Source organism: Alosa pseudoharengus, unplaced genomic scaffold (assembly GCF_046254945.1).
Source record: "Alosa pseudoharengus isolate Yale_2024_CS ecotype anadromous, Long Island Sound unplaced genomic scaffold, YU_APseudo_1.1 YU_APseudo_1.1_scf_8, whole genome shotgun sequence".
In the NCBI taxonomy this organism is placed as follows: domain Eukaryota; kingdom Metazoa; phylum Chordata; class Actinopteri; order Clupeiformes; family Clupeidae; genus Alosa; species Alosa pseudoharengus.
The window spans coordinates 35,564,200-35,636,288 of NW_027468870.1; the positions used below are offsets into that span (position 1 = coordinate 35,564,200).

Sequence of the window (72,089 nt, forward strand, 5' to 3'; positions counted from 1 at the left end):
GATGCCAAAAGGCCATCCCTTCCTGAGATGAAGCCCCCACCTCCCCCAGGCCCTGGACAAGGTGAGTGCGTCCAGCTGCTCTGGACAAAAGGCAAAACCAATCACCACGAAAAACAATACTAAGAAACCTGTTAGGAGTAGCCTATTGTGTCTACGATTATCCTAATAACTTTTTGCCTATGGCTAGTCCACAAACTCTAACATAGTTTGTGCCACGTTTAGCACAATATTAACAGTAAGCATGACATTAAGCTGGTATAAACAGCCTTTGGAAATAGAAGCATATAATGGCATGATGCTACTTAGAAATTTCCTGTTTGCAATTAAAAGTGATATGTGAGCCTGGTAGCCACCTAGCTATCTGAGTGGAATGTGTTTCAATCACCATATCTTGTGCTTCATGTAACGGCTTATTGAAGACTTCAAGACTCTCCAGTCCCATCTTCTCCAGCCTCGTCTTTGTTGCCTTCATGATCTCATTTGAAAAGTTTCTTATATTAAAAAGTAGATATCAATTATCAACAATGACAAGCCAGCCAGAACCTGCAACTCTCTCTGTGATGAAGGACTATTTAGTCAAGTGATAAACCCTCATTACACTCTCTATCCCTCTCATGCGCGCTCAGACACGAGAACCCAAAAAGTATCATCCTTGTGTAACATGCTGTTTTAATGTTGACATTGTAAACATTCTCTAGGAAGGGTGAAAACCAGTTTGCTGCTAACCACAACGTTGTCTATCACAGGGAAAAAATAGCGAGCAGCCTATGATAACTTAATTAAATGCTCAGCAGGCTGGTTTAAAGTAGGGATGCACGATATATCGGCGGCCGATATATTATTAGCCGATAGGTGAAAAAATGAAAATATTATTATCGGTCCGATAACAGAATTCTGGCCGATAATTTGCGCCGATATAAGTCCTAATTTAGGCCTACGTAAGGTCCGGCTACACTGAGCTTCTTGAGCTTGGTTGGCTATACTTTTTCCTTAATATAATGTCAGCGGTGTGAATGTATTTCACCACTCTAACAAAATCTGTGGATATGCGTTCATTTGGGAATCTGTGCATCTCAAAATCCTCTCGTGAATGATCCGCCATTTAACCTTACCAGAGCGGAGCTCAGCCCTATCTAGAGCCGTCTTGTGCTGGTGTGTTTGCACTTTACCGCGCTGGTCGGGGAAACAAATAAACAAACTCGTTAGTGGGAGGAGTACATAAGTAGGCCTAGTTCTAAGTTGTGTTTTAGTATTATATTTGCATTACTTTAGCTTGGGTTTTGTATTATTACCTAGAAATATGCTAACCATTCGTGCTTCAGTTCCAGACAGGTCATCATAATAAGTTATTAAAACCTTCGGGGCTAACGCCTTTCATTTCTGCTGCAGCAGGTTGTGCGCAACAGAGTAGACGGACATAAGATACAGTCTGAGGAGTTGCAGCTTTATTCAGTTACCCGCAGTTGAAACTAAACCCAAGTTTCCCTCACAAACTCTGATTTGGTTGTTATACTGTAGCTTATTCCAAGCTGAGCCGTTTATGAGCGTTTAGTCCTAAATAAAAACGATTCAAACTCTCTAGCCACTCACTCGCAATTCACTGACGTCAGGTTCACTTAAAGGAGCCACACATACTGTAGGGCTAGGCTACTGTTATGTTGTTGACTGCCGTAGCCTACTATTGAGGACCATTATGAGTTCTGTCCATCATTTGGTGGTAGGTAAAATTACTGCAATAAAATTATGCTTATTAAATGCTTTCCCCAAATCACTTTTCACAATTTTTTTTCCAAGAGTAATATTATCGGTTATCGTATCGGTAACGGCCACAACAAACCAATAAATATCGGTTATCGTTATCGGCCCTAAAATTCCATATTGGTGCATCTCTAGTTTAAAGTGCATGACGGGCCAGTTTGCCCACCTATGGGCTAGCTAGAGGGAATCGGATAACTCCACAATCTCCTCCAGCCTCTTCTTTGTTGCCTTTGTGATTTTATTATTATTATTGTGAGTTATAAAGTGTCTTATATTAAAAAGTAGCTATCAATTACAAACAATGACAAGCCAGCCAGAACCTGCCACTTTCTCTCAGTGCCACTGCACTCGGATACATTCCCAATTAAATGGAGTAGCATAACGTTCAAGTTAGATCTTAATGGAGATTGAGAGAGAACCCGAAAAGTATCATTCTTATGTAGCATGCTGTTGGTGCATATTGCCATTGTAAACATTCTCTAAGAATATAAAAAATCAGTTTACAGTAAAGCTGTGTATTGGCAAAATGTTGGTGCCCCCTCTGTCTCTTGGTGCCCTATGCACAGTGCGTGATGCGCGCCTGGTGTTAGCAGCGGCACTGATTAGGGATTAAACATTAGGGATGGTCCGACGGACCTCCGGCGTCAGTCAGAAAGTTTCGCTGTCTCGCGATGTAACAAATTGCTTTACACCACTACAAACATACATGCCAGGCACCAGCTAGAACACGTTCGAGATGGAGTTTCTCAGACATTCGTCAGGGCAGAGCCAGTGAAAAGAAGCAGAAAGCGAGTAAACCGTTGTCAGATGAACAGGGGAAAGAGGAAACCGTAGACTGACTGAGTGAGGAATGTCATCAAATATATACTCTGAAGCTGTACGGGGACCTCTGTAGAGAAAAAAGCAAAAAACAGCTAGGAAATTGCCAAAACTGCATAGGGTGCCTTTAACAAGGGTGCCTTTAACAAACCTGCTTTGTTAATATACTTTCAGCCAATTATGTAGATTTCTCTTCTCTCTCTCTCCCCATAGGAGTTCTCTCTCCTGGGCTTCCCTTCGCTCCCCAGGCTCCCCAGGGCCTAATGGGCTTTGGCCAGCCCAGGCCGCCCATCATGGGATATGGAGGTAAGGCAGAGTTCACACTCCCTCTGCTCAGAATCAGTTAGCAATGTACGGTTGGTTTGTACTGATGCCCTGATTCTGTCTGTTTTTGTTTCTTCCCCCCCCCCCGCTTAGGAAGCCCTTATCCACCCAACCAGTATGGAGGAGGCAGAGGAAACTATGACAATTTCCGTGGTCAGGGAGGCTACCCAGGAAAGCCCCGCAACAGGTAAGACTTGAGATCGGAGTGAAAGCCTTCCATAATCAACAAAGGAACATGGTGAGAAATTAGAGATGCAAGGAGGTATAATTTTCAAAACAGTGTAGTGATTGTTCATCACTGAGTGACCGCTTGCCTTTTTCCCCTTCAGAATGATCCGTGGGGATCCCCGCAACATCATCGAGTACCGTGACCTGGATGCCCCTGATGATGTTGACTTCTTTTAAAAATGGCCTGTTTTTACTTTCTCGTCTTGTTTCGAACGGTCAGCTCACTAGCTTTATGTAAACCTCATTACTTTTTAACTAGATATTTTTCAAGCAACTGTACTATTGCATCACATGTCCCAGTGGAAAAATGAACCCCTTACCATCTTCGGTAATGAATCATCCGTCACTCCATGGACTGATAATTGATTTTATTTTGCTAAGTGTACCATAAGACAAACCTTTCAAAAGCCCCATGTATAAATTGAATTGAAATTGAAAGAGCAGAGACTGCTAGTAAAATATAATGCAAGGATGTATGATTGTAAGACTTTCAAGGAATAAATACACCTTTCTTTATTGGGTTGTTCTTTTGACATTGTTCATCTGCAAATGAGAACTTCAGGGACAAAGAAGTTGTCAAGTATACTACTCAGAAAAAGGAAAGGAACCATATTGAAACGGCACACAGGTTAAACTGGAACATTTCATTAAATGAGATGCTTATCAAACATTGCCATATATATTATAAAAAATATACTAAATACCACACCAGATGTGCTCAAGATGGATGAGTGACCGCAATAAGCCAGAAGAAACGGCATAGCCTATTAAAAAAAAAAAGCTTTGTTTAAAACAAGACTACTTAAAGGGACACCAGGCAACGTTTTCGTGTTAATTAATCATCTTCGTAAGTCGGTATATGGTTAAATGACTCATTACAGGGCGAATGAAGACTCTCTCGCCCGCCCCTACTGCCTGTAGGAAGAATATCCCGCTTGCAAGTTTAGTGTATCGTACCCGGCGACCTAAGCAGTTTCAGTTTCCATCCTGCATCCACAGCACAGAGGGAGGCTAACGAAACGCTAGCGATTGTTGCAAACGTGTGTATAATGGCAGAGCCGGTGAAGAAGCAGCGAAAACCCTTGACTGAAGATGCAAAGAAAAGGAAAAGAGCTTCAGACCGAGCGAGGGGGAGTTTCGTAGAGAAAAAGCATCAGACTTGCCTGGTGTCCCTTTAAAGCTGCAGTTGGCAAGATTGTTTTTAATCATATTCACTGAAACCGACACTATGCTCTGATAGAACAACATAAATCAGCCGGTTTTAGAAAAAAAAACTGCACTTCTACCTCCACCTAGAGCCTGTTATTTGTTTTGCAAAAATCCACAGCTCCCGGTTCTTCTGGTCCAATCAGAGCAGGGCTGTGTGAGCTCTGACTCAGTCACAGTCTGGTGCGCACTGACAAGCACAAAGGGTGCTCGGTGGTAGTGGGGGAGGGGCATGAGAGTCCCCTCAATCTGTCAGACTTTCCAACTGCAGCTTTAAATATTCAGTCACTGCTACGAGTTGTACTTATTGGTCTAATGTGCTTGAAGTTTGGGTAACAGTGGCTGCTCACTCACAAATGTACAGTATGAGTTCTTGGGTACAGTGGTCAGCTTCCCACTCCAAACCCATTGGGAAACAATTGTTTTTAAATGAAACTAAAATCCAATGTCTGCTTGCTTTACAAAGACAACATAAAAACATATATAGAAGTGGTTGCTAGAGTAACTGAGATGGTTGCTATGGTGTTGCGAGGGTAGATATGGTGGTAGCTAAATATAATGGTTGCTATGCTGGTTGCTAGAGCAATCATGTTAGTTCACAATATAGAAGTGGTTGTGAGGGTACATATCGTGGTTGCTATACTAAAAAGGTTGCTATGCTGGTTGCTAGGGAAATTATGTTGGTTGCTAGGTTGGAATTGAAGTGGACATGGATACTGCATTGTTTTTCATGCATTGTAACTACCGCAAAGCGGTGCAAAATATGACAGCCACTCAGTCCTGCACATTCTCTCCGCAAAAAATTGGTGTCACTAAATGTACACACAAATTAATTTATTGTATGGCCCCCCATGAGCGGAAAGTCCACGAAACTTGGCATGCATTCAGAGGGTGTCAGTGATCCTATACCGCCAAGTTCGTACAGTTTTGACCATGTCAGCCAGAGATACCTGCGATTACAACACCTCATTTTTCCTAAGTCACTGAAAACAGCTGTTGTAAAGCCACTTCTCAAGAAGAATAACCTGGATGCCTCCATGCTAAACAATTACAGGCCCATATCCAATCTACCTTTTATTGGCAAAATTATTGAAAAAGTAGTCTTTAATCAATTAACCACCTTCCTAACATCAAATGGGTATTTTGATTACTTTCAGTCTGGTTTTCGGGCAAATCACAGCACTGAAACAGCTCTCATTAAAGTTTCCAATGACATACGCCTAAACACAGATTCAGGTAAAACATCAGTCCTAGTGCTACTGGACCTTAGTGCAGCTTTTGACACTGTTGATCACAATATTTTACTACACAGACTAGAACACTGGGTTGGATTTACAGGCATAGTTATCAGCTGGCTAAAATCATATCTACAAGAAAGGAGCTTCTTTGTTGCCATCGGAAACTGTACCTCAACACCAACGTCCTTGACCTGTGGTGTTCCCCAGGGGTCAATCTTGGGGCCACTATTATTCAACCTCTATATGCTCCCACTTGGACAAATCATTCAAAATAATTTGATTTCATATCATAGCTATGCAGACGACACACAAATTTACTTAGCTCTATCACCAAACGACTATGGTCCTCTTGAATCTATGTGTCAGTGTATAGAACAAATCAACACCTGGATGTCTCAAAATTTTCTTCAGCTGAACAAAGAAAAAACTGAAGTAATTATATTTGGTAAAAATGAGGAAAGACTTAGGGTTGCCACTCTCCTTGGCACAAAAGGGTTGAAGGCAAAGGATACTGTTAAAAATCTTGGTGTATTAATTGACAGTGATCTAAATTTCAACAGCCACATGAAAGCGATAACTAAATCAGCTTTTTACCACCTCAAAAATATTGCCAAACTCAGAGGGCTGATGTCAAAATATGACTTAGAAAAACTCATTCATGCATTTATCTCCAGCAGGGTTGATTACTGCAATGGACTGTTCACAGGCCTTCCTAAAAAGACTATTAAACAGCTTCAGGTGATACAAAATGCAGCAGCTAGGATTCTAACAAAAACTAAAAGAACTGACCACATTACTCCAATTCTTAAGTCCTTGCACTGGCTTCCAGTAAGTCACAGAATTGACTTTAAAGCACTATTGCTTGTTTATAAATCAGTAAATGGAGCAGGACCTAAATACTTGTCAGACATGCTTCAGCAGTACACACCTTCTCGTCCTCTCAGGTCCCAGGTGAAAAACCTGCTAGTAAAACCTATAGTTAGAACTAAACATGGTGAAGCAGCTTTTAGCTGCTATGCGGCTCAGCTGTGGAACCAACTTTCGGATGACATCAAAAAGGCCCCAACTGTAGCCAGTTTTAAATCTAGACTTAAGACCAAACTGTTCTCAGATGCTTTCTGCTAACTGTGCCGAGTTACAAATTCTGAATCTGCCTTGATAATTATTCTACTTTGTCTTTTATTACTTTTTTTTACTACTTTTACCTTTGTTTTGCTTACTAATTATTCTTTATTTTTAAATGATTTTACCTTGTTTTATGTTTTCTTTTTATTATGATCTTTACCTTTTAACTATTCTTTGACTATATTGCCCTTCTATGCTTTTATTTGTTATTATTGTTTGGTTTTGTTTATGTAAAGCACATTGAATGACCTCTGTGTATGAAATGCGCTATATAAATAAACTTGACTTGACTTGACTCATTTTGATTCAGCGGGGATGGAGTAGGACAAATTGACGTGATTTATTTTTGCGGAGAAAATGTGCAGGAATGGGCGGCGGTCATATTTTGTACCGCTCTGTGGAGCATCTAGTTGACAGTAGTTTCATCGGATTGAGATTAATCTCAGCTTAATATCAAGACAAAAATATTTGTTCCATGACAAATGAAAACTAGATGCTAAATTAGAAAATATGCACCAGTGTGAATATTCTCGGACCTTTTCTCATGATGCATCTCATCTCTTTGCACTATTTCGAGGCTTATACCACATATTTGGCCAATGTAAAGAAATACGAGACACAAAAATACAACACCCCTGTTTGGTTTAAGCCTCATTTCTATAAAAGTGAGCTGTCCCCCAACTCTTTAAGCAGCCTATAAATAGGCCTACTCAATTACCACCAATTGAAATGAGACTAGGGACCAAACCAAGTTCTTGCGCGCGCAATCCATTGACAATAATGGGTTTCATAGCACATCGCTGCCGTCTTGCGCATACAATGTGAACCCCCCCTTAAGTATACAAAAAAAGAATGTTACCAGAATGTTACATTTTGCCATAGAGTAACAGAGGGGCTTGACACAAAAATACATCTAGTTGTATCTAACTTATCCTGTAGAAAACAAATAGCATTTTTTTGCTGTGTGCAAAGTCAGCACTACCCATGTCTTCATGGTGTGTTTCAGAGAACACTGGAAAACCTACAGTATATGTTCTGGTATGGCTACATACATATCTGGTGTTCTACAGTGTATATTATATGATTATTTGAGTTAATACTAATGTCTGGTGAAAATTTCATGCAAACAGCCTCATTGGAAATATGCTTACTGAAAAAAATGTTGATGCATTCAATACTTATTTCCCCGCTGTACATCATGTACACACTACTGCTCAAAACCTAAAGCTCTTCTGTTTTTCATTGGCTTCTATGTATATTTTCATACAAGAGTGAATGTCATATATAGAGAGAAGCTGAAATACACAGTAAACATGTAAACAATATTGAAACCAAAAAAAGTGAAATAATTTGCACACACACAATGCTGTAATACATGTTCTTTGTAGTCAGTAATCAGCTTGTTCAAAAACAGCTTTTTCACAACAGCAAATTATTTGGGAATTGTGGGGATCCCTGCAACATCATTGAGTACAGTGACCTGGATGCCCCTGATGTTGACTTCTTTTTAAAAAAGGCCTGATTTTATTTTCTCGTCTTGTTCAAACAGTCAGTTCACTAGCTCTATTTTCAACCTCATTATTTTGTAGGAAAAATTGTAGCAAGTGTAGCAGGACAAACCTTTCAAAGGCCCCATGTCAAGCCTTTCACTCAAGGTTTATGGGCAGAGAAGGGTATATGGGTCATTGAAGACTTGGTGAAATGGTGATGACTCTTTACTAAGCTTTAATGAGTTGGTTTCACTATGGTATTCCTAGACAATAATCCCTATTCTCAGTGGCGGTCCTACCTTGTATGACCACCCCCCTCAGCGCCCCAGACAGACAAGTGTAGTTAGATAATTCTATGTTTAATAGGTTTACACTTGTAGAAAACATTTATTACTTGTTCTATTACTAGAGGCCATGTGATCAGGCCAGTTGCTGTTACAAGGAAATGTTGAATATATTTTAAATATAAGGCCTTTTCAAGCACAGAGCACAAAGTGCTTTACTGACAAACAAGCAGAACAAACAGTATGAATTATATATAAAAAAGAAATAAATGGGTACACTTCCAAAGACAAAGTTAAACTCTACATAGGAAAAGAATGGAGAAAAGAAAGGAAAAATATAATTGCATTATAAAGATGAGGGACAACAATAAGCCAGAGAAAAAAAACTTCATAGCCTTTTAAAAAAGCTGCACGCATTGGTCTAATGTGCTGTAGGTTCAGTCAGCAGTGGCTGTTCGTTCACAGATGTATTTGTACTCTCGAGTACAGTGGTCATCGTTCAGCCTTTTATTGAAGGAGAAGTTACCACAGTCCTCTCCTCCTCCTAGCCCATGATCCTTCCAATCATCAGGCTGGCCTGCTTCCCACTGACTGCAACCAAATGGGGAAACAGTTGTAGAACAGTTTAATTCTCTGACCAGGCGATTGTGATTGGTTAGTTGTGGTGTTCTGGAAGAGTTGTGAGTCCTGATGTAATGTGTACTGTAAACCACTAGAGGGCGGGCCTCACCTTTTGTCCATCACGTAAGGAGTTCCATCCACCCATCTCCATTCCCCATTGAGCTCATCTGTGAGGCCAATCCAGTATGAAGGCACAGGTTTTTTGGTGATGAATTGCTAGAAGGGAGAAGGGGAAAAAATAATGGAAGGTGAGCTGTTGCAGTATAGTTAGGGCAAAGTTAAGACTAACTGTACTGCATTGCCGTGGTTGAACCCAGGGATATTTAAGTACAATATACAGCAGATTATATTTCGGTAACTGTTGGAAAATCTATTAATCATTTGTATTTCAGAGATGTGTAGACATACATACCCATTCATCTTGATTGTTAATTATTAGCAGTGTGGCTCTTTGTGTCTTGCAGTAGTCTCTAGCCTTATGCCATGGCAGCTTGTTCGAAGAGAAAAGGTAGCAACTGGTTGCATGAAGACTCCAATTTTCTGTACAACTATATGTTATCTTATCTAGAGTGAGGGAGGATATATTAATATTATATATATTAATATTAATTTGGAAACAAGATCATGTAATTGCACATTTTAAATTAAACTAAGAAATTTAATATTTGCTTGCTTTGTAGATTCATTCAACTCTGCACTAAAGACAAAGACAGTGGGAAAAATTGTGCTTTGTTTACTTTTTTAAAAATTAGTTTTAGACAGCCTCCAAAAAGAATTAGGCAGTGCAAACTACTGGATGTGAATAGGGTGTGGTCGTTACTGTATACAGTGCCTTTTCTACTGGATGTGACTGAATAGGGTGTAGTAGTTGCTGTATACTGTAGGCCTACCTTTGCTGTGCTTGATACTCATGATCTCAGCAGTCAGATTTGTCAACGTGGTCAATAGTTTCTCATCTGAAGAGAAGAGGGTTTTTCATTTCATATTACATACAATTGCATTATATTTGTGTAACCCACATGGATAGCCAACTTATCACTACTAAATAGCTTAATGTAACCCACATGGATAGCCAACTTGCCCATTGTGATGTACCAATAATTCTTTGGTGACCCCTAGAGGGCGCACGAGACAGGTTCAAATAATCAAATAATAATAAACAACTGCTACTACAAACTAGAGACAGACGTCGGAACGGATAACTAACGATACAGAAAGAAAGAAGAAGAATATTAATCAAAACAAGAATAATATTGACCAAACAGAAATCAAACACATTTCTTTTGACCGAAAAGCTTCAATCCTGGTGAGTCACTAACCCCAAATAATTATTTATTACGTAGGTTGCCAAGTCACTTAACACAGACAACGTTATTATCCTAATAACTGTTACAGATAAACCACTTCCTGAACAAAGACCTCGTTGGACCATTGTAACAGATGGAAACGTATTAATCACTTGAATCCTGGTGAGCTAGTATTTTTTTTTTATGTTTATCTTGTAATGGTATTTTTTCTATGTTGTGCTAACCTAAGCTAAGCCACCTACACTGGAGACTAATGACCCTAAATACGCCCTAATGTATTTTTCGTGAGTGATATACTTTTTAAAAAACAGTCAGGACAACCTCTTAATGAGATCGATTTTATAATGTATGACGTTACAAACAATTTAGGATTTAAAAAAAAAAAAAAAGGTATCCTGTGTTTGTTATTCTGGGAAGCCAAAGTGCTGGTCTTAGATAGCCTTCAAGCTAACCGCTCTGCGGTTACCATGTGAACCCATAGCAACCCAACAAACTGGTAACGTAAATGGATTCATGGAAATAATATTCTGAACTTTAGCATTTTATGAACTTGGTTGACCTCAGTACTACGGTTATGATATGCCTATGATAGTTTTATTATAGAAATGATTAAGAAGGAGATCCATTGCATTAATTAGTATTCTGTACAATTTTGTACAGACTGGTTTTTTGATTACCCCTTCAACCACTCCTTGACCTACGCCTTGGATACCTCGAATTCCCTGCTGTGAAACCTTTCCCTGGACCATTTGTGTCTACGCCTTGGATACCTCGAATTCCCTGCTGTGATACCCTTCCCTGGACCATCCTCATCGCCATTCTTCCTTGCAATATTCCGAGAAATTGAACCCCCGCCTTCATCCACTTTCCACCCAGTGACTGTGGTAGGATCTGGGCAAATACACCCACACCCACGGACTGTGACATTAAGGAATTACATCCATCATTATTTTTTATTTAATTATTTATTTTGAGTGCACTCTCTTTTATTTTTGGGGTTTATGTTTATTTTGTTATTTTAAGTTCAGAGATCTCATTATTTATTGAAAAGTTACCTAAGTGCCGGCACTTCTGATAAACTGATATTATAGTTATATGTTAAGAATTGTTTTTTTATTGTATAAGGAAAAGTGATTTAACACCATAAGTATATAAATCAAATAAGTAGCAATAGTAATAAATTGAATATAGAGTCAAATAAAATAGTATAACATATAACGATTAAAATAGATCAATAAATAAAGGATATATCAAATAGGGTTTAAATAGACTATAAATAGATTTTAAATAGAATATCAATAATATATACAGTCAAATGAAATAGTAAATATATATATATATATATATCACAATAGTTTTTTATATTTCCACTGATACCTTAGAATAGAGTGAATTGAATGATATTTGAATGTTAAAATAAATATATTTTGTATTTAAAAAAGAATCTTTGAGAGTGGTGTGTTGTCTTGGGGTGAGTCATTGAACTGTGGTCTAGTAATAACCTAAACCAGTCTCCTCTTGAACCTAGAGTTTAGAATTAGACTGTTCCCGCACAAGCACAGGCCTTTCCTCGTCGTGCGGGTTACATTTGGATCATATTTTTCAAAAATGTCACAGACACATCAAACTATGAATTTATGGACTTGTGGGATATGGATTTATAGACATAGGTTAATGTTAATTGGAACTAAGGAGGCTCACAAAATTGAACTTAAACCACAAACATTGCTTAAATAATTATTTTGAACTCAAATTAAGTAGCCTATTTGATTAACGTTATGGTAAATACAGACCTGTTTGCTGTAGTTTAGATGACAGTGAATTTAGAGATGAAGCCATATTATCTGCTTTAGTCTCCAGATTAATCAACCTCCTTCCTTGTTGACCAACTGCAGAAAACCAAATAAGTAACAACTTGACAGAATATCTAAAAAGGTAACTTCAAACCATGAAAACATTCATGTTTAATTCAGTGGATTTGATTACCCAAATCTATATCTACTGTAATTTGATCAACACAATTTTAGTGGGCTAGTTGCATGGTCAGTGGTAATTTCATAGGCCATGGTCCATGCTACACACCAGGCTGTTTTTGGAGCCTGGGCTGTCTACAGAGACCGCATTTTTTACAGTGTATTCAGGGGACAGGCAGACAGCGGATTGTGAGGAGATGTTTGCTGTATGTGACAGAAAATGTTTGTATGCAGTCCAGTTTTGCTGGCCATTTGGTGGATCTGATAACTGCATTTCAATCAGTTGTAAAGAAAGTGTAGTTTGTGTTGTGTGGAGATACCCACCAGTTTCCTGCATTTTGGATGCAACTGAGTCTAAAGTGGATGACATGTTGTTCACTGCAGTTTCCAGCTCTTGCATCTTTGCTCCCTGTTGGCTAGCTGCAGAATAAAAAGTTGACAATAGATGTCCCAAAGGAATACTCACTGCTATTGACACTAAATACAGTAGCAATAGGTTGAATTAAATTGTGTTCTGCTATTGAACATGCAACTGTACAGAGGTGTGATGAGCCATGTAGTGAATCCATAGGCCATGGTCCATGCTACACACCAGGCTGTTTTTGGAGCCTGGGCTGCCTACAGAGACCGCATTTTTTACAGTGTATTCAGGGGACAGGCAGACAGCGGATTGTGAGGAGATGTTTGCTGTATGTGACAGAAAATGTTTGTATACAGTCCAGTTTTGCTGGCCATTTGGTGGATCTGATAACTGCATTTCAATCAGTTGTAAAGAAAGTGTAGTTTGTGTTGTGTGGAGATACCCACCAGTTTCCTGCATTTTGGATGCAACTGAGTCTAAAGTGGATGACATGTTGTTCACTGCAGTTTCCAGCTCTTGCATCTTTGCTCCCTGTTGGCTAGCTGCAGAATAAAAAGTTGACAATAGATGTCCCAAAGGAATACTCACTGCTATTGACACTAAATACAGTAGCAATAGGTTGAATTAAATTGTGTTCTGCTATTGAACATGCAACTGTACAGAGGTGTGATGAGCCATGTAGTGAATCCATTCTAATTCATTGACATTATGAGTGTTCTGTGAGCTGGTGTATGAAGATGCAGTCTAACCTGTGTCCTGCAGGCCTGATGAAAGTGCATTCATTGAAACCGTGAGATTGGTGACGGAACGTTCCAGCACAGCGATCGCCCTGCCCTCTTTTTCAACCGGAAAACACAAAACCACAAGGCCATCCTTAAAAATATTTTCGTTTGCCGTAACCCGACCGACCCTGTCAATTTAGAACCGACCCAAATATTTATTTTTTTCCCCCATTTAGTCCGACCGACTTGCCGGTTGTAAACTTGCGTTAAGACCGACCGATTTTTTTTACTCTAAACAACCAATACAAATAAAATACTATTTATTTTAGTAGGCTTAAGTATTGTGAATATAAATTGCCTTCATACAAACTTGGGCTCTCTTAAATAAAACCCTGTGGCGTCATCTCTACACCATTGGTTTACACATGTCATACTATGGCCTATACGCTTCGTTTCATTCACACAAACATCTCGACAACTATTACTTGGCAAGAAGTTCTGGAAGAACTGTGCCCAGATCTTTTCCTATCCTTTCTCCCCTCTAGTCTAACGGTGACCGTGTTGAAGAATTGAAATTGGTTGTGGTCTATTCAGCATTTCTAAAATATGAGTCCGAAATGTGAAGACTGCTGGTCCGCGGAGTCGTGGAGTGAAATTAGGCCCGGTGATTCGTCTGATAATTTGCTGCGCAGTTGATCAAGATACTATGGAAGCCCGTTTGCGCCACATAAAAAAAAATTCTGATCTATTATATCTCATTATTGTGAGATACTATGTCATTATTGTGAGATAGTATCTCGTTATTGTGAGATAGTATCTCGTTATTGTGAGATACTATCTCACAATAATGAGATACTATCTCACAATAACGAGATACTATCTACCTATCTCACAATAATGAGATACTATCTCACAATAATGAGATACTATGTCAGAATAACGAGATAGTATCTCACAATAACGTATTGTGAGATAGTATCTCATTATTCTGAGATAGTATCTCGTTATTGTGAGATAGTATCTCGTTATTGTGAGATACTATCTCACAATAACGAGATACTATCTCACAATAATGACATAGTATCTCACAATAATGAGATATAATAGATCAGAATATTTATTTTTATGTGGCGCAAACGGGCTTCCATAAGATACCGCGGACCGACAAAAAAAGAAAACAAACGTTTCTGCTATCGATGTCATTAAACATAGAGCCATACAATAAAGTGGTGGTATGAGCGTTCATTCAATGCAGGCGTCTGCGCGTCTGCTCGAAAGAAACTGAAACTAATCGATAACGTTGGTATCAGAGCTCCGCGTCAACCTGTTAAAGGACAGTTAATAAAACGACGTTGATTTTTGGAACTTCCATAGAAACAGAGCAGAGACTGTATAATACACTGTAGTAGGCTACAGCACTGAGTATTATATAGTCAAATTTGAATATAAGTAGCCAAAAGCTATTGTAGCATTCTTTCTATATGTTAAAGATTAACAGATCAGTGATTTACGCCTATCTGCTCGCCAAAAAAGCTGGTATTGTGTTTCCTGAATCCTTACATTCAGGCATTCAAATTAAACTTAATTAAAAAACATGTATTTTTTTCTCCATTTCCTACCAATGTATGATGCTTGCATGAGGGAAACATCCCAAAACAATAGCACCCATATACTTGTTGCTGTTTTGAGAAGTATTTCTTTTCTTATGCAAGCATCATGCAACCATGCAAAAGCAATGAAACTACTGATATCTTACATTAGTAAAGCAGTCCTCTGATGTGCATGTCACAAAACATTTAAGTGAAAGTGCATGTATAACAATATAGGCATAATAATGATTGTGATAATGATAATGACAATTTGATTGGGGGGGGACTGGGGTTGGGTAAGTGTAGATGAGCCCTATGACCCCAAAGTCTGCCATGACTGGGCCTTAGGTCAAAGAAGTTTGAGAAAGGCTGGTCTACATAACCTGCATCAGATTGAGGTTTGCAATGATGCGCCTGAAGGCACGGGTTGAGGACCCAGTCAGTTACGTGACAATATGCACATTTGTTTAAATTCATACTTACGTAATCACCATGACCAAAATTTTACTTTTTTTTTTTACTTTGAATCTTGAAAAAAAAAATATTGACCTACCTACCGACCCATTTTTTTATTTTTTTGGCTGTTACTGCAAACAAGAATATTTTTAAGGATGGCCCAATGGTCACTCACTTCACAAGCATCGGTGCTTGTTTTCTAACAGTAATTATAACAAGTTTATAGTTTTGCCAGTTATGACTCCTCTGAGGCAGACAGATCTAATAAAACTGCTAATTTAATGTTGACAGTGATATAGCAGAATAACATCACATATACTGTTAGATTCACAATCAAATTTCACCACGTTTTGACTATTTCATTAGAGGAAAGTGTGGGAAATAAGCATTATCTCATTTCATATATCATTAGTGAAAAGGTAACAGTTAACTGTACCTTCCTGTATAAGATCTTCATCAAAATACTTGCAAATCTGAATTCATTTGTTATCTGGGAGAAAGATAAAAACCTGTTTGCTGTAGAGTGGATGGTATTGTGTCCAAAAAAGAGGACACATTGTTAACTGCAGTTTCCAGGTCTTGCAGACTCACATCTTTTTGCCTTACTGAATGAGGGTGGTAATACACAGATTTGAATGGTTTAGGGCTCACAAAGATCAATATCATATCATTAACAATAAACCATCCTTTGAACAACTGTCAAAGTCATCAGCTTTTATTAATCTTGAGCTCTTTCAACATTATGTCCTGTTGACTAACTAAAGATAAAGGCAAGTATGTGGTGGATATGTAAGAGGACAATTGTGGATAAGAGAGTTGATATACCGGTAGTCAAGTATCTGAAATGGCTATTTACTGTATACATTCTTAGGGACTTATAGGCCTAGATATACCAAAGATATATCTATACATTCTAAGAATGTAATCAGATAGGGTTAGCCTAAAGCGGATCTTTGATGTATTTTTAGCTTGGAGACATGCAATTGTGATATCGCTCCCTTTTCAGGATTTTATTCATGGACTTTTCATCAGCCTTTAAAGGGAAACTTGGCAGGATTAGCTATATTTTCCCCTCTGCTGGAGAAGTTGAGTATTATCCTATTTCAAACTGTGGGAAAAGGTAACGATAAAGCACATGGATTTGTTTATAAGCTAACGAAACGGTTAGCATAAGTTCGGCAGAACAATGTGGATGTTACAAGGTAAGAAACACGATTTAAAACAAGTTTCTTGTTTCTCACTTCTCTTACCGGGACGGTAGTCCCAATGTTGCAAGGTTGGTTTTCTGCCTGGGGATGCTAGGGGGAACGGGGAATGTCACCATTTTCACCGGAACAGGTCATTTAAACATCCAAATGATTTCTAAAAGGGTTTATTAAGTTGAAATAGTTGCCAAAGTCCCCTTTAATATAGTAAACATCAACACACTTCTGCATCGCCTCCAGCTGTTACAAGTCAACCCAACTCTGATGCTCTGGATTAAGGATTTTTTAAAGGACAGACCCCAGCATGTGAGAGTGCATGGTTTTAAATCTACCAACACTATTTTAAATACTGCAGTGTAAAAATTGGATAGTTCCTTGAAGAACCTCAATGTTACTCCAAGAACCCAGGGGCTCTTCTGAGAACTCAAACGTGCCTTGATGCTCTTAGAGGTCTCTGCAAGAACCTTAACGATTTTTCAGTATGAAAGGAGGTTCCTCAAAGAACCCAATTTAATCAAGGTTCCTGGAGGATCTCCAGCTGAGAAAGAATAATTTTCTTGAATTTATCTTTTAGCCTACAGGCCTATATTGCTGTGTAGCCTAGGCCTAACTGATTCAAAACATAGGCTAACCTAATCAGATAATATGATGCTAGGCCTATGATAGGCTATGACAACAAAATAAGAGTTTTGATGAGTAATCGCCTTTGACTAGTGTTTAATTGCGCAAAAGATCTGAAGCATTCAGCTACTTGTGTGGTGTTTTGTTAATTGTGTGTAATTAACTATTTTGAAAAACTAGACGAGCATAGTCTAGCCTACTGCCTATGTCAAAATAGCAGCAGAACACGGTCGGATAACTCGATGGGCGCACAGGTGTTGCTTGAGGCGATGACGTGCGTGTGGAATCTTCTTTAAAAATGGCAACAGAATTTGACAGTTGAGTCAACGTTACTACAGGAGGTGAGTGCAACATTTTGACAGCCCTATCTCAAGCCTTTTTAATGTTGACGTTTGTCAGAAACTATACCTTAAATGATACATATTCTACATATTAAATGGAAACGAGACGTTTTAACCATGACCTCATTATAGGCTATAGCATACAACTAAAGGTAAGATCAACGTGTCACCGTTCGTGAACGTTAACCTTAACTTTTTGTTAACGTTAGAGCTTAGCAGCCTTATTTAGCCTACCGTTAGTTTTTTTAAGTTATAAGATAGCATTATGCCTTGGCTTGTATGCTATGCTTAAACTGAATTTTACTGTCTATTTTACTCCTTCAGCACAGACTTTTAAACTTCCCGTGTTTCCAACTCTCCTGAAATGAAAGCTAACATTAATGGAGGAAGTCCTGACGTTCATACTGCTGCACACAGATTATACAGGTCCTATTTGATTCAATTTCTATGTGGTAAGTGTGTAGCATGAGGTAGCCTACAGCTTTACTTACTGTTCTTCATTTGCATTCACGCAAAACAACAACCAGTCATTTCAATCATTAAGTCATTTAAAATATAGGCTACTCCATCTCTATGTTTAATTTCAAAGGTATCCAGTATCATGACATTTGTGCTGCTGCTGTCTAAGCACTCTTTCCTCCGGGATCGCACAGGACCAGGATATTCATGTAAGTAGATTATTAAAGTAATAAACATAGTTCGGCCTACTGGCTGTAGTGAGGGTCCTTTTTTAGGGCACCTAACAAGTAGGGATAATGGGATGGGATATTCCTGTCAGGGGTATTCAGGTTGTTGTAGTCTGCTCACTTACAGATGCAATTGAATCATGTATGCCTATGACACTCTTCACTTCTGTTGGTATGTTGCTTAACACCTGTATAAACCAGGCCATTGCATTTGAATTTTCCTTTAGGGTAATTGGTTTATATAAACTTTCATATTATAGTTGGTTGGGAATGCTAAAAACAAATTCAAGAAGGAAAGAATCCCACTGAGCCTTCCTGAAATTGGATACCATCGAGCAAAGTATGGGAAAAGGCAAAATTCATCACAGGCAAGTCACCTTTTCCTCACAAAGCAAAATGCATCTGTATCTCAAGCAGAAGCTTTCAGAATTACACTTCACTGTGATCCTTATTGCAGTTTACTTTGATTCCAGGACAAAACTCAATCCAATGTGAGGGAAACCACACTTATTTTTTTTCTATTCACACAGATACCTGCTACCCAGGATGCAAACACTGTAGTTCAGGTATGGTGTGTGTGTGTGTGTGTGTGTGTGTGTGTGTGTGTGTGTGTGTGTGTGTGTGTGTGTGCGTGCGTGCGTGCGTGCGTGCGTGTGCATATGTTCACTGATGATCTTTTTACACTGACAGGTTGTAGATGTTCTTGGTGATGAAAGCGTATCCAAATCCAATGTAAGTTTTCAGATGATGATTAAACACCATATATTACTACTTATTACATTTCTTTAACCAAATTGACCTTTACTTTAAATTGAATGTAACATTTACAGGACAATGAGACAAAAATGAAGGAGGAGTGTTAAAAAGTAAACCCTGATCTAAATACGATTAAAAACAGAATAAGGAGAACAATCAGTGACAGAGTGGCATTTATTCAACGCCACTCCACACAGGAAATCCTTACTGAATACCCAGCTTTACACCACATTTGAACTGTGAGTTAACATTTGGCATTTAGTTCACTGCAAATTATTTTTCAGATGTTCTTCTGCCAAGCAAACATGTAATTTGTTCTTATCTTTTTAAAGGTTTTCTCTGAAATTCAGCACCTGCATAACATTGACCTAAGTAACAATCTGCACTAAATCAGGCCTGTAAGGAGACAACCTACAAATACAAAGGTATTAAGAAGTTTGATTTACACTTCATGTCATTACTGCTATAAAACTGTATGGAATTACAAGTATGTTATTACTGCTATAAGACTTATCCAGTATATTGTTCAAATTCAGGACTCTTTGCAGCAGAGCGGCCATATCTGTTTGGGGACAATCCTGACAGGCTCATACGTTGTGGATAAGGTAAGAGTACCAGTCATTTGACACTGTTAGAAACTTCCCCTGCCAATGGGCTTGAATATCACCAATCCCCATTCTAAATACTGTTATTCTGTACTTTTCAGATATCCAAGACACCCACACCTACCCTATACATGAGAGGCAACCCCTTTGAGGAAGACACCACCATTACACTTTGCATGGACGGACAAGACGTCGTAACACCAGAAGATGTGTTGATGGGCATTGGAGCATTGCTAGCAGTTTATTTAATTTTCAATATGGAATACCCAAAGGCCGTGAACAAGACATTGTTGTTTTTACAGTCTATGTGTGATATTAAGACAAAAGAAAAAAATCCCCATTGCCGTATTTCGGATGTCAAATTTCATACTCTAAATTAAATACTCAATAGTTCAATCAATCATTTATTGACTATTTCATTTAGATTAGGAAGTTAATTGTGTTCTTGTTAATAGCATTGTTTAATAGATGTTTTCATTCATGCCTTCATCTATGTAGCCTGTGTATTACTTGTTTATTTATATATTTATTTATGTATCTATCTGTCCATCCTTTCATGTACAGTATTCCTAATATTTTGCCATTGACATGCTTTGACGCTTTTGATTAAATTCTTGCTTAAATACATCTGTTGTTTCATACATTTATCCCACATTCTAATAATAAAAATAATAATAACAATAAAGGTTAATACATTCTAATAATAATAATAATAATAAAGGTTAATAATAATGAAGGTTCTGTAATGAACTTCAAAAGGTTCCTCAAGCAACCTTTGAAAAGGTTCTTCAAAGAACCTTTCTTTGAAGGTTCTTCGAAGAACCTTTTGAGGTTCCCCCACAGTTTCAAATTGAAGAACCCCTAAAAGTTCCTCCAGGATCTTATAATTTTTACAGTGTGGGGTCTCGTTGTGCTGTGACTTGTCAGTTGTCACCCACTCTTCTTTCTATCTATACGAATGAGATCACATGCAACAGCAATGGACTGAACCTTTTTCTAAATATGCTGACGACATGGCATTGGTGGCCAACCTGACAGGAGCACACACTGTCCACTTACAGGCAGTATGTCAACACAATGGCACTGTGGTTCAAGAAGAACTCATTGGAATTAAACTAATTAACTATGTGCCATGGGGGCCAGGCGCCTGAAACCCCACATCTACTCTCTCCACTCCTTTAAGACTGGAGGGGCAAGAAGTGGGTTGAGTACTTTAAGTACCTTGGTACTCAGACTGACCACCGTCTGTCCTTCACTCAGCATGTAGATGGAGTTTATAAAAAAGCACAACAACGCATGTGTCTCCTGAGGAAGCTCAAAGGATTTGATGTCAGACAGGACATTTTATCAACAGTATATCAGACAATCAGTCATCTCCTTCAACATCACATCTTGGTACCATAGACTGTATAGAACTAAACAGTGTGGCTGCATTCTGCAGTGTTCTATGGAATTGAAGCCGCCGAGGCGACGCCATCTTGGAAAATTTGGAGCCAATTTGAAGTGCGGCTGCGCAGCAAAAGTTGAAGCATGCGCAGTGAAGAGGAGTCGTGGTCAGGCACGCCCACTCAGCTGCCACTCAGCGAGTTAAACACGCCCCTTGTCAAGTGAAACCCGCCCTCTTCTCCTTTCCACAACGCAGGTCGACTCGGCGCCGAAGGCTAGCTGGCTGGATGAATTTTGCGGCTGTGAGTTAGCTAAACAGTACAAACAACAATCGGTTTGTTCTTGTCTGGTAAGTGTTCCGTATCCACTGAAAAGTTTTTTTTTGTCTATTGGTGTTCTTAAATACGTCTAAGAGAGCTTATTATGTTGATTATAGACTGTGACAATTTAGTATGGCGAATACTAATGAGCTAACAACAGAAATACGGACAGCGAATTACATGCTAACGTTAGCAGCTACATTAACGTTACCGTCAACGGGAGGCTAAGTTAGTCGTTGAAGTGAAGATTAGCACACAGCTCCCGTAACAGTCGATGCATGATATACTTGGTTTTATTAGTTGTTGCTGTTTTCAAATATCTCAATGTATGCCATCTCAACATGGAGTAACCATTCACTGTACATGGGGATTAATAACACCTGCACAAAGCAACGGTATGATGTGATAAAGCAACGCAAGTTAACGTAAGTTAATGTGAAGCATGGACCTCATCAACCTCATGTTAATGTAACTACTAGCCAGTTTGCCAGCGTTGCATTTTTTTCTAACGTTAACGACAGACACCTCTGTTAGAGCTACTTCTGTGATGGTAGGTCGGTAGCATAGATGGACTGTAAAAAATAGATCGGTAGGTCGGTAGTTGTAGACCGCATAAGTGAATGATCGATAAATGAAACGCCTGCATTAAACACTACGCCAAGAACCAGTCACTTCCCAGGGATATCGGTGAACATTTGAGAAAGACCTTAGTTTGTCATCTAACGTCCATGATTGATCAGTCATACTGATAACGTTATTTTTCAAGCTGACGCAAGTTAATAACATTCACACCGCATATTTAAATGTGTAGTTAACATTAGGTAGGCTGTGAAGTTTATTGCACACATATATTTAATTAATTGGTATTACTAGTGGTGTTGAGTGCCTGATTAGATGCTTTGTAATGTTGTAAAATTGTCTGACTAACTTTATTGTAACTTTCCTTTTTGCAGGTAAGATATGGGTGATGGCTGAATGTACTGGAGGTGGCGGCAAGGTGGTCTCCATGGTCTACATTAGTCTGCAAGCAAGGGAATGCCTACGTGAAGTGGTTTGGCTGGGGTGGTCTGAGGTGGCATGTCCTCCCCCTTTCTCCAAGTCCCCTGACATCCATCTCCCTGACATCATCACCCACCGTCACTGGATCAACCTGAAGCCCCTTATACATGGGACATGGCACAACACCACTACGTTCTGAAAACACATGAGTTTCAATAACTTGCGTGGCACCAAGAAAGGTCTGCCGCTGCTCTGAACCTTCTGTTAATGTGACATCATTCATACTTGAGGCTGTACACATCCCTTTGTTTCTATTTTCTTTATTGATGTCACCCAAACTTCAACTTTCTGTATGCCCCTGAACTCACACAAATTGTAAATTGCAATGCGCCATTTAACCAGTGGTTTAGTCTAGTTAGTTAGTTGTAGTGGTGGGTATACTGTGAGCAACCCCAAATGTTATTAAATACCTATCCTTGCCTATTTTAAATGGGTATACTGAGATGATGATGCTTTTTAAATGCGTTTACTGTGTAGTCCTGTGTATCACGTAGACTATACCATACCACGGTCATTTAACTGCCTTGGTATTTAAGTCAGAGGCCATTGCTTAGTATTTAACTGTAGCCTGCACAAAGATGTAGACATTACAAGAATATTAATATCAGAATAATTATTGGTTGATACTAAATCAATATTGAATGTTTTCTTTTATTTCTTTTGTGTGATATATCATTCAGAATGCTGCAACATGACTGGTCTTCAATCAGCCAAAGAGGACACATCGTAACTCCTCTCCTAGTTACTCTCCATTGGCTCCCTACAGTAGCCAGAATTACATTTAAATCTCTCACTTTGGCCTATAGGACACTGACTGGATCTGCTCCTTGTTATTTTAATTCAATGATCAAGATATACATCCCCAACCGCCAACTGCGGTCTTCTGATGAGCGTCTGTTGTGTCGACCAGTCTTAAACGCTAGGTCAAATTCAAGACTCTTTTCCTCAGTGGTTCCATGTTGGTGGAATGAGTTGCCCAGTGCTCTTCGTTCTTGTGATAGTTTTTGGTCTTTTAAGCACTTCTTATACATTATGGTTTGTATGCAGTAGTACTGTTTTATTTTCATTATAGGCTGTTGATTAATTTGACATTGTTTATTATTGATATTCTCCTTAATGTAGTCTTACCATGTTTTTTTAAATTATATTATTGATTGAATGGGCATTATCATTTATTATTGCTTTCCCCACCTCATTTTCATTGTTTATTTCATTAGGCTATTGATTGATCCCTGTTTTAAGTATTATATTGTTTTGTATTTGTTAAGGGTAACCATAACCATCATCATCATAATGTGGTATTTTCTTATGCAGTTGAAACAATAAAAATGTTTCTTTAAACGTAGTACCACTTTAAACACATCACACACTTAACAGCAAAGTAGCTTCCTGATTATGTGTTTACAGAGTAAACATTTATTAATGTTTACAGAGTATCCTGATGTAGTAGGTACATGTTCTCATATTTTTACAGCTGACATGAAGGCTGCAGTATTACATTTTTGATTTATAATGGAGCACCCTCTCTGGTGAAAGACTAGCAAGCATGTGGTAGAGGCATACGATTACAGACATATTGACAGAGCCTATCAATGAGTTGTCAGTTTTCAATTTAGACGTATTATTTTGAAATGATGTACGTCTACGGGAGGATTTACACATCACTGGCAAGACCTGATCAAATCATACCAATGCAAAATGCTTCTCCAGCAGTGCAATCGCAGGTAACAACGATACCTTAACGCGTTTTCAGATACCGCTGTTCTGAGCATACTAAGCAAATTGGCCATTTGTAACTTTGAATCCCTCCTCACGTTAAGCTATGGTCCAATCATAGATATATACACTAGATGTCGCCTTCTGCTTCTCAGCATGCGTCAACACCGCCGCCATCTTTGTACAGGGATCTGAATTGCTAAACTAGTTCTCCTGTATTGTCAGCGTTACCTATTTAGCGACGTTTGGCCATCCCCATCGATAGAAAACCTTTTTAGCGATTAGCGACAAATTTGGGAACTTCTCACAATGATGGCAGATCGGCTTCTTTGTTGTTGAAACGTAAGAAAATCACCTTTCTCATGGCTTTGTCATTTATGAATTCAGCTACATCTCGTTTGCCCATGGCACTGACCCATGATTATAAAAGTAACGACTGGCGTAGCCTATGTAGTAGCAGAGGTAAATGTTCTACAGATCTACAGCAACTTCTGGTGAGATTACAACTTACATGAGTAAACGAGACGAGGGGTATGTGGCCTCAATTAGAGCCTGTCTACGAAGAGCCTGTTTACTTTCATTGTATCGAACAAAGATGGCGGCGGTGTTGACGCATGCTGAGAAGCAGAAGGCGACATCTAGTGTATATATCTATGTGATGTAGCATGCTATGAGCTAATATACTTAGCATCTACGAAAGAACAGCACATATCTTTTTTCACAAAGAATCGGTCACAACTAACAACGATGTCTCTTACAAACAACTACACAATGTATGACTATCAATATGTATTTAGTCAGACTGTGATAAGATATAGCCTAATGATAATAACAGCAACACTTATTTAGGTTAGATAATGTGTCGAAATCAGGTGTCGTTAAAATAAGTGAGCAATGACGTGGTAGTGTCTGCAGCCTAGACGGTAAAACATAATGGACAAAGCGTCGTGTCTGCAGCCAGCCAGCTGTCAATCATAGATGTAAACACGCCCTTTTTAGATTTGTTAATATAACATTAAAAAAATAATTTCAGCGAGAAAAGAAAAATTGTGTGTATTGAAGCATCTTGAAAACTATTTTTTCGAATAAAAAGTTGATACAAAAATAGTTTTAGGTGAGAAAAGTGACACGGAAAGTTGGCTACTTGGCCATTGAAATACATGGGGATGGGCGGAGTTACACATTGTACTGCAGCCAGCCACCAGGGGGCTCTGGACTAACGCTCGCATCACTCTTAACAGACGGCACACTGTCCAGTTCTATATATACAGTCTATGCTTGGTACAGCTTCCTAACAAACAGATGCAAGGGAAAGCTGGCTGGATAATCAAGCAAACGGGCAAGATCATCAGCATCCCACAAAAACAACTGTCAGATCTGCTCATTCAGCCAGTGGACAGGAAATCTAATTTAATTTTCCAGAATCCCTCCCACCCCCTCCACCAATTTTTTGAGCTGCTACTGTACCATCAGGCAGAAGATACAGAGTACCTCTGGCCAACTTAATGTTGTTATGGAGACAGAACAACAAACCTGTTTGCTGAAGCCTTGATAGAATTGTGTTCAAAGAGGATGACATGTTGATTATTGTCGTTTCAAGCCCTTTCAACTTTAGGTCATGTCGGCTGACTGAAAAATAAACAAGCAATTAAATTTCAATTTATTGTGCTTATAGAGCGCCAAAACATTACACATGTATCATGGCGCTTTACAGAATGTAGGCAATCAGAGAAAAAAGGAAAGAAAGGAAGAAAAGAAAGAGAGAGGCCCATGGGTAACAGGGGCGAGGAAAAACTCCCTAGAATTGGAGATACATATAGGAAGAAACCTCGAGCAGATCCACGACTCAAGGGCCTGACCCATCTGCCTAGGGTCAATAGGACAGTAAGGTCTGTATACATGACAAATGCATATGATAGTCAGGTGTAGAGAAAAAGACATGGTGTTAAAAGCACTTGAGCTGAAAGTTACAAGAGGTGGGGTGATTACGTATCCGGTTTGATAATTCATTAATCCTGATTTAGTGACAGAAAGTTCACAAGCAAGTGTGAAGCACCATTAAAGAACTCATAAAATAGCAAATTTAGTTTTATTGTTTTATCCATTTTTACTGATATTCAAATTTCTAAAAAGAATATTTGAGTTTTATTTCTACTTTATTTTCTCCTTTAGTGATTTTTGCCTTGGAACTATATAAGTGTTTAATAAAGGGTGTTTACTACTGCTATAAACTGCTGTGGTCAGCAATGGCCAGTAGAGGAGGACGTTTAGTATAATTTCAGCTGTAGTCTTTCATATGATGATTGAGTCAAACAGATGACTGTAGTATGACTATTCCAATGGTGCAGTCAAACCTGTGTTCTGAAGGCCATATGGAAGTGCATTCATAGAATGTGTGATATTGATGACAGACTGTTCCAGCACAGTCATCCTGCTACCTTCTTTTTCAGCTAAAAGACAAACATAAAAAATAATTAGGTGCAGCTATAGAAAGGTGATTTTGTTTTGTGACACTTTTGCATCAATTTATCTATAATCTATCATCTAAACATCTATAAATGACAGGAACGTCTGTCTGTCTGTCTATTTGTCTGTTATTCGCATATCTTACTACTTACTTAAAGAGACACCAGGCTACGTTTTCGTGTTAATTAATCATCTTCGTAAGTCGGTATATGGTTAAATGACTCATTACAGAGCGAATGAAGACTCTCTCGCCCGACCCTACTGCCTCTAGGAAGAATATCCCGCTTTCAAGTTCAGTGTATTGTACCCGCCGACCTTCAGTCTCGAGATTGCGAGAAGCAGGATCAGTTTACATCCTGCATCCTCAGCACAGAGGCAGGCTATTGAAACGCTAGCGATTGTTGCAAACGTGTGTATAATGGTAGAGCCGGCAAAGAAGCAGTGAAAACTAGGGATGCACGATATACGATCGGCGGCCGATATATTATTTGCCGATAAGTGAAAAAATGAAAATATTATTATCGGTCCGATAACAGAATTCTGGCCAATAATTTGCGCCGATATTTTTTAAAGTCCTAATTTAGGCCTACGTAAGGTCCGTCTGGCTACACTGAGCTACTTGAGCTTGGTTGGCTATACTTTTTCGGTGTGAATGTATTTCACCACTCTAACAAAATCTGTGGATATGCGTTCATTTGGGAATCTGTGCATCTCAAAATCCTCTCGTGAATGATCCGCCATTTAACCTTACCAGAGCGGAGCTCAGCCCTATCTAGAGTCGTCTTGTGCTGATGTGTTTGCACTTTACCGCGCTGGTCGAGGAAACAAATAAACAAACTCGTTAGTGGGACGAGTACATAAGTAGGCCTAGTTCTAAGTTGTGTTTTAGTATTATATTTGCATTACTTTAGCTTGGGTTTTGTATAGAGATGCACCGAATTTTAGGGCCGATAACGATAACCGATATTTATTGGTTTGTTGTGGCTGATACCGATACGATAACCGATAATATTACTCTTGAAAATAAATTGTGAAAAGTGATTTGGGGAAAGCATAATTTTATTGCAGTAATTTTACCTACCACCAAATGATGGACAGAACTCATAATAGTCCTAAATAGTACAGCAGTCAACATAACAGTAGCCTAGCCCTACAGTATGTGTGGCTCCTTTAAGTGAACCTGACGTCAGTGAATTGCGAGTGAGTGGCTAGAGAGTATGAATCGTTTTCATTTAGGACAAACACTCATAAACGGCTCAGCTGGGAATAAGCAGCTACAGTATAGCGACCAAATCAGAGTTTGTGAGGGAAACTTAGGTTTAGTTTCAACTGCGGTAACTGAATAAAGCTGCAACTCCTCAGACTGTATCTTATGTCCGTCTACTCTGTTGCGCATAACCTGCTGCAGCAGAAATGAAAGGGGTTAGCCCCGAAGGTTTTAATAACTTATTATGATGACCTGTCTGGAACTGAAGCAGGAATGGTTAGCATATTTCTAGGTAATAATACAAAACCCAAGCTAAAGTAATGCAAATATAATACTAAAACACAACTTAGAACTAGGCCTACTTATGTACTCGTCCCACTAACGAGTTTGTTTATTTGTTTCCCCGACCAGCGCTGTAAAGTGCAAACACATCAGCACAAGACGACTCTAGATAGGGCTGAGCTCCGCTCTGGTAAGGTTAAATGGCGGATCATTCACGAGAGGATTTTGAGATGCAGATTCCCAAATGAACGCATATCCACAGATTTTGTTAGAGTGGTGAAATACATTCACACCGAAAAAGTATAGCCAACCAAGCTCAAGTAGCTCAGTGTAGCCAGACGGACCTTACGTAGGCCTAAATTAGGACTTTAAAAAATATCGGCGCAAATTATTGGCCAGAATTCTGTTATCGGACCGATAATAATATTTTCATTTTTTCACTTATCGGCAAATAATATATCGGCCGCCGATATATCGTGCATCCCTAATTACATGTTTTTGCTGGATCTATGTGCTGTGCCAAAATTACTTTACTCTGTCTAAAATTTACAAACAGGTTGGAGAGGATAGGCTATGTAGATAAGTATAATTTAGCCTTTCATCTCCGGTGATAAAACATTTTGAACCGTTTCAACAATTGAAAAGCATTAGTATGCTAGTGTGTGTGTGTGTTGTGGTGCAATCCTACACTGTTTAGAATAATACCTTGAATAGAATGCAACACTTACCATGTAATTTAGATGACAGTGAGGTTATAGAAGCACCTAGATTCGTCAATGCACTTTTGACTTCTGTCAGCTCTTTGTAGTCAGGTTGCTGGCTATGAGGTGCTGCAAAATTTATTTATTTAGTTTAAACCAATCCTCCAATCAGATGATTAATTTATCAGAAGTAATACATGATTCATTTAGCATCCGTGTTTAGGATTTAAACCTGTTTGTTGTAGATTGGATTGGAGTGTATGTAAAGAAGAAGTCATGTTGTCTGCCTTAGTCTCCAGCTCTCTCAGCATGCTATCCTGTTGATTAGCTGCAAAAAACAATGAAGACATCAATAGGATCTCACCCATAATGCCAGTGGAATTTTCTGATAATTACCGGCGGACAATACATTATCCCTTACATATTTTTGGTTGCACTTAGTAAATTATGAACCACAATTTAACAACAATATGTCAGTTTGTGTGTGCTATGTAACTCTTGATTTGAATCTTGAGTTTGTTTGTGTGGGAGGTATGGTGTAATGGTGTATACATACATGTGTGTAAGGGGGGGGGGGGTGTACCGTGTGAGGGTGTAATGGGGTGTGTGGGGCGCTGTACTGTGTGTGTGTGCGTGTGTGTGGAGGGACTAATGTGTAAGAGGGGTATGGTGTAATGTGTGTGTGTGTGTGTGTGTGTGTGGAGGGGGGTGCCTGTGTGTATGACTGAGTACTGTCTCACCATCACCATCTACATCTTGTTGAAAAATTTTGAAATGTATTTTGAAGTATATTTTTTTGGGCCTTTTCATGCCTTTAATGGCAGGACAGTGGAGAACGACAGGAAGCGAGCGGGAGAGAGAGTCGGGGTGGGACCCAGAAAGTACCACGGGGCGGGAACCGAACCCGGGCTGCCGGCGCAGGTGCCCCAGCCAGTTGCGCCACAGCTGGGGCCTGACATGTATTTTGAATACTTTTTTGCCAGCAAAGGTGTATCAAAAAAATATCGGTATCGGCCAAAGTGAAATTTTAAATATCGGTATTGGCCCAGAATTTCAATATCGGTGCATCACTAGTTTTGTAGAGATGTTTAAAAGTTGTATTTTTTTACCCTAGATGTTAACATGTGCGTGATCTTCCCCACTAGCATTATTTATTGGATACTAACAGGTAATTCAAGTATTAGTGGGCAGACTGCAGCAACTTACATTTGAGAGACATCATGATCACAAGAATCAGAAACAGTGGAAGGGTAACACAGATGATGGAACACACATTTGAGCGCCAACAACGACTGCGAGTAGACTTTATATTCTTGAAAGACGTGTCTTCTGAGTGATGAAGGGGAGAGAGGGAAAGAGGAACATGGAGATTATTTGTTGTGTTTGTTTTGTCATGATGTTTCACATCAACCTCATAGAGCTTGGTAATGTGACCTTTGAGATATTTGTTACCTGAACCGATACAGCAGGAGAAATAAGTATTGAACATGTCAACATTTTTTTCAGTAAGTATACTTCCAATGAGGCTATTTGCATTTTCACCAGACATTAGTATTAACTCAGATAATCCCCCCATATAAAAAAAATCCAAACATTGAAGTCCATAAGTAGAGTTATGTGTAATAAAGTGGAATGGCACAGGAAAAAAGTATTGAGCACGCCTACTGAAATTTCTTAAATACTTTGTGGAAAAGCCTTTATAAAATACTTTATCAGTTGCAGTATTCTGGTGTGAATTTGGCCCATTATTTTAAACAGATAGTCTTTCAATATTGAAGATTCCAGGGGTCCCTCTTGTGAATCCTGATCTTTAGTTAGCTTCCAAAACTGTTCAATTGGATTTAAGTCAGGGCCTTGATTTCCTTTCTCTGAAACCAGTTGAGAGTTTCCTTTGCTGAATGCTTTGGATCATTGTCCTGCTGGAAGGTCTAGCTCATCTTCATCATCCTGGTGGATGGCAAGATTCTCCCGGAACAAAATGACTCCATTCATCATTCCTTCAACTGCATGAAGTCATGAGACTAGGGTGATGCACAGTGCCATTTCTCCTCCAAATATGGTGTATAGTATGACATCCAAAAAGTTACATTTTGGTCTCGCCTGACCAGAATATGTTCTTTCAGTATTTCATAGGCTTGTCTAAATGTGTAGCAAACTTTCAAGGAGCTTCAACATGTTTTTCTTCAGTAATAGTCATGTGGGGTGAACGTGCATAGAAGCCATAGCGGTGGAGTGCATTACCTATGATTTTCTCTGTAACAATTTACCTGCTGCCTCCAAGTCTTTCTGGAGCTTCCTCCGAGTGGTCCTTGGATCTTGGGCTACTCTTCTGACTATCCTTCTGACTTCCTGGTCAGAAATCTTGTGAGAAGATCCTTTGCATGGCCGGTTGATGATGCAGTGATGTTCCTTCCGCTTGCAAATAATGGCTCCAATACTGCTTACTCGATGATTCTGAAGTTTTGAAACAAAATTTTTCCGTAAAAGTCTAGTGGGGCTACATACCCACCAAATTTCATGTGCCCCGGTGGTACGGTGTCCCGGGTATCGTTGACCAAAAATTCAGGAAGTAGATGACGGTAAGAAAAAAATAAATAAATAAAACTTTGACAATCCCTATATAGTCAGGACCAGATTTCAGGATTCTGTAACCCTGTAGGCATTTTTGAGGAAAAGTTGTTATACAGCATTTTTAGATAGTTCAAATTGTCCTTAATACAAATCCACCATATAAAAATTTGTTTAGGTCCCCAGTTTCTCTGAATTTTCATTCAAAAATAGATGCCTTGCACTCAGGTGAGAAAAATACTGGTAGATAGGGTAAATTTTTTAACTTTTATGTATCACCACAAAACTTTCCCAGTTTGTCACTTACATTAAGACAAGTATTTTTTGTATTACAAGTTTTCTGAAATGTAATGTTTAAATATGCAAATGAGGCTTAATCTACTGAAATATGCGCTAATATGCATACATTTCCAAATTTGACACGTACACATTGGATGAAGCTATTTGAGGGTAAAAGTTGTTATACATGATATTTTGAAGGTTCAATGTCTCCTGAATATAAATCCACTATATAACATATTCATTAGGGTACCAGTTCTTAATATTTTGTACTGAAACAATATGTATCTCAGACACTTTCCAAACACCACCGTATGAATGGGGCAAAAAAAAAAATATATATAGATATCTCCGTAAAACTCAGTTTTCTGAAATGTTATTTTTACTTATTATTGATTCATACAAGTATCACATGACATTCTGCATTTGCAAGCAGCAGTACATGGGTTAGGCTTACAACTGCATCTAGCTGTCTTGCATCCTTTGGTGCAACCACAGGAGATAAACTCCTCACAAGCATCCGGAACCGGAGGTAGTGACATGAGTTGAGGAACAAGTGAACTTTCCTCCATTTTCCATCCCATGGTCTCAGGGGGTGGCAGAATTGGCTGCTGCATGTGGGCCTGCCACCAGACCAAAGCCTGGAAGTGAGAACGCTGAATCTGGAAGTAGAGAGAATCTCTGGTTGGTGGCAGTCTTTCTATTGTCATGCCCTTCACAAACATGCTTACTTGAACGTCGTTGATGTTGTCAACATTCATTGCTCCATACAGTTTGCAGAAAAAACGTTCTACATTCTGAATGGTGAGTTCACTAAGATCAGGACCTTCACCAAGCCCCTTTAACAGATGATAATGCTGTACAAATACATCCCAACATGACTTTTTTGTGCATCCAGCAATGTACGAAGTCACTTCCAGTCAAGCGCATGAAAACCTGGAAGCAGATCGAGGACCTGTGGTTCCATCTGCAAATGTTCCACTATGGCATGAACTGGAATGTACTTTCTGTCCTTTGCTGTACCTGCCTTCATCCAGATCATGTGGAAATGGGCAATCAGCAGTACCAAGATGTCGGTGTCTCTCGCTGAGACAACAATATTTGATGCGTTGCTTCTAATGCAGTGAAGAACAATTCTTGTGTCTGCTTCTTCATGCTTGGCTTCCAAGCAGTCAGTGTTAAAGGTTGAATTAGAGGCTTCAACTCTCTCTTCATCATTGAAGCCACCTGCAGCAACTATGATCTTATTTGCTGGAGCTCCAACAATCAGCTGTTGGGATAAAAAGTGTGCAAGATCAGCCTTGTTGTCTGCATGAGCAATAAAGTTCTCCCACTTTGCAGGAAGAGGCAAATCTCTGCTCTCAATTGGTCTTCTGATTGCCACCAAGCCTCTTCCACGGCGCTTTCGTGTTCCACTTTTGATAGAATGTGTGTGGTAGCGATCAAACAAAACATCAATTCGCTGGAATTGTGCTCCACTTCTGAGAACAGGTCCCCAAAACTCTTTGCTGCTTGTGGCTTTCCAATGGCAATGACCAGAGCTTGACCATCAATGATGAGCATTGGTTCATCCCGAAGGTCTCTGTTATCAAGGTGGTTGGGACATGGAATGCCAGCAGCTAGAATCTTAGTAAACACTGCCTTTGAACCTGAACGAAGCTGTCCATTTACATCTGCCAGAGACAAGGGCACAACAAATAGTTCATGCATCATAATGCTGTCAAGATTGACAGGGCGCCCTGCATCATATGCAGCAATGAGGCATTGCAGAATGTTTCGGTCTGCCTTGACAGTTTTCACCTTTCCAGTTTTTAGATCTGACTTCTTAACTTCAAAGAAAGACACAAATGTTAAATACTTGTTCTTTTTAAGTTTGTCCCTGAACGAGACTCTCCCCCCTCCCCCAGATGGCAACAGCCTCTCAACAACAAATGTATCTAATGCACTTATAGTATTGCCTAACAATACTAGTTTTCATACATGACATTACCTACGATTACACTCCGTAAGATAAATATCACAACTGGTGCTGCGCAGCGCCGATAGCTTATGACTTGGTGGACTGAACACTGTTTTTCCCTGGTTTTTTTATGCATTCTAGCTACTGTCAGTGACGCGAGAGAACTTAAGTTATTAGGAAAGTGCGGTGTAAGTTTAGGCTACATTAATTTGTGCGTAGTGCCAGTGTCATTCATTTATTCTACATGTCTTACAACATATATACATGCATTCACAGTCGAGTGAAATCAGATATAAGCATACAAAGACGCTTAGAACTCACGTTAAGCCGATGGTAGCACACTCAATGCAAATGCGCGATTTGATGTAGGCAAACATATTGACTGTTACTAATGAAGGTTTTATTGCAATATTATAAATGTGGCGACAGAATAGCCTAGAACTTGGGTAAGCCTTGCGTTTAGTAGCCTAATTGCGGTGATAGCCAAAACTAATGTGAATCACGGACTATCCTACAACCAAAGAAAGTAAAGGTGATTAGCAGGCCTACCTGCGTTAGCCAAATAAAGGACGGGACTGCACCCTTCACAAACCGTAAAATAAAGTTTATTAGTTTTACAGTTGACTACAGTTGACAGTTCACCATCAGTCCACACAAACAATTATGGTTTCCTTGCACTAGCCATTTCGTCGTAGCCTATTCTGTCTGTTTGTAAAGCGCAAGTTTTGGTAAATTTCTGTAAAGAAACAGTGCCACCTATAGGCCTGGGGTATGAAGTAACGTGTTGAGTCGTGTTGAGATGGATCCGTTTGGACGCAAATATTCTTGATACGGTTCCAGGGAAGACGGAGGGAAAAAAGATCGGTTTGGTACGTGTGGACTAGGCCTATGATCAGGGTCCACTTGGTTGAAGCGGTGACTACAAAGTTTCCGGCATCAAACTCCGTTTTTACTGGTTTAGGAAGTTGGTGCATTTCATTCAGGTAGATAGTGCCCCACCGTGCATAATTGATGTGGTTATACCGCATGAAAAAGGGCAACATTTTCTGGAATGCACAAAGGTGCAGATCCCAGATTCCATCCTTCTGTGCACGAATGAATAATGCTCGAGTTATGTAGGAAGCCTGATAATAGTACAAGCAAAGTGTCCAGTTGTGTCAAGCCGCCTAGTATTTTAAAACTAGCCATTTTGATGCGATCATAGTTGTACCCCTAGCCTAAGTTTGGAAATGTGTGCATTAGCGCATATTTCAGTAGATTAAGCCTCATTTGCATATTTAAACATTACATTTCAGAAAACTTGTAATACAAAAAATACTTGTCTTAATGTAAGACACCAACTGGGAAAGTTTTGTGGTGATACATAAAAGTTAATTTTTTTCCCCTATCTACCAGTATTTTCTCGCCTGAGAGCAAGGCATCCATTTTGAAATGAAAATTCCGAGAAACTGGGGACCTAAAAAAAAAAAGTTATATGGTGGATTTGAACTGTCTAAAAATGCTGTATAACAATTTTTCCTCAAAAATGCAATTGATGCTTCATCCAATATGTGTACGTGTCAAGTTTGGAAATTTGTGCATATTAGCGCATATTTCAGTAGATTAAGCCTCATTTGCATATTTAAACATTACATTTCAGAAAACTTGTAATACAAAAAATACTTGTCCTAATGTACGTGACAAACTGGGAAAGTTTTGTGGTGATCCATAAAGGTTTACATTTTTACCCTAGTATTTTCTCGTCTGAGAGCAAGGCATCCATTTTTGAAGGAAAATTCTGAGAAACTTGGGACCTAAAAAAATGTTATATGGTGGCAGGGGCGTAGATTTGCGTGGGGACCGAAGGACGTGTCCACACCAATGTCAAATTACGACTGATATGTCCCCACCAATATTCAGTTTGAAATGGGGAAAAAAGCGCTCACATGCGCTACACAAAGAGTTAAATCATTTCTCACTTCAGTGCGGATCATCTCGTACAGATCTTGTAATGTGCAGTAGCCTATAAGGGTAAATCGCGCTGATTTGAAGTTACCTATAATAACTACCAGTGAGCCGCAGCATGCAGCGCTTCAGCTTTACTTTACTACAAGCATGAAGTGCGTCCAAATTCACCCATTCTTCTCTGTTGAACTCCTCGAGAAGTAGGCTACTCATCACACATGTGTCACTTGAAAGAGCCTTTTCTCAGCTTTTAAACGGTGTTTGCTGATAAACAGTTCATGAGAAAGATAACTTCAAGAGATTTAATAATTATTCTCTGCGCCCATCTCCACATCTATTCGTCTCGGTGGAATATCGTAGGCTTACACACTCTTGACGCAACACATGACAAACCATATATCAGAATAAACAGCAGACCTTACCGAACACAAAGGTGTAATGCATTCCCGTGTATAGTTAGCTGTTCCAGAGTAATCCGGTTTTGAAATAAATTATAGCAAAATTCAACATGCTCTTTCGGCTGCATTTCTTAAAACTGAGCTGTGCTTACATCGCCTTGATATCTGTAAATATTAGAATCAGAGAATATACAGGCAGCTCACGGTTAAGCGTTTGTCAATGTAGCCTTAATGATTTCTTTTCACAAAATGCTAGCATGCATGTATTTAAGTTTCTTAAAACTGAGCTGTGCTTAAATGGGCATGGTTTCATAACAGACCAAATAGAAAATAAATGTTAAATATAGCCTGCATATCTGTAGCCTAAATTAAAATCAGATTATGTAGGCTACACAGTGTAGTTAGATAAAGTTGGACAGTAGCACATTTTAATCATTTTATATAGGCCTATCTATAGTGGCTGGTGAAAGAGTTGAGTGGTTTTTTTTTCGGGGGGGGGGGGGGGGGGGTTGGGGGGGTTAGTGGGTAGTGTCCCCACCAAAGCTCAGACTAAACCTACGCCCTTGCAGATAAATAAAAGGGAGACCCAAATTCGTTTGAAGGACTGTCATTGCATTGTTATGACACATGCTGTAAAAACGTGTTGGCAATGTGAATAAGTTAACACTGTTGGTTATTCAAATATAATGAATCATTATTTGATTAATAATATCCAAATAACACCATCATATACAATATGGTAGGAGGGTTAAACTCGCTAGCCAAAGGATAGGCTACAAAATGAATGAACCACTTTGTATGCAGGAAAGACAGCATCAAACCACTACAGATGGATGGCAGGTTGAGGAAACAGCATCAGGGCTTCAGGTGAGGTTCTAATTATTAGCTTATGTCAAATTGTCAATTCAGTTGGAGTCAGCAGCATTGCTGTACAATATAATGAGATGGAGTAGATTCACTTCTGTATTGTGATATTCTGTATTGCCAACAGTCTGAAATAACAAAGGAAATCGCCATTAAGGCACTGGTATCTTACAGCAAAAGAATTCCAATTACAGTTAAGCAAATACAAATATAATTTAGAGTCGCATAAATTCATAGACATATTCAATCCTAAACTATGGTGCATTTCCATACTCAGTAACATAAATAAAATACTATATATATATATATACTATATTATATTATGACTTTATAATCTGGGCAAATTTAAAATTTAAGATATGCTTAGCTTCTGTTAGGCTATCTGAGAAACAAAATTGGCATCTAGTGTTCAAACATTTATTTACGTTTAAACAATTGTTTTCGTCTGCACATATTTCTCTCCAGTCGGAGATAGATAGTTTAACTTTAGAGTACTATAAATAATGAAAGAGGCTATTGTCTATTGACAGTCTGACTCTTGTCAGTAAAAGTTAACTTTTCAGCCGGGGGGGGGGGGGGGTTGGATGTCCCCACCAAAGCTGAGACCAAACCTACGCCCTTGGCCACAGTAGCCTGTGAACCTCTGATTTTCAAAGGGGAATCACGGCTAACGCAGGGGGCAACTCTTCTCTTCAATTTCCCTTCCAAATTACTTGTTATTGTCTGAAGACATCTATCGCAAGAATCTAATATTCTAAGCAACAGCAAAGCAAATGCAAGTTAACCAAAGTGCAGTCGGTTCTCCCGCCATGGTTTTGGAAATCACACACCTGCTGCATCTGAAGGCCCACGCATAATAAGGCCTACGCCTATCACTCTACACGCCCCTGTTGCACGTCACATTAATAGCTGATGCTGCCTCCCCAAAATTCCGCATCATGTGAACTGATCAGCAGGCCTGCACATTTTCACCTCGTTTTCAGACACACGTTGCGGCAAAAAGACGTCTCATTTTTTTTTTTTTTGTCGGGTCGGGTCAGGTTCAGGTAGTTAATCACTGCATATAGAGCTGCACAGTCCCGCCCACAGCCGATGCCGGATGTAAAAAGTCAATGCAATTTCTCCATTGACAATTGCGGTGTAAGCCATAAAAACTTAACTGCACGTGGTAGACTTAAAACCAGCTACGGTTGTACTAAGCGATTGTATATGCTCCTATAGACACCAAGAGTTCGTGGGGCACTAACCTTGTTTTGAGATAAATGCCTTTTATTCGCGATCTCTTGGATAAGTACTTCATTACCCACAATCCTGAACAATCCCACAATCCCACAGTGATGCCTCTGATTGGTGGAAAGGCCGTTATGGTCATAGTTTGAAACTTTCTCAGCGGAAAAATATTGACAAAGATGGAGGAGTTTTTTACTGCCTATGGCGAAAATCTTAATGTGATTAAAAACTTTCTTGACGAATATTGGTACTTCTATCAACAAGGATTGGGGTTTATACATCACACGAACTTAGTCAGGGCCAATACACTATCAAATAGACCACTGTAAATGTTAGTTTAAACACTCAAACTTTTCAGGTAGGCTAACGTTAGCACTAGCCGACAGGCTAACCTTTAGCATTTCCGACATTGTATGTCATTACATAATGCAGCTAACATTAGCCTACATGCTGCAACACAGGTATGAATATTGTTTTAGTGAGTGTCCAAAGGGGTGAAAGCCACTTTAAATCGGGTCACATTATTGACTGTTGTGTGTCCGAGAGTCAGTTTGTGGGTTTTGTAAGGGTCAGCAGCATGAGGGACAAGACCTACAAAGTTGTGGTGAGTTAGCTAAGCAGGGAGGTTGTAATGTTAATGCTGCTAGCAGTGCTAGTTAACATTAGCTAGGCTATTGTAGCCTTCATACTGTATGATTCATATTAATCATTAACCTAGGAATACTTCGTGCATTTAATGAACATTTTGTGTAATAATTCACGGCAAATTAAAATAAACTGAATATGGTGGTCCAAGAGCAGACCATGCATCAGCCCGACTGAGCAGTGATGACAGCATAGGATGAGTCAGGTAACGTTATGAAGCACTGCCGTTAACGTTAACCGCTTTCACACACACGATATAAAATACACGATGATAAATATAAAATTAAATATCAAAACACTATTATTTACACGATTACTCCTGAAATAACTGCTATTAACTGCACAATCACTATATAAATATCACTGTTTGGAGGAAAGGGTTCGCTGCTGTCGCCGGTTGGAAATGAAATATTTCGCGCTGGTTCGTTCTGCTTATATATTTTTCAGTGAGGCCCGGTGGTTTATGGGATGAGTAGTTCCTTCGCTCGGAAATGAAAATATGTACACAGCCTTGTACCTTTGACTTTTTTTGGATTTTCTCTTCGTTTTTTCACTCGAAATGATATGTTGTATGCTTATGAGTTATGCCGTAGCTGGTTAGCCTAAGACATGCTGTAAAACTCTTTAGATACGGATTTTTCCAAACGTCAATGGGACAAATGAATGGGAAGCTTACATCCGGCACCTAACCGCGTTTTGGCTGTGGGCGGGACTGTGCAGCTCTATTGAGGGTTGAGTGGGTGCAGATTGACTCTCCTGACGGGTCGGGTGGGTGCGGATGTTAAAGGCCGTGTTGCAGGGTTCATTTTCCAACGAATTTGCACAATTTGCTTGTTGATAATAAACATTTAAACTGTTATCCATTGTATTTGATGTTGTTGGGTATCACAAAACGGAATAGGCCTATAATACGAAAAAGCAGGTACTATAGAGCTGCACAGTCCCGCCCACAGCCAAAACGCGGTTAGGTGCCGGATGTAAGCTTCCCATTCATTTGTCCCATTGACGTTTGGAAAAATCCGTATCTAAAGAGTTTTACAGCATGTCTTAGGCTAACCAGCTACGGCATAACTCATAAGCATACAACATATCATTTCGAGTGAAAAAACGAAGAGAAAATCCAAAAAAAGTCAAAGGTACAAGACTGTGTACATATTTTCATTTCCGAGCGAAGGAACTACTCATCCCATAAACCACCGGGCCTCACTGAAAAATATATAAGCAGAACGAACCAGCGCGAAATATTTCATTTCCAACCGGCGACAGCAGCGAACCCTTTCCTCCAAACAGTGATATTTATATAGTGATTGTGCAGTTAATAGCAGTTATTTCAGGAGTAATCGTGTAAATAATAGTGTTTTGATATTGAATTTTATATTTATCATCGTGTATTTTATATCGTGTGTGTGAAAGCGGTTAACGTTAACGGCAGTGCTTCATAACGTTACCTGACTCATCCTATGCTGTCATCACTGCTCAGTCGGGCTGATGCATGGTCTGCTCTTGGACCACCATATTCAGTTTATTTTAATTTGCCGTGAATTATTACACAAAATGTTCATTAAATGCACGAAGTATTCCTAGGTTAATGATTAATATGAATCATACAGTATGAAGGCTACAATAGCCTAGCTAATGTTAACTAGCACTGCTAGCAGCATTAACATTACAACCTCCCTGCTTAGCTAACTCACCACAACTTTGTAGGTCTTGTCCCTCATGCTGCTGACCCTTACAAAACCCACAAACTGACTCTCGGACACACAACAGTCAATAATGTGACCCGATTTAAAGTGGCTTTCACCCCTTTGGACACTCACTAAAACAATATTCATACCTGTGTTGCAGCATGTAGGCTAATGTTAGCTGCATTATGTAATGACATACAATGTCGGAAATGCTAAAGGTTAGCCTGTCGGCTAGTGCTAGCCTACCTGAAAAGTTTGAGTGTTTAAACTAACATTTACAGTGGTCTATTTGATAGTGTATTGGCCCTGACTAAGTTCGTGTGATGTATGAACCCCAATCCTTGTTGATACAAGTACCAATATTCGTCAAGAAAGTTTTTAATCACATTAAGATTTTTGCCATAGGCAGTAAAAAACTCCTCCATCTTTGTCAATATTTTTCCGCTGAGAAAGTTTCAAACTATGACCATAACGGCCTTTCCACCAATCAGAGGCATCACTGTGGGATTGTGGGATTGTTCAGGATTGTGGGTAATGAAGTACTTATCCAAGAGATCGCGAATAAAAGGCATTTATCTCAAAACAAGGTTAGTGCCCCACGAACTCTTGGTGTCTATAGGAGCATATACAATCGCTTAGTACAACCGTAGCTGGTTTTAAGTCTACCACGTGCAGTTAAGTTTTTATGGCTTACACCACAATTGTCAATGGAGAAATTGCATTGACTTTTTACATCCGGCATCGGCTGTGGGCGGGACTGTGCAGCTCTATTTCACAGTATTTGAAGTGATTCTCCTTTCCCCCACAATGCATTGCATTACGTCACCTTGGGGAGACTACAGACCAAAGCCCACCTTGAGACCCTTGAGAGTAACGAGAGAGGAGTAAAGAGAGACGAGTAAGGGATTGTTCAGCAGTAGATAGCGCAGATTATAGATAAATAGATAGGCTATAGATAGCCTAGATATGTATATAGACAGATAGATAGCTAGATAGATCATGTCATTATGCTGGTCACAGGGGAGCTCCTCGACCAGCGGCCAAAATGCACTCGCTTCCCTAGTTACTGCAGCTCTCCACCACAGTTTCCATCGGGACGGCACAGCCCACACAAGCACCTGCAAAACTGTGACTTGCCCATATTTTCTCCCTCTTTGGTAAGCCGTACCCTGACGATGTCAATGGCAATCAATCACGAGCAGTAGTTATCGAAAATATTCATGCTGAAGACACGACCAGCCTAATCGGCGGCGGCTAAGCTAAGTTATCTAACTGGGGTGGCTCACAGGTGGGACTAAAAAGTTAGCCCAGCTAGCTATCATGATGCTTCATATTCTGATCTTCTGACTAAGTTTGCCCGGTAGCCTACTTATCTGAACTAACGACATGATCATTATCACTAGATATAAAGAACATGTTGACTTTCATTCGGTGCTGTTCACTGACAGTAACAAAAAAAGTGTCGTAATGTTAAGCATAATACATTGAACTGAATAGGTGCATTATGTAGCCTCATAACGAGGCCTCTCAAATTCAGAAAATTGCATTAAACTAAAATCGGAAGACATTGTTATCTTTGTTAGACCATAGGGTCGTTGTCATATAAATGCTGTAACGAAATTCGAAGTGTAAATATACAAACTTTATGTTGGAAGTGTAACCGCCACCGTTTCCCATAGGAATGAATGTAAAACATACCCTCCAAAACGAGACCTCCCGAAATTCAGAAAAAATACTAAATTGATATCAGGCACCGTTATTACCATTGGTAGATCATAGGGTAGCTGTGATATAAATGCTGTGACGAAATTCGAAGTGTAAATATACAAACTTTATGTTGAAAGTGTAACCGCCACCGTTTCCCATAGGAATGAATGTAAAATATACCCTCCAAAACGAGACCTCCCGAAATTCAGAAAAAATACTAAATTGATATCAGGCACCATTATTACCATTGGTAGATCATAGGGTAGCTGTGATATAAATGCTGTGACGAAATTCGAAGTGTAAATATACAAACTTATATGTCCGCGATGTCCATTGAAATGCATTGAAATGAATGAAGCGCAGATCAAGTAGTCCCCAAAGTGACGTCATCACCGAATTGCGTACAAAAAACCCGCTAATGCTAAAAACAACAAAAACTGACATTTAACACCATTTGGAGACATTTTTAAAATGATATACATATATTGAGTGCTCTATGTACCCATTAATCAACAGTGGTGTTTAACCTGCAACACAGGCTTTAAAAAACCTTAACCGGCGCAACACTAGCCTACTGTTGAGCATATTGTAGGCCTAATGCAGCGTTGAATGGATGAATAGCTTACATAAGGGTACCCCCACTTTTCAAAACACACTCAAGCTTATGGTTATTGTCCCCACCACTTCTAAAAACAAACTGACGCCCTTAAGGAAACCTCTCTGGCGGGTTTTTGGATCAAAACCAAAGCAGAATATCCCGAGATATCCGTAAAAGCGCTGAAAACGTTTCCCACCATATCTATGCGAGGCCGGGTTTTCGGCAAGGACTGCAACTAAGACCAAATTGCGCAATCGACTGGACATTTCAAACACACTGAGGGTGTCACTGTCTTATCACCCCAGATGGAAGCTTCTTGTTGCAGGGAAACAAGCACAGGGCTCCCACTGATTATATTCATAATGCACGTTTAGTCTCCATCTTTTTCCCGCTGTTGTTGCAGGTAGTGTGTGCTTCACCTCACTATGTGCTGAGTGTGTTTCACTAATTCACGGATTGGGATACATGCAGAGACCAAATTTCCCTCACGGGATCAAAAGAGCATATATACTTATACCTATACTTATTTTGCGAGAGAGACGCTCATGGCTTTCTCCAATGCTTCATAAGACGCATTCAAAGTTTTGACTTTCAATCCAAGGGCGACATATCGGATGCTTTCAGGACAATTTGCTTTTGTTTTAAATTATCTACCTTCATTTAAACGTGAATATGTGCTTGGTAGGCCTAATCAAAAAGACAATAATATGTGACATGCCCATGCCATCTATTGCCTGCTTAGAGGAGTTTATTGGCCGTTTTCAACACCTTTATCGTGCGAGAGGGACGCTCATGGCTTTCTCCAATGCGCCCACAGGCGTTTCACATGACGCATTTGGTACGTGTCCATAATCGCGGCAAAGCCCACCGCGGCGCACATAGCCCATGTTTTGTTCCCATATTTTGTTAAGCATGTTCACACTTATAGATGTAGCTTCAAGTTGTTCAATATTCATAGTTCATATTGTTCAATTTTCACTTCTTCAAGTTCACGTTTTTCACAAGAGATCGTTACCTTACTGTTCCTACATAACTGGAGCTAGTTCTTTTCAAGTTATGCATACACAACACATATGGAACATGGAACCCCCGAACCCCCCCCCCGTCAGTGAAAAAAAAATAGGAATCAAACCGGTCCATGGTAGCCTACATAAAAGGTTGGGGACCCCTGGTCTATGCGATTAAAAAACACGTGTGTGTGAAGTATCCAAACATTGATAACGCTTTCATTATGGCTGCTTTAGCCACAGACCTTGAGCTACTGTACAGTGGGTTGGGTTTCATTTAGAAGTGTCCACTTCATTCGCCCTTTCCGTGATTCACTAAGCTACGTGAAACGTATTAGGCTACTACTGATATGCAAAACCAGAGCCATGAGTTGCGACGCTAATGTTCCATTTTTTTCCAACAATGGCGGCTAATGGAAGCCTCAAATAGTTCCCAGAAGTTAACAATTAATAATTAGGCTTATTCGATCTACGTAATAATCAGGTAATAACGTTCGCAGCGGCCATTTTGTTGATATAGAAAATGCATAGGTGGGTCTATTTAATGCAGCTGTCAATTGACAAGCGCGACAGCACCGGTATGATCGCTGTAGGCTATTTATTTATTTGTACAAAATTTAACGTGATGGTAGGCCTATGTTGTGCAATAGGCCTAGGCTACAGTGCAGGCTGTTCTAACAACAGCAATACAGCCCGTTCTAACAGCAAATAGCCCTAGATTCACCCACTGTCAGAAACATAGCCTAACTGTCAACTTTTTTCCAGGTGTCTTCCTGTTTTAATATTTTCCCGTAAAATATCCCATATTTTATTACTTTCATAACATTAGCCCCATCGGACTTGGCCGTCTCTTTACTGTTGTCCTGTACCCCCTGCCCTTTCAGCGAAAATATGTTTTTAAAGCATCGTTTTGCTTGAGAGTGATCAGAACAGTGTGGGAGAGAGCACGATTTGATGACAATCTCATTAGACCTAGCTTAGCTTCACACCTCGTTTAATTAGTGCAGCAGTTTTGTAGTCCTACGACTTCTTGCTCTCAGCAGAGGGATAGCAACAGAAAGACGAATGTTGAAATTCCCCTGTATTTTGGGTGAGTAACCCGGAAAATCTCCCTTATTTTCGTTGCTCAATGTTGACATGGTCAGAAAACGAGAAGAGAATGAGACTGAGAAGTAGTCAGCGCAGGAGAGACTTGTGGCTACATATGATAAATAGCCTAGGCTAAACTTACAGCCAACTCCTCACATCGCCATTATTATATTTGTATTATTAATACTATATTATATTGTCCTCTGTGGGCTTAAGTTAAATACGTTTTAGACAGCGCAGACAGCTGCCCCTATGCAATGCGGAGACATCAGCAGTAGCCTGATGTAGTCGCCTACCATAGATTACCTTTGGACATAATTGCATTTGCATAGCATTGCTAGGTAGGCAATGTTAGCCAACGTTTACAGTAGCCTAAAGGCTAATATATTTATTCATGATGCGCCCTTTTCAGCTTGTCTTAGTGACACGGCAAGTGGCAAATAGTAGGAACAAACTCAGCGGAGAAAGATATCAGTAGATACTTCTGATTTGTATAGTGTTTTGTTCACTTGGATTTTGGAAATGTTACAGAGAATATGTTAGCCCTTTCTGCCAGACATGTAGTTGCATCATAGATCCTCCTGTAGAAGTTATCAGACAAAAACGATCACTGGCTAACCCACTTTAAACTACCTTAGCAAAGTCCTTGGCTGCAGGTTGTGAGCAACAGGCAAACGCAAGATACAATTGCAGTCCAATGAGATGCAACTTTATTCTCTGCGATCATGGCAATGTTAGACGATGTCGTTGGTGGAACAAATATAAGTTCGCCGACCTTGACTCAGGCGACTTGAACGCTTGTCCCCTTCAGCTGCGACGTGTGCCGATGTATGAACAAGACAGTTAGGCTAAAAATAAATATCGGGGTAATTTACAGTTGACAATAATGACGGATCTTTACTTAATGCTATTAGATATGGGTCCATACGTTTATTTACTTATATTGACGAGATGAAGCCGTTAGGCTACTGTGCTCTGCTCAGCTCAAATCTACGCGCTACAGGCGATTGTCACATAGAATATAGCCTATAGAACTGGAATGTCATATCAACAATATGGCCGCGGCGGTGTTTGCGAATAAGCCCTATTCATAGTTATCACTCACGTCACGTTGTTAATTGTTACGTCATCCGCTCTAGGTACCCAGTGAGAACTGCGCCATTTTGAGTACCTACTTGCGGCTTCCAATGCCCCTCCCCCGTCAGCTCAGCTGTCAGACGTTAACTATCGCCTAAACATGAGTCTGTCACATCTAAACAGCGAGGAAAATCGGAGATACGAGGAGAAAATTGCGTGTATTGGGTGTGATCCGTATACAGTACCGGGAGAGTTTTTTAAATCAGTTTTGTCCACCAACACACTGCCTGACATCCACTTCCACGATATTTACATTTACCTCATACATCATCCATCATCGTACACCGGAGCATCGCTTAAAGCTTTTAAGAGCACGGAGGCGTACAGGTATTTTGTTGCGGGCTGGGTCCTTGACCCGAAAATATGTCTCTTCAAGAAGAAGCACTTTCTCGTCAAAGGAAGGGTAAGTAGGCCTACTCTTTTTTATCAACTTTGTAAACAGCTGCTCACCGATATCTACCTCAGCTGTAGGCTAGCTGATACTCTTAGCTGTTAGCTTGTCACTGTAGGTTAGCTAGAATGAGGCTAAGCTAAAGCATCAGTACCATGGTCTGCAAACTACTTGAAAGTGCTGTCAACGTTAACGTGTTTATCACATCGACCTTTAAAAAAAAAAAAAAAAAAGGCTTACAAAAAATAGTGTAACTTCAACTTCAACGCGAGCACTCCACTATTGAGTTGTATCATCTTTCAGAGCCTCGCTCAATCCTACAGCTACAGTATGATATCATAAACTAGAAGACTTCGCCTAATTCATGCTTAGCCTAATGCAAAACATGACGTTTTGGATGGTTGTTGTTGACGTTTTCATGTTTTGGGGAAGAAAAGCACAGGTGTCGCTGCTACCCCAAGCAATGTGCAGCTTGTCAACTCTCTCAAGAGTAGAAATAGATAGATAGACTTTAGACTCCCCAGTGGAAATTCAAACAACCGATTTGATTTGATTACTGAAGTGATTACAAGGCCTGATAGGGACTGATCCTGTGATACTGACCATGGTAAAGTGCTATGGTAGAGTAGCCTAAGTTCAATAGTGCAAAAGTAAACAGTGCAAGGATAGGCTTGGCAATAATCTGTTGTGTAGTGGATGGCATGTCCTTACCCAGGATTTCCAGTATTCTGTTTAGTGGATGTTAAAACAAATCAGATGTCTTAACATTGCAAATTCTTGCTAAACTAATTGATCTTACTTCCTCACTTCAGGTGAATCACTCTCAAGCTGTCAACACAACATCCACACAGCCATGGATCGTGGTCCAGGAGGATGGGACCATTCGTGTGGCCCACTGCACCTGCAAGGTGGGACTGGGTGAAGCTTGTTCACATGCAGCTGCCCTCATGTATGCCCGCTTAGTTGCCGTTGAACAAAAAGACAACGTGTCCTGCACGGACATGCCCTGTGCCTGGGCCCCGCCAAGTAAGACCGGCAAGGTGCAGTACAATGAACTGTCAAGTATTTTTGTGCCACATAGGCCTGTAATCAATATACCATCACCCAGCATAGTTCCTACAGAAGCCGAATATATGGAGCTATTCAACAAGCTTTATGAGTGTGACATGGAGGCCAAAAATAGCAAGGGGACTGCTATTTTGTCAGTAATTGAGGGTCATTCAGATAGGTATATGCCGAAAACTTTGCAGCTAAATTTGCCCGAGCCACTTTCAAACCTCTACAACAGTGCTCTGATAGGCACTGATCTAAGGACGTTACTAGCAGAGAGTGAGAGGGTCTTCAATGACCTTCATTTAACTGAGCAAGAGGTACGTATTGTTGAATCGGTAGCCAGGTAGTGTACAGTAATTGATATTTTGTGAGTTATGTCAATCACTTTTTTCTTATGTTTACATTAATAGCTGCATCGTGTTGAAATAACATTAACCGTTACAAAATATTTCAGTGCTTATCAGTTGAAGAGGCAACTAGACAACAGGCAGGCAGTAAGCTTTGGTTTGAGCAGAGAGCTGGGAGAGTAACAGCATCAGTGTTCCATGAGGCAAGCAGGACAGACAGCGCTGTGTCCCTGATTAAAAGGATTTGCTATCCCAGGTCCTGTAAGTTGTCCACAGAGGCTATGAGGTAAATATTTAAATGCATAAGGAAAGACCACATAACTAAAGGAACTCTCACAGTGCTGGTATTCATTTCATTTGTCAAAGACATTTGAAGCAATACACCACGGTTGATCATAGGGTTGGCAATGGATATTCCCACGAGTCACAACTGCGTTTTACCTGGGCCACCGGCCTCCAGTTTTGGTTACGACCGAACCATCTCCTTGGGAATATCCATTACCAACCCCACGATCATTGGTGCTATATTGCTTTAATACAAACAATTTTGCCATCAACTAATTCATATTTAAGTACCACACTTTTTACATTTCTTCTTAAAGTGCTATGATATAGCCTAAGTAAATACAGTGTCTGTGCAATGCGCTGACAGCATGCTGTAGGTGTAGTGGGTGTTTCACGACTGGTCCCCTCCTTTCACACCTCTTCCTAATTGATTAAGGAGCCTAATACCCATGTGATGTGCCACACCCTGTGCAATACTCCCCCTAATGGCTAGGATAAGCAATAGCGAACACAATTAAAAGGTGAATCATATAAATGATGCTCTCCATAGAGAAGAGTTAACACAGTAGTTTGGAAGTGACGTGGGATACTGTAGTTTTTTAGTGAAGTATAAGAAGCCTGTCTAAACAATTCTTTGTATTTTTCTAGATGGGGAAATAAGAATGAGCCCACAGCAAGGACACAGTACATCACAGCGATGCAAGGGCACACAGATCTTCAAGTGCAGACATCAGGCCTGCATCAGGCCCTTTACACTTAATAAAGACTCTGTTATGAATAGCTGCAACACTGACACCAATTTCTGTCTATTGGCGAAGGACAACGTCATAGCCCTAAAACCGAATCACAAGTACATGTCACAAGTCCAAGTCCAAATGTGCATTGCAGGGGTACAGTATTGTGACTTTGTTGTCTGGAGTCCCACTGAGATGTTCATACAAAGAATTCAGTTTGATGAAGTGTTTTTTTAACGAGACATACAGCAGAGTAGAGCGATTTGTTAAAACAAAGATTCTGCCAGAACTTCTTGGAAAGTATTACACAGTACCCCGCACAGTGTTTTCTTCAAGCTCAGAGCAACAGCCCCAGTCAGGATGCTACTGTGGTGAACCGGATGGTGATTCAGAGAATGTGGTTATCTGTGCATCTAAACAGTGCAAAAGAGGGTTCATGTTTCTTGCTTGCAGCTGACTAGAATTCCTAAGGTGTGGAAATGTTGTGAATGTAGGAAAATACAGAAAAAATGAAGCACTTTTTTTATATTTTAAGTTGTCTAATGTTATTGTGATGATATATTGGGACCTTACCACTTGAAATGCAATCTGTAAATAGTGATTTTGTCTTACCATGTGATTTCTTCTGTCCCAACATGGGTATTTAAGTAAAATGACAAATTGACTACACGTTAATCCTCTGTTCTCAAAACTTTCTTTAATAGATAGAAACATATACTATGTAATTGACAGAAGTCATAGATGTACAGGCCATCACTCTGATGGAACAACAGGGGCACAAAAATTACATAGGGCACAACACACTCTCACCATCTTGTCCAGTGGACAGAGTCCATCTGGAGATGCGTAACACAGTGATAAGGGTATGGTTCCCTGCAGAATGGTGTACTTATTCCTTACAAGACCTATTACCCTTTCTATGTGAATGCGCACAGCCGCCAGTCCCCGAGACGACTCAATTTCAGCTGGGTGAAGCTGCACAATATGGTTGGAACAAAGTCGGGGCACAGAGGGTTTGAGCTTTTCCCACCTGTCAAGACAAAGGTGGGAAGCACAACTGACATTACAGAATGAATAAACAAGGTAATACAAGGCAGAATTTAGGTTATGAATAGTAAGCCCAACTGTTTCAGAGCAGCAACAGTAGTCACTATTATATATATCTTACTAGAAAAATATCCAATGTCATTCAAATGAATGGTATTCACCACATAAAGTTGATGCAGAACAGTGGCTACAAGCATAAGGCTGTCATGATGAAAACAGATTGTCCTGCCTGGACACTAACACTAGTTGCTTGTGTCATTAGTTTGAGAAAGCTACATTGTAAAGCCCACAGTGAGCTACTACTCTAACCTTGTGCTTCTGTTAGACACAGTGTCTTAATTCCCTCTTAATGCTTAACATTTGTCATGTTATAACATATGTATACAAATATCTAGGTTAGCATAGCTCGCGATAGCTAGCTCGCGATAGCTAGCCATAGACAGTAGCTAGCTCGCTATGTTATGAAATCCTTACTCACCAGAGACAAAATGTGCACTGCAAAGTCGACTGCTACCGGTGGGTGTCCATTCTGCCCTTTTAATCCCTGCAAGCCATCGTTGACGTCTATCCTCGTCTTTGGGAAGTCTATAAAATGACACGTTTGGTCCCCTTTTTTGTTGCTACATCCCACAGCACAACAGATTGAAGGCATCTTTGTTTAGGTATAGCGGCTGACGAGCGAGCTCGGAGTCGGACTTGGTACCCAAACCAATGCGTTCTATACATAGACTGTCAGTGGGTACCAAGGTACTCAATATGGCGTCGGTGAGTTTTATCGAACGTCTGTGAACGTCTATGACATCAGCTGATATTTATGAATAGCAGCAGTGCAGTTACAGCAATATAGACTGTTTGTAGCCAACATTTCAGACTCAGATTTATATTATTGGCTCATCCAAATAATAATAATAACAGTGATAACAGTAATAGTAGTAAAGTAATAGTATTAATAACCTAATTATAATAACTATTTATGTATCGACTATGACAGCTTTTCTGCTGCTCAGTTTTTATCAGTTCCTTATCAAATAAATTAAAAGAGGCTGAAGCCCAATAAATTTGCCACACATAATAACCTAATACAAGATAAACCTTGCCTATCCCATTTCAATTCAATTAGGCAGCACTAGGCTACACCACGAACAAGGTGTCATTAAGTTTTTGGGTTTGTAGCCTACAACTTTTATGACGTGACGTGTTTTGTAGTGATGGGACAACCGACTCTTACACGCAAGTCGGTTCAACCGGACGGTCGTTGGTTGGCCTACCGAGTTAATAGATTCGGTCACCGGTTCGCGCGACGGGGGGGGGGGGGGGGTTATATCGCGCGTTACTTCCCCCGCCATATCGCTCCAAGACATGTAGCCTCAAGCTGCAAATGTCATGCTCTCCATGTCGCTGAAATTAGCTGACATACACACTCATATTGACCTACACTAGACTCAAGCACTGCCCATGGCCTACATTCGGTCTTGTTCAGTAGTCAGCTGTGCGCGCGGTCTCCTCGTAAGCCTACCAATAGCCTATTCACTTCTAACATTTAACTTAACTACCAAGATAACATAGCCTATGTCATATAATATTTCCCCCCTTTGTAATTTAGGATATGAATTTCAATGAACAATTCCAAGATGCACGAAACATAAAGGCTTTCAACTTACCAAGAACCTAGACACCCGTTTGATTACTCATGCATTAGCACGGTTACGGTCTCTAACCTGTTGTACAGTCCTCGTGACAGCCTACCAACAAACATCTCATTTAACAACTACCAAGATAACATGACGTGTATTTGTATTTTATATCCATCGGTAATGTAGCCTATGAACCTCTATGTAGGCTACATAATCACCTAAGATGCACGAGAAATAAATAGGTTTCTGCGATCGGTTGATAACTCAAACTTGCGATAACACCCGTTTGATTAGACTCTACGATGCACTAAAACAAGGCATGGTTAATAACTTGCCACGAACCTAGACAACCGTTTTGATTACATAGACTCATAGCCTATACCTCGGTTACGGTCTCGTTTAGTAAGCGAAGTAGCCTGATGCGCGGTCTCTTCGTGACAAACGAAGCCAGCAACATTTAACTTTATAACTAGGCTACCCAGTAGCCTATTTGAAGCTTATGTGATGTAGGCTACTTCCCCCTCATTAATGTGTAAATTGAACACAATCATCTACGATACTAAGGCTTGGTTAATAACTAACTTGTCGAGAACCTAGACCGTTTGATAACATTAGACTCACCCTCGACTACGGTCTTGCTCAGCCTGGCACGGTCTTCGTGAGGCTAAGCAACATTCACTTCTCTAACATTTAACTTTATAACTTTAAGATAATATGACGTGTAGGCTAATATGAGATGTAGGCCTACTTCCCCATCGATAATGTGTGAATTGCCATGAATAAATAATCTAGGCTACGATGCACTAAGGCTGGTATGAATCAAACTAGCCGAGAACCAGATAAAGGGTACAGGTTGTTGCACGGTTACATTCGGTCTCATTCTGTCTCCTCGTGACAGCCTGCAGCCTACAGTCATTCACTTCTAAGCATTTATTTAACATGACTAGGCTACTAAGATAACATTAGGCCTATGTGTATTTGTATGTGATATAATACTTTCCCATCGATAAAATGTCCATGAACATAAGCATCTAGTTTGCACTAGAAAGGCTTATGTGATCGGTTGATTACAACTTGCCGAGAACTGTTTGACTCGTGTGGCAGCCACGGTTACGAGGCCCGGAGAACCTAGCGAACTGTTTGACTCGTGTGGCAGCCACGGTTACGAGGCCCGGAGAACCTAGCGAACTGTTTGACTCCTTTGACAGCCACGGTTATGAGGCCCAGAGCCATACAGGCTCATCATAGTTTGACTGATTATACTACCACTCCAGTAGAGGCGCTAATACGCGATACGATGAAAGAGTAGCGACGAGAACACTCGAGCACAGCCAATCAAGCCAGTGTTGCTCTGTATGTGAAAATGGATGTTAGGAACACTGAGTCGGTTTTTGACGTTTGGCACTCGATTCTCCCGGCTCAGTGACACGAACCGGGTTATTTAACCGACACTTCGGTCAGTTCGTCAACACTAGTGTTTTGGGCATTTAGCTTATCATCATGTCAACATAGTAATTATGCGCAATGCTCATCTAGGCTATGGAAGTGGTTTAATTTTAAAAAGGGCAGCAAAAGTGGGATAAAGTGCAACTGCTTCCCCAAAACAGTTCCTCCATAACTGTGGATTTAATCGTTTGATATGTGGGTAACTTTCAGTGGACTAAACACATAAAAGGTAAGATTTTGTTATCACAAAGCTAACTGGTTCGTTAAATATGGCGAAGCATATTTAAAGCCAACTTTGTACTTGCAGCAGTGAAGCTGAGTTTGTTGTTAACATTGTTGGTAACGTAAACGTTTCTTCAGTTAGGAGCAGGGCTGGGTTTTTTTTAAATTATTATTTTGCATTCATTTTCATTGGCAAAAGCTAGCCTAATATGCAGAGAACCTAGATTTGAGGGAGCTGCAGCTGTTAGCATCAGCACGGTCATAGTAACACAGCAGGGCACTAGCCCAGTGATGAAGGATCGTGTAAAATTCCCATCCCCAGAAAGTTTCAAACCAAGCTTGCGCTCATATGATGCATGATCACTGATCAAATTGCTATTTTCTGACACGATGCACAACCATTCCCAGGTGCTCACCTGTCTGAATAAGCTCTTTAGCCTAGCATCTTAATGCTGTTCACAGCAAGGTGGATGACAAACGATGACTAAATGCTGTTCATGTTTATGAGTTCATAGCCAGGTTATTTATCGAAGGACTTACATGTCACGTTTTATATTTTATTATGATCACTCGCATTACCATGGGGTTAGTGTTTAGGTAAAATGCCACGGTTAACTTAACATGCCCACCATTACACTGGAGTTAAAACACTTTTTTTTATTCTCCCGCGACGATAGGCTCATTAGCTCAGATCAGTGACTAGGCTATAGAGAAAACGCTGGGGAGAAAACTCAAAACAAGTTAATGTTAGACTAGCTGTGTTACAGTTTATAGTTGCAAAATCAAAATTTCACTGGAGCTCCATGCCCTTTTGTAGGCTACAGTTTTAAAAAAACTGTTTACAGCTTTTCGAGTTACGTACAAGGTAATTTTTTTATAACGATAACGTTAATTTAGATACACTTGGGTGGGTGCAAAGCGTTTTCTAAAGAATCTCCCGTCTTGGTTTTGTACAGAAATTAGGCCTAATATTAAGTGACACATACGTAAAAGGGAGAAAAAAAGGTCACCTTCCGAAATTTAGCAGGCTAGGATATAAGGTCTGGAATTTAATTTAATATTGTAATGGTAGGATAACTAGACAGTTTACACAATAAATACACTGTGTTATAAATATTGTATATCAATGCATTTATTAACTGTCAATTACCCAAAATCGTGTCTGTCTATCATTGAACAGTAGCCTATTTAATGCATTCTAATCCATTGTCAATCACTTCCTGGAACTTTTTGAAGTTTACATGAACCACGTGACCTTAACGAATTTTGAACACCCATTGTCGCAACTCTCTATCTATAAGGCTCTGTGCAAAACTATTAACTTTTCGCCAAGAGGTGTCAGCTTGATACTGTAAGGTGTAAGCCATTGGTTCCAAAGGAGATTTTATTTGGGTCGCCAGCATAGCCTAGTGACAATTTGTGTTGTGTAATAGGCCTAGCATACCTTATATAGCTTATAGTTTGTTAACAGTCACGGTTTTGTCTTAACTCCCTCTATGCAGTTTTGCATGTAGAATAGCTCTGAAACCGGGGGGCGAACACGTCGCAGGGGGGGTGCCAGTGCGTGGATATCTCAATCGCAAAATTAAACAATATTTCTATCGGGCGCCTACCATGGACTAGGCTGGGTGAAAATCAAAAGATTGTGTCAAAAGATTGAGCTTGGTCTGACTATTGAACTTGGTCAGACTAACCATGGACCTCATAGTTGCAAAATGCAAGGGAACATGAATCAGCATATTATTTGCACAAACAATAACGGACAGTAGCTCTTCAACTTTGCCCGTTAAAATGTGTATGAACAGTCTTGCAACGCATTTCATGAAGGCCCTTTTGGACATGTCAGTTATTTGCACCACTGGGTAAAACGGCATTTTGTTTTAGACTAGGCCTACTGGTATTTAATTTGTGCATTGACAATAAAGCTGAACATCATATGAACTAGATGACTAAACTTATGCATATGTAGAAGAAGAAACATTCACAAAAATCCTCTCTTCTTGATAGCTGTTGAAAACTGCATGGAACTGACAAGGATTGTTTTGTTTAATAATAAATAACTAAATACATTATGCTGCTACCTTCTGCTTTTCCCAAATACAATGTAGCCTACAGGTGTACCTTTCATCAGTCCAGTTGCAATGGATGGACTGTGATGAACTGCCCTACTTGTGATTGTTTAGAGATTTTAAAGGTTTTATAACAATGCTACACATTTTTTGGCCCAGAAACAAATCTATTCACCTTTGCAGCGCCAGTAGGCTACTTTGTGTGCGGAATGTGTGCAAACACACATTCCAAACAAGCATACACAAAAGTTTCAAGAGTGGGGGATGGAGTAGAAGATGGAGACAAATTCATTAATATGATTTATTTTCGCGGAATGGATGTACAGGACTGAGCGGCGGTCATATGTTGTACCGCTATGCGGTACATCTAGTTTAGGCTGTACTACACTTTGCTTTTGTTTTTCAATTCAGTTCTATTTGATTTTCTTGTCATATGCACAGTTTAAGGCTGTTGAAAATTCATTAATTAAAGGGACACCAGGCAAGCCTGATGCTTTTTCTCTACGAAACTCCCCCCTCGCTCGGTCTGAAGCTCTTTTCTTTTTCTTTGCGTCTTCCGTCAAGGGTTTTCGCTGCTTCTTCGCCGGCTCTGCCATTATACACACGTTTGCAACAATCTCTAGCATTTCGTTAGCCTGCCTCTGTGCTGTAAACTGAACCTGCTTCGGTCGGCGGGTAGGATACACCGAACTTGCAAGTGGGATATTCTTCCTACAGGCAGTAGGGGCGGGCGAGAGAGCCTTCATTTGCCCCGTAATGAGTCATTTAACCATATACCGACTTACGAAGATGATTAATTAACACGAAAACGTTGCCTGGTGTCCCTTTAAACAATCGCTCACTGGCTCTATCATTTCTCGATATAACACAGCTCACTCACAATTACCACTCTTCAACTCTGATTAAACTTTACTGAACATCTTAGAACCGCTAATGTGTAATTGTGCAATATATAAAGTACATTGGCTTATAAAATGCGCTATAGAAATAAACTTGATTTGACTTGAAACATACCACTACCTGAGCACAGACCCAATTCAGACTCATTCATCCTCACCTCTGCACCATTGTGATCTCCCCTCCTCTAACTCCATGTTCTTGTATTCCAAAGCACTTTCTTCCCCCATGGCTGTAGATTCTTGGTGTACTGCATCCATTAAAGACGTTGTCTTGTGTAGCTGAGGTCTTATATATTAGGGAAATGATGATGGTGGTGGTGACGCAAAGGTTTCGAATCTCAAACATTCATGACACTTTCAGTTCCATTTCTCCAAAACCGAATGGTTGAGAATTTCACATGGTTTATGTGCAGTACATACTGTAGGTTTATTGATACATGTATGCATACTGTAGGATTATTGTATTTAGAAAGATTTCACTCCTGATATGACAATATCACATTTTTAGCTGCAAGAGATCATGTATAGTCCACTGGTGGATGGTAATGTATGGTCCAATTGCTCAGTATTACAAAATAAACCCTGAAATGAGCTGTATAAAGGTATTGGGTGAAACTAATGACTTTTTTTGTCGTCTGAGGAAAAGTTTGATTTTGATGGATTCATGATGATTTATGTGGATATGTGATCTTTTAGAATGAATTGAAGTTTTGGTTTATTGTTTATAAATTTTTTGAAAAGTTGCAGTGAGTGCCTATATTGATGATATGCTGATATCACAGTTGACTAAAATAGCATACACTTTCACTTCTCAAATTACCAAGATGAGGAAGGTCCTACAAAATGCCATAACAGCATGAAAAACAGTTTAACTGCTGTGTCAGTCAAAATATTGCTGTGGTCAGTCAAAATATTGCTTTAGGGAAAAAAGGGTTCCATGGTGGTCAGAGGTAGAGCTTAGATCGCCCCCAAAAAAATCAAGCACGAACCTACCCGAGCCCGTTGTGTCCGAGCCCAGCCCGGCCCGACACATTAACTGTAATTATGAGCCCGAGCCCGATTCAGACCCGACAATTTTTAAAACATGGGGCGTTATTACTGACATTCTCAACTAGTTGTTTGAACTACAGAAATTGTTTTAGAATTATCTTAATTAATAATGCAACTAAAACGAAGCATGTAAACTGCTTTGTTTGTTTATTCAGAATGGAATGGATTTCAAATGGATCTGAATGAAGAAACGTAAAAAAAAAACATGATGAACACAGAAAACAAACAATCTTTGAACTTTAGATGGGGTCGCTCTCAGGGGTATGCTTGGAGAAGTAACAAAAGAGGACATTGAAGGCTGACTATCATCCTTTCTGCCATGGCAAGCCTGCTTCATTGATGATGAATTGACACATGAAGGACAGAAATAGTTGTTACTGCATCAAGTTAAAGTTAATGTAAATAATTATTTATTTGTATAAACAATACAAACATATTAACAGTACAAAACATGTCAAACATAAAAAAGAACTTTGATTCTTGAGATTTATGTATTCAATTTCACGTTAAAACAATTTTTTGTAACTAGCTACTTAGTGCAGGGGTGTCAAACATAAGCCAGATCAGGCCCCCCAGATGTTTTAGGTAGGAAGGGAAAATGAGAAAAAAAGATATTCACATCCAGTTGTCTTCAACAATATGTAATAAGCAATATCTCTATGATAAGATAAATTGATTAAACCTATAGTGTTATGTTGCTTCCTAATGTCTTTATATAGACAATTCTATAGGGGAGATTATGTGAAAAATTGTTACCAGGTGGATAGAACCATGAAATTTGGTAGATATGTTCCTTGGGTGATCCTACAAGGGGTGCCCAAAAATATCTCAAACAGGAAGTGAGATTTTGAAGAAATTCAAAATGGCCGCCCATACAAATGACAGCTGATTCAAAAGCCACCTTCACAACCTCCTAAAAGCTTGAAATTTGGTATACATGTTCCTTGGATGATCCTGAGACATCCTAGAAGGGGTGCCCAAAAATATCTCAAACAGGAAGTGAGTTTTTAAAGAAATTGAAAAATGCCGTGCTCCTATAAACTATAAACTAACTCAAAGATCGTAATTCTTGATTTCGCTTGCAAACTGACGGTTTTATGCGTTTACTAAACAAAGATTATGGAAATTAAACACCACTTTTCCATCAAAAAGCTTGTTGTAAAAGGCATAACTTGTTAGATTTAAGAACTAGGTTCGCTAGCTCTGTGTGTTATGAGCAAAGAATCTTTGGTTATGAGTCCCATAGAACAACACTGCCATTTACTGGATTAGAAAGTGTCAGCAGGCTACTTGTGGATCTGGGTGGCTTCTCTGCGCAAAGTTTGTCTCAAAAATACGTGATCCACAAAATGCTGATCCACAAATGCGAAAACGAAAACTGTGTGTGCTGGTGATCCACAAATGCAAAATTAGATTTCACAAAGGCAATTTTCAGTTTTACAAATGCCATTTCATAAATACACATCTACAATTGTGAAAACCAATTTACAAGTTACAAATATGATTTTTTTATTTGTGGATGTCAAAACACGAATGCAAGTCAATAAATATTTGTGGATGTCGCCATCTACTGGATTGTGATTTCTGTGTGCCGGTGAATTAAGGTAGGCCTATTTATGTGTGGATTTGTGTGACTTTCATGTGAAGAACGTCTCAAAAACAGTAACTTTGGAAAGCGAAGAATGTGTGTGCTGGTGATCCACAAATGCAGACTCACATTTCACAAATGAAATTTTCGGTTTTACAAATGGCATTTTATTTACAAATGCACATCTATATTTGTAAAAATCAATATACGAGTTACAAATATGATTTTTTTATTTGTAGATATCAAAACACACATGCAAATCAAGAAATATTTGTGGATCCCCCTCTGCGCATATACAAATATTATTGAGACAAATTTAGCTCCATACAAAATTGCACCAGACAAATGCTGGTAAATATTAAAGTTGGATAGTAGATTTCAGACAGAAAATACGGATTACCTATTGAATGGCTGGTGAATTTCGCCACTTCATTTGTCAGTGATTGGTAGATATTTACATTTCAAAAAGTAAAATTTGACTCCTGCTAGTGTTTACTAAGGATAGCTTGCTAGCTAGCGATAGGATAGGTAAACAACACTAATAGCTGGCCTTTATATGAGTCATTGAAAACAACATTCAACTCGTCACACATCTTAAATGGCAATTGCAGATATCTTTAATTCAGTTTTGACTAGGCAGAATGAAAGGTGAAGATATCTCAAACGTCATTATGACTAGTGCAAATTATTGTGCAAGACGTTGCTCTTTAGATCCGTAGCAGAGCCCGTCTACTTATTAGACATTCTCTGTCCGTAGGCTAATTTCCCCTCCCCAACATGCTAATCGAAGAAGAAGTGGGCTTATTTCCTTATTTCTATGAATGGAAGAAGAAGAAGCAGTCATGGCTGTAATGTCTTGTTGACATCTAAAATAACTAAAACTCAGGGACACCGTGTGGTTTATTAGACTCACGTTATCAACTGGCTTGATCTCTGTTTCGTAGCCTACATAAATTAGTAGGCCTAGGCTAGGCTACTAAATGCACCAGCACCATCTACAGGAAACTCCATTCATAATGGTGTTGGCTGTAATCGAAAAAATCAAAGCAACATTGAATAATCAATTATTGCTGCCAGCTCCTGTCTTGCATAGGCTGCAGCATTAAAAAGACGATTAAAAACTCGCCCTCAGGCTGCTCTGACATAGTGCTAATTACAAAGTTAACAGTTAACAGGTGCTATGTGATTGATGATTTGAACAACAACACGCTCTGCTCCCGCCTAAAGTGGGATGCGGGCCTAATTTGCATAGCAATACAGATATCTCTAACGTCATTTCGCCTAGTCAAAACTCTAATTCAAGATATCTATAATTACATTTTGACTAGGCAGAATGAAAGTTATAGATATCTCCAACTTCAGATATCTCTAATCAAAACTCATTCAAGATATCTATAACTTGATAATAAATATCTACAATCAAATTATGACTATCCCTAACTCCAGTTTGAGATATCTACAACGTCATTTTGACTAGTCATAATTCCATTTACAGATATCTACAATGTAATTTCGCCTAGTCAAAACTTAATTCAAGATATCTGAAAAGGAACATGTAGATATCTTGAATTGAGGTTTATTAAAGATATCTTCAACTGGAGTTATGACTAGTCAGAATCAAATTGTAGATATCTCTAACTGGAATTACAGATATCTACAATTCAATTGCAGATATCCGTAATTCACATAGTGGATATCTGCAACTGAATTGTAGATATCCGTAATGATAAACCCCATAGAAATGAATGGCAAATGTTGCGTCATTTGTCCTAGGAAGAATGTCTAAAATGTTCGTTTTGACTAGGCAAAACTGAATTACAGATATCTGCAATACTTATCCAGTCTAGCAGGTTAATGTTAAAATAGCTTGCCATAGCAGTAACGTTAGTTGAGAGCACAGATCTCAGATAGTGATGGGACAACCGACTCTTATACGCAAGTCGGTTCAACCGGACGGTCGTTGGTTGGCCTACCGAGTTAATAGATTCGGTCACCGGTTCGCGCGACGGGGGGGGGGGGGGGTGTTATATCGTGCGTTACTTCCCCCGCCATAGTCGCTCCAAGACATGTAGCCTTAAGCTGCAAATGTCATGCTCTCCATGTCTCTGAAATTAGCTGACATACACACTCATATTGACCTACACTAGACTCAAGTACTGCCCATGGTTACATTCGGTCTTGTTCAGTAGTCAGCTGTGCGCGGTCTCCTCGTGAGCCTACCAATAGCCTATTCACTTCTAACATTTAACTAACTACCAAGATAACATTAGCCTGGGTGCCATTCCGAACTTAGTCCCGCCCACAACGTTTGAGGTCGGGAAGTTCGGTCTGGCATTGATCAATAGTGGCGCGAGTATGCTCGCCCAAATACTGGCGGGCCAATCAAATGGTCAGGGCGGGCTTTATACGATGATGGACAGATGCTCAACAGTAACGTAATCCACCACGTCACCAAAGAGCGCTTGGGTTGAATTCGTTTACAACAACGATGGCTGCCGCTGGAGAATTGAGATGTGTAGATTCTGCTATCAGGTCTGTTCTAGAAGATATCGACAGCGAATTAATTTTAAAAGAGGAACAGAGTAACGGGATCAAGGCATTTGTTGATAAGAAAGATGTTTTTTGCCGAAGCAACTGAAATGGGCATCACGGCGATGCAACTCGGCGTGCACGACGAGGTGGATATAGCCAGCGGTCGTTGCCAGATCCTTTTTTGAAGCCCGGAATCCTGGCTGCTGAACAACAAGTGGAGGGACATGCTAGGCTCCGATGTTTTTCAAGCCAACCTAATTGGTATCGTGATGGACGAAGTTCATCTAACTTACAAATGGTAAGAGAGTCTAACTGTCTGACTTAGTAAATAACTCCCAATGTCGTGATATGAATCCCATGTTGTAAACATAGTAGCCTAGGTATCGTTGTACGTTCGCTAACTCAGACTTGGTACAATCATAACGTTAGTGTGATTGTAGCGAACTAGCTGTTAAAACATTCTAATGTAGGTTACTGTTTTATTTCTATCAGTGGTCAGGCTGCAAAAGGGCAGAAGGGCATTTGGGTGTTGCTTTATGTACTCAAGCACCATACCCATATTGGTAGGCTAGTCACTGTACCCCTTATAAGTGATGTATTCTTTTTAGATGTCAGTACAGTCATTAAAAAGTACTAAATGATACTACTCATAATTTCTTATTTTTACTGTTACTTATTGGTTGCTTTTTGTACTGCTATATATTCCAGGTACACCTGTGCTGACATTGACCGCTTCTGCTGATCGGGAATCCAGAGCCAGGGTTATGAAACAGCTTCAGATGGACAATCCAATAAATTTGGCCCTGAGCCCAAACAGAACAAACATCAGAGTGGGTCTGATTAAAGTACCTGGCCATACACTGGAGTGCCTACACTGGATTGTGAGGGATGTTAGTACAAAGCTTGACCCAGCAGTTAAGACGGTACTTTAATGGAGTCACTAGTTGTCTGCGGAAAGCTTTGTACTGCCATTTTGAGGAACACACCACATCTGTTGATCTAGGACATCTGTGCTGCACTCACTGCCATTCTGTTTGTTCTTGTGAACGTGAAGGTTGTGGGGAGCTAATCCCCAAATATGAACACTTTCAAGGGGAGGTTTCATCACACCACAAACACAGAATAGTCACACCTAAGGGCACACTTTTGATCAGGGAACTGTTACAAACTTACAGGAGTAGTTTACTTCAGGACCATAAAAACATACCACTTTACACAGTCGACACAGCCTGCACTGGTTTTGGAGATGAACTCATTGATCAGTTTTAGAACAGTGCATACAGATATTTGACCTGGACTTCATTATCCATAATCTCCCTACATACAAGCTGGAACATGCAAAAGAGATACTATGAATTATGCATGAGGTTTTTGATGACATCGAACAGAGTCAAACTAATTTGTTTGATGACTGTGTTGTTCAGGATGACCGTGTTCAGGTTGACATGGATTACACTGGTTACTTTGATGACGAGGATGAGGATGATAAGATACAATCATCCCCAAGTAACTTGGAATCAGGCTTGTCAATGTTGAAGATCTCAGGCTAGCTTCAAATTCAGGCTCAAATTTGTGGCTTCAGGGTCCTGTTGTTGTGCAAATGCCTTTTTTTTTACCTCTGTTACATTAATATTTTTGAATAAAATTAAAATGGTTTATACTTCTCTACTGGTTGGTGATGTTTCTGCATTTAAAGACAAACAATAAGACATTTCAATAAAGATTTTTAATATCTACACATAATAGGTAATGTTTGAAGATATACGCTGAACTTTGAACATACAACCAATAAGAAAACACAAAAATGTTTTCAAGAATGTGGATACTACTAAACTATTATATGAAAACAATTATTTACATTGTCATTTACGAAAACAATATTTACAAATTACCATCACCATTTACATTTCACATTTACTTAATTATTTAAATAGGCACATTTTGCCAGTCCATTATTTTCTCCTGGTAATTCAGCTTTGCCAATAAGTTTCTCTTGAAATTCGGGAATGCATGAGACTGCCTGCCTGGGTGATTTTTGTTGGGAAAGTTGTGTCTCCCTAAAAACGTTTACCAGTGTTAAAACGTCCTGTTCTCGGGCCACATGATGAATGCCAGCCGGCCTTGTCAGCTCCAGCTCTGTGTCCGTTTTGTCCATTAGCTCTTTGACGATGCCAATGGACCTACTGATTCTGGCTGCTGACATTTCTGACATGTTTGGTCCCAATCCTCTCATAAATGATTTGAGAAAATTGTTTAGGTGTTCCAGGTGGAGGTCAAGTGGATGGAAAATGGGTGACAACCTGAAATATAAGTGAACACATCAGTGTGAAGAATTACAGTATAGCCTAATAAGTATAACGTGCATTGACAATACATTGGAAAATACAGACTGTTAAATATGGTGACACCAGATGCAATTGCTGAGCAGGTCAGAGAAACACTGCCCACCCCCCACAGAGGTGCAGAGCACAGAAGTGGGGGTTGGATAACATGCTAGTCCATTACAAAATGAAGTTTCTACATATTGACAAAGTGACAGAGGCCAACTTACACATCAGGTACAAGTTTATCCTGGTAACATTTGCTCACACTACACTGAAATTCGGGCTGGCTTCCAGAATACTAGGCATGTCAAAATATGACTAGATGATTTAATCATAGATAGATTTCACGGAAATGAGGAGTGTGGGAATGCACAGTGTTTATCACATTGGACAATAATCACGACTCACTATTAACTCATGTGAAACGTGGCAATCGAGGTTATTCTCATAGTCATATCATAAGAAGTAGAAATGTATTAACAAGCTTACCTCTGTAATGCTTCTTCGCGTTTTTGTACCGGTTGGAGTTGACGGATTGGGGCAGAACTTCTTCAGAGTCCGGGGCGTCTCTGATGCCTCAGATGAACACGGTTCTTCAGGCTGGTCTCCTTCGTCTTCTGTCCATTTTTTAAACACGGGCATGTCGCGTTCCAACCGTGTTATAAAGTTCTGACAGGACCGACAAATGCGATGCGATTTGTTTGCAGTGTTGTGGAGTTGTAATCCTAAACGGATAACTTGATCGTATATGCATTCACCTTTACTGTTTCTCTCAAAAATGAGGTTCGTGTGTTGAACTCCGTGTATCCTTACATTATTTTTACAACACCTGCGAAAATCGCTCACATTTTCTTCTTCTAGCGTGCAGTTGAGTTCTGTTGACATCAACTATGCGTCGCTTAACATACGTCACACACTCCGTTGCTCTGATTGGTTGTAGGTCTATCCAATTGAGTGCAGAGGCATTTTTTTTCCTGGTTCGTTTGAAACACGCCCCATAATCACAGCTCTATGGAGCAGTATCAGACTCAAATTCTGACTAGAATTGAGTATGACTACGTCAGGCTAAGATAACATAGCCTATGTCATATAATATTTTCCCCCTTTGTAATTTAGCATATGAATTTCAATGAACAATTCCAAGATGCACGAAACATAAAGGCTTTTGGGATCAGTTGATAACTCAACTTACCAAGAACCTAGAAACCCGTTTGATTACTCATGCATTAGCACGGTTACGGTCTCTAACCTGTTGTAGGCCTACAGTCTCCTCGTGACAGCCTACCAAACATCTCATTTAACATAACTACCTAAATAAGATAACATGACGTATTTGTATTTTATATCCATCAGTAATGTAGCCTATGAACATCTATGTAGGCTACACACCTAAGATGCACGAGAAATAAATAGGTTTCTGCGAACTCAAAGTTGCGATAACACCCGTTTGATTAGACTCATACCCTCGGTTACGGTCTCCTTCAGTAGCCTGGCGCGCGGTCACTTCGTGAACCTATGAAGCCAGCAACATTCACCTCTCTAACATTTAACTTTCTAACTACAAAGATAACATGACGTGTATTTGTAGGCTATGTGATGAACTTCCCCATTGATATATGAATGGCCATGAACACAAGCATCTACGATGCACTAAAAACAAGGCTTGGAATAACTTGCCGCGAACCTAGACAACCGTTTTGATATAGACTCATAGCCTATACCTCGGTTACGGTCTCGTTTAGTAAGTAGGCTATGCGCGGTCTCTTCGTGACGAAGCCAGCAACATTTAACTTTATAACTAGGCTACCTAACGTGTAGCCTATTTGAAGCTTATGTGATGTAGGCTACTTCCCCATCAATAATGTGTAAATTGCCATGAACACAATCATCTAGGATACTAGAATAAGGCTTGGTTAATAACTAACTTGTCGAGAACCTAGACCGTTTGATAACATTACTCACCCTCGGTTACGGTCTCAGCCTGGCACGGTCTTCGTGAGGCTACTATGAAGCCAGCAACATTCACTTCTCTAACATGTCACTTTATAACTTTAAGATAATATGACGTGTATGCTAATATGAGATGTAGGCCTACTTCCCCATCGATAATGTGTGAATTGCCATGAATAAATCCATCTAGGCTACGATGCACTAACAATGGTATGAATCAAACATGCCGAGAACCAAGATAAAGGGTATACAGCGGTTGCACGGTTACATTCGGTCTCATTCTGTCTCCTCGTCACAGCCTGCAGGCTACAGTCATTCACTTCTAATCATTTATTTAACATGAGTATTTGTAGGTATGTGATATAATACTTTCCCATCGATAAGATTTCCATGAACATAAGCATCTAGTTTGCACTAGAAAGGCTTATGTGATCGGTTGATTACAACTTGCCGAGAACCTAGCGAACTGTTTGACTCGTGTGGCAGTCACGGTTACGAGGCCCGGAGAACCTATAGCGAACTGTTTGACTCGTTTGGCAGCCACGGTTATGAGGCCCAGAGCCATGCAGGCTCATCATAGTTTGTTTGACTGATTATACTACCACTACCACAGTTTTGCACAACATAACTCTCTTATTCAAAAAAGTTGTAGTACAAAAAAAAAAACACTGCAGTGCACAGTATAGACATTCCTGAGAGTGTTTAACACAATTTAAAATTCCTGTTTTCAGTTTTACAGTCCCAACCAGTGGTGTAGTCTATAGTTAGCTGTAGGCTAGTGGGTATGATCAACCCCAAATGTTTATATGTATCCTTGCCTATTTTAAGTGTGTATACTGAGATGGTGATGCTTTTTAACGTGATAGTTGAACGATGCTGGCCAGAAATTAATATAGGCGAAAGTTTCCATGTCATGTCATACCTCTCATCTCTCATCTCACCAGAAGATGCAGCAGCTGGCAGGACATCATTGCGTTAACTGAGCTGTTAGATATATAGATCATCTACTTCCGTGTAGAAGGCTACAACGTGATCTGAACGTGACTTTTATAATCGCGGGGAAACGTAATGCATTCTAAAGCTCTGCCATTGTACTGCCCTTGTACACCGAGGGAGAGGTGCGCTTTTATCCCTCGATATACTTGATAATAAACTTGTACTTGTAACGAAAGGCAATTGAAAATGTAGCGAAGTAAAGAGTAGATTACTGGCTTAAAAATGTACTTGAGTAAAAGTAGAAGTTCTATTTTGAAAAAGTAATATGGAAAGCCGTTCCACGGAAAAAAATACTTGTTTACTCATAAAGCGTTACCCCTGGGTATACTGCATAGTCCTGCGTATCACACTACACCACTGGTCCCAACATTCAGGGTGCGATTTGTAGGGGAGGATGGGGGGGATTTCCCCCCCTCTGGTCTTGATATCCTCCCCTCTTAATCATTTTCATCGCCAGAGGGGACAACATTTATCCCCCTCTGCCCCTCATATTGATTAATGCTACTTCATATAAGTAAAGCGCTGCAACGTGAGAACAGTCTAGTAGGCTAGCCTACATAATAATCTGACATCAGAGATGCACCGTCACCGTCAGCACTCACGAAAACTGATGCAACTGAGATGGAGGACAACTCCACGTAGAGTAGAACATAGGCCTATTGTCCAAAAGAACTTAGAAGCTACATTAAGTGAGGAGATATTTGCTGAATGTCACAAAAAGTGGGTATTTGTTTACCAACAAACACTGTTAGTCAATTCACTAACTCAAGACTTCAATGCCATCATATACAACGTTTTTTTACACAAGAAATACAGAAAGGATGTAAGCAGCAAAGGTAGATGAGTCATTTCAGATGGGGCAAGAACAAGGTGAATTTGCATGCTTGTCAAAATGTAGACCGAGGAGCTGATCATCATACCGAAAGAGCACTGTTTTATGGAAGCATATGTGTAGCTTTATTCAAATGAGAATGCAATCTGCAATATGCAATTCAAAAATACATTACATTATGCAATTGCCAATTCATTATGCAATTCAATATTGCAATTTGCAATAATTTCAAACAAATTGTATTTTAATCGGCAAAGTGACAATGCAATCCTAAAATCAATTTGAATAATTTTGGTTAAAAAATAGAATAAATATGGATTGAATTGCATTCCATTTTGCCATGGTACTTCAGTCTCAAAATTCAAATGACAATTCATTTTGCATTTCAATTTTCAAAATTGACAATGCCAGCCTGAAAACAATTTGGATTATTTTGGGCAAAACGTTTTGCCATCGTTTTGAGGCATTTTATGCAAATGGAAAAGAAATAGCGCCCCCCCCCCCCCCCCCCCCCGTGATTACATTGCACTTTGCCACGCTCTTTGTGTTACAAAATTCAAATGGCAATTCGATCTGTAATCTGTCAAGTCACTCGTCAAGGCGGGAACTAGGCTACGTCACTTCCGTGTTTACGTCTTATACGGCCCCCCAGATATTTTTGGTAAGATATTCACATCCAATTTTCTTCAACAATGTGTTATAAGCAATATCTTTATGATATGATAAATTAGTGCTGGGCGGTATACCGGTTCACACCGTATACCGGTGTATATTTTCGTTATGATATGAATTTTTAATATACCGCCATACCGGTGTATTTTATTACACACAGGCGCACAGGACTTTTTTCACACGCACGCATGGTGCCACTGCGAGGCATAGTGAGGGTAGCTAAACACAAAACACCTACGTTTTTCCCCTGAAGTGAAGGTTGATTTAAGGGTGTTTCAATTGTTTTTTTAGTTAAGGAAAAACGTTAAGGGTAACTGCATTGAAAGGGATTTACAGTCACGAAAATTCTATTGAGATTGTTCAACAGCTGTAACTAGCTGGCTAGTAGGTGATGTCGTTAGTTAGCAACCCACCGAACACAGTGAAGTTTAATGTTCTTATCATTCATCTCACCTTAAGAATATTCGCTGAAATTATCCAGATAGCAAGTAAAGCATGTTATAGACATGCACTGAGCAATACTAGCTGGCTAGTTAGAAATGATCCTGACTGTCATCAGTGCACCAAAACGAACTTTTTTGTTAATGTTTTGCCTAGCGAACCGAACCGAAGCTCATGGCAGGCTAACAAGACATCCACATCCACATGAAGTTAACGTTAGCCTACCACTAACGTCATGTAAACCACACAATAACATTAAGGCATGTTTCTGATAGGCCTATTTGACAGAGTAAGCATATTAGCAGAGAGGTTTTATTTTAAATTGTATAATTTTAAAAAAAGTATAATTATTGCAAGTTGCACTACTTTTTGTATTGGTTTTATACAAGATGTTTGTGAAATTTGCACAGTAAAAGTTCTGTATTTTGACTGCAATTGTCTTTGCATTCTGATTAGATTCTTCATTAGAATCATGAGTGGCTCTTTGTAAACAGCATCATTTTCTGGGGCCATGCAAAACTGCATTAGCCTACCACTAGTGTGGAGTTATTCTACATCATGACAGTAAAATAGACCATCCTTAGTTAATGTACTGCAGCAATTCCTCTCTCAACCTGTAGAAAATGCTGTGAACATCTGATTATGCATGAAAAAAAAATACCGTCATATACCGTGAAAGCGTAAGAATTTTGAAAAATACCGTGATATAAATTTTTGGTCATACCGCCCAGCACTATGATAAATTAAACCTAGCATTACAAACCATCCTCAGGAAGGAAGAAGCAGAAAAACTAACATGGAAGTAAAGTATTTCAAGAGGGAAAGAGCAGTATATGACAGTGCTAATTCGATGCATTCTAAATTAGCCTTGGGTCGTTTGCCGGTCAGCGCAAGATACAACACAGATCTTGCGTGTTTTTGACGAAAGTACTTTAGAGTAAAAAAATATCAAAAAATGACTTAAAAGTAAAAGTAATCTATAAGCATCAGGGCCGAAATTTCATTGTGGGTATTGCGCATCATTTTTTCAAGTCCCGCAACTCTAGCCATCATAATGCGAGAAATTCCCGCATACACTTTTACAGCCTGTCTGATGACGTTAATCTAATCAAGTGGCGTGAATGCGGTGCTATTGACCTGACGGATCAATTACCGAGTTGAATTGAACATAGCCTCATGCAGACACAGACACACACACACAGATAGAGAGAGAGAGAACCACTTTGCACTTACGCAAATAGGCTACGCAACCATGGCAAACTTTTACATCTGGAGAGAGCTCCTTGGTAACTATCCTGCTAGCTCAGGTCACGTCTGCCTGTAATGCTCACTAAAATCATTAGTGAACATTGCAAAACACTTGATCCCAGAAAGATTGTCTTCGACTTGTTAGTTTTTTGAACATTTATTTTATCTAATGACATAGAAAACATAATTAATTGCATCCACATATCCCTATGCACAACTTTATTCGCTAGCCTAAAACAGGCTGAAGGCGAATTACTTTCACGTATTTCTTAAAGTGACAGGCACTCAATTACACCTACACATCACCAATGTGCACTCAATTAGACCTACCGCCACATTAAAGCATGGGCAGATTATGAACTTTTGGGCCCCTGGGCCCAGATGTATTAAGGACCCCCCCACTTATTGTCGTATATGTGGGAGGGGGGGTTTGGGGGTCCTCCCACTGAAATTTTTTTATTTGTTTGATGTGATTTCCTGTATTCTGGTGCATTTTGGGGATGGCCAATACTAAATTCAATCAGATTCATAGCCTACATCCTGATTTGTTGATATTGAGGCAATGATTCCATGCAAAGGCTTGGGCTTCAGGGCCCCCTGACCCCTTGGGGGCCTGGGCCCGGTAGGCCCGTGCAGTAATCCATCCCTGCATTAAAGATATGCCTAAGTGTAATAGTTTAAAAATCAATATGAAGCATATGTTTAGCTACTAGTAATTACTAGTAAAATACTATACATTATTAACTAAATAAAACATATAAAACAAAAAAAACATACTTAAGTGCTGAAAGTAGAAGTACAAAGTACTAGTAAAAGCTTTCAAGGCCAGGTGGGGTGACAACCCCCTCCCTTCACTATGCTTTTAATGAAAAAGAAAGCAGTCAGAACTTTGGATAAGCTATTAATTTCATGCAGCACCTTAAAACTTGGTGCCCGCACTTCATACATAATCAGTCTTCGAAGCCTGAACAAAGGTTTGGCTGCCATTCATTTTTCACTGATGCTTCCTTTTATGGGCCTATAATGAAGTTTATCCACCATGTTTAGAAAGGCAGCTAAATCACAATCCATAAACACGCTTTGAAAGCCTAAACAAAAGTGCTATTAATGAAAAGCAAGCAGTTAGAATTGTAATTGAATTCAGCTCTTTACAACAGCCTACATAGGCCTTGGTGTGCTGTCTTAACTATATTTGCTAGGCCTTAACTCTGTCACTACGTCTTCATTCATTGCTGTGCCCTGTGGTGACATCATATGCACATTATTGTACTGTAATACTTTCCACTTAATACTGCTAATAAAAATGTAGTAAAGTAAAAGTAGGATAAAAAATAAAAAAGTAAGGTACAGATACTCCCCATTCAGTACTGTAATTTCTACTTAGTTACTTTATCGTGTGTGTAAGACAGTCAAACCCTATTTGACCACTATGCTAGCGGCGGTCATAATAACAACAATACAATAGTTAAATTTACCATTAAACAATTTTGTTGGTAAAGTTGGTAAGACTGCATTAAGGAGAATAGCAATAATAAACAACAATGTATTTTCAATCAATAGCCTAATGAAAATAAACAAATACTATAATATACAAACCATAATGCATAAGAAACGCTTAATAAACTAAGTGCATGTTGAACAGATATGCCTTTAGACCCATCTTGAAAGACCCAAAACTATCACTGGAACGGAGAGCACTGGGTAACTCATTTCACCAACATGGAACCACAGGAAAAGAGTCTTGAATTTGACCTAGTGTTTATGGCTGGTCGATACAACAGATGTTCATCAGAAGACCGCATTGGGCGGTTGTGGATGTACATCTTGATTAAGATAGTAGGGAGCAGAACCATGTCAGTGTCTATAGACCAAAGTGAGAGATTTAAATTTAATTTACTTTTTACTTGTATCGAACTGACAAGGTAAGTAACTGTTCACTGTTTATGTTCAATTGCCATCTCTGTAAAAGAAGTTATGAATTTTGACAAATGGGGTAAGTTGTCATCTTAACTTGTTTTAGTAGCATGATGTGTATAGTGGACTCCCTACAGCAAATAGCCACATTGTGATGGCAACTTTGTATTGCTTAGCCTCGCTCATGCTAATGCCGTGTGTAAATGGGAATAGTCGAGCCTGTCCAATCAAAAATGGCCAGGGCTGAATTTTGTGACATTGTCCTTTTTACTTTTAACATTCTAGTGATGCAAAAATATTTAAACACTTTTAATATATTTCTGTAAATCTATTTAGGATTAAAATGTTACAATTCAGATGAAAGTATGTCTTCAGTTTATAGTATAGATCTGACTACCGTATTTTCCGGACTATAAGTCGCACTTTTTTTCATAGTTTGGCTGGTCCTG

At 39.6% G+C, this 72,089-nt stretch overlaps 3 protein-coding genes and 2 long non-coding RNA genes across 11 annotated transcripts in view; 2 read left to right on the forward strand and 3 right to left on the reverse strand.

Annotated features, from left to right (window-relative positions):
* Nucleotides 1–3,645, forward strand: part of srrt (serrate RNA effector molecule homolog (Arabidopsis)) — a 19,173-nt gene extending 15,528 nt beyond the window's left edge. The window contains exons 17-20 of the mRNA XM_076275233.1: nt 1–61; nt 2,791–2,883; nt 2,995–3,088; nt 3,231–3,645. The exon at nt 1–61 is cut by the window's left edge and continues 96 nt beyond it. Coding sequence (XP_076131348.1) covers nt 1–61; nt 2,791–2,883; nt 2,995–3,088; nt 3,231–3,306 — 324 coding nt within the window. The 3' untranslated portion in view covers nt 3,307–3,645. The remainder of the gene's footprint in view (nt 62–2,790; nt 2,884–2,994; nt 3,089–3,230) is intronic.
* Nucleotides 3,646–8,109: 4,464 nt separating this feature from the next.
* LOC143111700 (uncharacterized) lies at nt 8,110–31,296 on the reverse strand. The gene is made up of 15 exons (XM_076273954.1): nt 31,120–31,296; nt 30,059–30,181; nt 29,085–29,180; nt 28,880–28,981; nt 26,551–26,646; nt 25,730–25,825; nt 16,011–16,106; nt 13,484–13,570; nt 13,181–13,276; nt 12,698–12,793; nt 12,194–12,289; nt 9,984–10,049; nt 9,506–9,657; nt 9,203–9,309; nt 8,110–9,063 (listed from the first exon to the last, which is right to left on the reverse strand). Exons 2-15 carry the CDS (start codon nt 30,072–30,074, stop codon nt 8,910–8,912), a joined length of 1,356 nt encoding a protein of 451 aa, XP_076130069.1. The 5' UTR covers nt 30,075–30,181; nt 31,120–31,296; the 3' UTR covers nt 8,110–8,909.
* On the forward strand, nt 17,986–20,342 carry LOC143111701 (uncharacterized). Of its 3 annotated transcripts, none has more exons than XR_012984593.1 (8): nt 17,986–18,120; nt 18,258–18,722; nt 18,828–18,920; nt 19,045–19,086; nt 19,185–19,349; nt 19,443–19,535; nt 19,647–19,715; nt 19,817–20,342. It is a non-coding gene; the product is annotated as an uncharacterized LOC143111701 (long non-coding RNA). The 3 variants fall into 3 exon arrangements; XR_012984595.1 differs by having other exon boundaries at nt 17,987–18,120; nt 19,253–19,349; XR_012984594.1 differs by having other exon boundaries at nt 17,987–18,120; nt 18,885–18,920.
* An 18,157-nt stretch (nt 31,297–49,453) lies between the features above and the next one.
* LOC143112351 (uncharacterized) lies at nt 49,454–50,633 on the reverse strand. The gene is made up of 2 exons (XR_012984720.1): nt 50,302–50,633; nt 49,454–49,806 (listed from the first exon to the last, which is right to left on the reverse strand). It is a non-coding gene; the product is annotated as an uncharacterized LOC143112351 (long non-coding RNA).
* A 19,295-nt stretch (nt 50,634–69,928) lies between these two features.
* LOC143112384 (asialoglycoprotein receptor 1-like) overlaps nt 69,929–72,089 on the reverse strand; it is a 16,154-nt gene continuing 13,993 nt past the window's right edge. For all 5 annotated transcript variants that reach the window (XM_076274654.1, XM_076274658.1, XM_076274657.1 and 2 more), the window contains one exon: nt 69,929–72,089. This exon is cut by the window's right edge and continues 273 nt beyond it. The gene's annotated coding sequence lies outside the window, so the exon portion shown is untranslated.

What these genes read in the sequence shown, in the direction of transcription:
- LOC143111700 (XM_076273954.1), bottom strand. An exon ending in ATCTAAACTACAGCAAACAG is followed by an intron (nt 10,050 to 12,193) that starts GTCTGTATTTAC and finishes TCTTCTCTTCAG; the next exon opens with ATGAGAAACTATTGACCACG. An exon ending in CCTTACGTGATGGACAAAAG is followed by an intron (nt 9,064 to 9,202) that starts GTGAGGCCCGCC and finishes ATTTGGTTGCAG; the next exon opens with TCAGTGGGAAGCAGGCCAGC.